Consider the following 64,873-nt stretch of genomic DNA (forward strand, 5'->3'; position numbering starts at 1 on the left):
CTACATGTGAAAATATGAGCAGGTTTCATTCTAATGGGGAAAAAGATTTTGCTAATTCATAAACTGGAATGACTGTCTTCCACTTTTAGACCATGTGTAAGCAAATGGCTGTTATTCTGACATCAGCTGGAACAGGGTTGTTTGCAACAGCAGCACACAGCTTCAAAAGACAGAAGAGACGTAAGGGCTGAAGAAGTGAAGCACCAAAGCCCCACCACTTACAGCAGAGCCTTGCTATCTGAGGTGTCCTGGGGTGAACAGTTTGCTAAAGAGACTACAAACAATTAATAACCTCAAGCTTTTGAAAGAAGAAATATATCCATGCAGATTAGCTGCCTTGCACTGTGGACTGGAAATCACAGGCTCACAGCAGTGGGAACTGCTGCAGTGTTGGACAGAACCCATCTGGTAGGTTTGCAGCTTGGCAAATTACTATTGTAATACGAGATTCTCTGTGCTTAGTGTATTTGGGAGCCTCAATCCAACATGGGATTTTCCCATATTATTGGCTACAGGCTCTGAAATGTTGAGTACTTATAGTTTAAGATTTAAGATTTAAGATTTACTTAAATACTTTACTGAAGTATCTCCTCATTTGAGGCCCACGTGGTACCACAGCTGAAACATACATCACTAATTAGTTCTCCTCCATTCCTCGAAGCCACAAGGAATATTCCAAGTTTTCTTATAAGTTTCAGTAGTGGATACACAAATTTCAGGAGGTGATGGAAACTGAGATTTAGTTTACTGCATTTCTTTTCTCGTTAAGTGATGAATACATCACAAACCACATATTTCACTTTTAAAGTAAGGAAAAGAAAAACAATTTGTTGCCATGGGTTAAGGAGTAGAATAGTAGCATTTAAAACCATGCTTCTAACAGAACAATTTTGTTTTGGGGTCCTGGATTCTCATCGCTGTTACTGTATTACACAATACCCTCTACTCGTAACCCTATCCCTTTCACCAGGGACCAGTCAATAAAATTGTAGGGATCAAAATCTAGCCCTGAAACCTAAAAATGGGGAAAGTACATTATGCTATGAACAAACAAAAAGACACCCCAAACCCCGTGTCAGTGAACATATGATCAAATGGTATTCACATTAAAAAGTGGTTCAATAATATCAATAGCCATTACAAGAGAGACAACAAGTATTGTGTCATCATAGCACTCAGGGAAAACATTTTGCCATTCAGTTATGAATATAGCAGAAACAGCACATAATGAAACGTAATGCATAAAGTCAGGGGAAATAACAAGATCATTTAATTGGAACGTTAGAGGGAAACGACTGAAAATGTAAACATGAAAGAAGGTCCTTCCTTAAAAGTAACGAGGGATCTGATTTCTCATTCTTTTCCCCATCCCTGCCTCAGTGGAATGGAATAATTGAGAACAGAGGGGAAAACCTCGTGGGAATTCTGTATTCCAAGTGTCAGTCCTGCAGTTCAGCCAGCTTCTTGAATCTGGTGCCACTTTGTATATTTAAAAAGCTTGGTTTGCTAAGATGGCTCTAATGGGAGGTTGGCTTCTTTGCTTTAAAGTCAGTAAGTGGGCTAATGACACGCAATTAATACACATTAATAATGGTGACTTAGAAAAGTCAACGTCAGAGAACTTCATTGCATCTCGTTCATGCCCCAAAGTTTATCTTCATCCCTACAGATCAGAATCAGCTCATAGGATGCTGAGAGCTGCGGGTGTGTGTCTGCGTGATGGGTTCAGGCTGCCTATAGAAAAGTGGGTCACCAGCATCTTGTTGGCAGCTCAATTTTGGTGTCATTTAGGCAGCTGCAGAGAAGCAAAGAGGCTATCGATCAGTCTAGCAACAGCCTGGGGCCTCTGTTTTAATTACATGTGTGCTTTGGACTCAATTCATCCCTGTTGAAGCATTATTAACTTAAATGAAACTCCACAATGGAGGAATTTGACTCAGGTTTTGGTTCTTTTTTTCCTCCTCTTTGATATTCCTACATCTGATTCTTTTGAAGTCTTTCCCCAAACTGGCATTTGGCTTCATGTGAGCAGTTGGTGTTTGGGGGTTGTTGAGAACCCCTAAGACCAGAATTCTATATGTCCCTCAGTATGGCCCAAAGCCATTCCGGCATAGAGAGGTCGGATGGGTGTTGCTGTCTGTCTGCATGTTCAGCTTTTCTAACCAACTTCACTCAATTTCCAGTGCTATGTTCAAGCAGCAAAGAGAAATAAAACTAACTTCTCCTGTTGCCTCTTGCTGTAGGAAGAAGCTTGAAGCAATTGGTTAAATTTATTCTTTTTCAGGTGTCCTCCATCCATTCAGTACAGCTCCACAGCTCCATATTCAGCACAAGAAAGATGACTGCTTTGAATTACTAACTGGAATTGGTGATTATCATCAGCATTGCTGCCAGCGTTGGGCTACAGATGAGGAGTGTGGTGAAATACAGCAAGGTGGGCCCACCTGTGGCTGCTGCTGTGCCATGTGGGAGCTGCAGATATCTGCAGCTGGTGCACGAAGCAGCTGAAGGATCGTCCCATTTGGGCACGTGGCCCTGAAGAGCACGGATCTCCAGCAGGTCCCCCATCCGGTTGCTGATGGACAGGGAGAAGAGCAGGCTGACGGCTGAGCTCTGCAGTGAGAACAGGAGCAGCCGCGACCAAATACACGCAGTGGACAGCCCTGGGCCAAATGGAGAGGCAGAGAGCATGGAGCAAGGGCATGGCCACTGTCCTGGCTGTGCTGCTCTCCTCCTTCCTGCAAGCCGCTGCGGTGGGAGCCCTGCATGATTCTGCGGTGGCAGAGAATGGCAGCTGGGCTGCTGAGGAAGCGCAGGGCAATGCGTCCATGGAGCACACGTTTTTCTCTCTGGATTATCAGCATGTGCAAGTCCCCTTCGAAATCACACTCTGGATCATGCTTGCATCCTTGGCCAAAATAGGTGAGGCACCAGGGAAGGGGTGGGCAAGGAGGGGCTGTTCCTTGCTAAGATAGACTTTATGAGTAGGATCAGGAGGAAACAGGACAGGTTGTGTTTTGTCTTTGGAGTTCAGAGCTGTTTGGGGTGACACAGGAAGTCCTGGGGCTGGAGGTAATGTAGCACGTTGTATATCAGGTGCTCATGTTGTATGGGAGATGTACTTTCTGCTGAGTCCTGAGCTCTGCAAATGTACCTGTGTGTAATACTAATCAGACCTGCAAGTGGTCGCTGTGCCCTTCATGGAGCATATTCAGCTGCTGTGAAATTCCTGTGAGCCAGATAAAAGCAAAGAAAATGCGTAAGCAGATGTGTATTCACCTGCAGGACTGGAAACGAGAGAGTGGAATTTATATACTCTTTGTTTGTTCCCCACCCAGGAATTGTGATCACTTCTGTGAAATTCCTGCCATATAAGTTGTTTTACCACCTTCTTCTTCAGAAAGGAAAAGTCTGTGAGATTCATTTCAATCAAAATTTAATTTCTTTCAGATAGAAATGGCTTTTTCTTTGTGCTGTTCTGCACCTTGTGGAATGAGATCTCTACTCAATCAATAAATATGAAGAAATAATAACCATCACTTTTTTTTTTTTTTTTTTTACTGCTGTTATCCCTGTTCCAGTTTAATTTGTTTCAATTTCCTTCTTACTTTTAATAACCCACCTCTAGTACTTATGGTGCTTGCCAGGATTTCTCTCTAGCAAACACCGGGTGTTGCACAAGGCTGGCCTGGTTGATTGTTTGATCTCTTTCCCCATCTTACCTTTAATTTTGTGTTGATAATTAGAAGTGGTGACAGTTTTCATACTATTCAATAATATATATTTTTTTCTTAATCTTTTTGTATGTATGGAATCTGTATTGTGTTTAAAATCAGCAGTTGCTGTTTATGCTGTTAGTGCTAAAGCTGGCGTGCTAACTAGATTGCTTTATCCCAGAAGCATTTTTATTTATATGGATGATTTAGTTTATTTTCTCTTTGTGTATTAGCATAACATTAAAGGTGTATTTCCAGGTATGAGGAACTGCAGACCAATGTTTGATATCTTTTAGATTCCTTAGCTAGTTTCTGCTTGAGCTTTACCTTAATAACATAATTTGTTATCATTGTTTATTTGCTTTGGTTTATTATCAGTATTCCAAAGTGCAGCCTGCTGAAGGTGGGATCTGGTGAAACCTCCTCACCGCAAGGGGTATAGAATCATAGAATTATGATTGGGTACCTGGTGTTCCTTGGCCAGTCTGGGTGATAACACAGATTTTTTTTCTGTTCATCCCCTTCCAGCATTTCACCTATACAACAAGCTGCCTTCTGTGGTCCCAGAAAGCTGTTTATTGATATTTGTGGGACTCATCATGGGGGGCATCATCTATGGCCTGAACGACAAGTCACCTCCTGTCATGGACAGCGATATCTTTTTCCTCTACCTGCTGCCCCCCATCGTCCTCGACGCAGGGTATTTCATGCCCAGCCGCCCATTTTTTGAGAACATTGGCACCATTCTCCTCTACGCGGTGGTGGGGACGATATGGAATGTGTTTGGGATCGGCTTTTCTCTCTACGGCATCTGCCAAGTGAGAGCTTTTGGGCTGCGGGACGTGTCGCTGCTCCACAACCTGCTCTTCGGTAGCCTGATTGCAGCTGTTGACCCCGTGGCCGTGCTGGCAGTGTTTGAGGAGATCCATGTCAACGAGAAGCTGCACATCCTGGTCTTTGGCGAGTCGCTCCTGAATGACGCGGTGACCGTGGTGAGGAGCAGGCTCTGTGAGAGCGCCTGGTGTTCAGAGAAAGGGTGGCAATGTCTGGTGATGATTTTGTTCATGGTTGTTTTCCCCTTTCCTTTTTCACCCAGGTGCTCTACAAGCTATTTCGATCGTTCTGTGAAATGCCAGCCATCAAAACGGTGGATGTGTTCGCCGGAGTTGGAAAATTCTTTGTGGTTGGGATTGGGGGAGTGTTGGTAGGTCTTACCTTTGGGATGACCTCTGCCTTTACCACGCGATTCACCAAGGACATCCGTGTCATCGAGCCGCTCTTTGTCTTCCTGTACAGTTACCTTTCCTACCTCACTGCAGAGATGTTTCACCTCTCCGGCATTGTGGCGTAAGTCTGCCCCAGCATCTCGTTTCTCCAGGAAGGATGTTTGGTTGTATTTACTAAAAGGTGTAAAAAAAACCAAGTGTTTTAAAGTTAGTTGCAAATCTGTCTGTGACAGCGAATAGAAAGTATGAAAATCTCTGAAAGAGCTGAGAGGTGTAACTCCATTCCACACATTACACTACTGCACGTAACAGTGCTATCCGCAGCTCACAAGCAATCCAGATCACTATTGCCAGGCAAATTTCAAATGTCCAGTTCATTTAAGTAGGCTATTGAGGACTGGTTACTTGAGCCCCATGGGGGTTAGACCCAGCCAAAACCAACATCTGAAAAACAGCAAGGATTCTTTAATCAAATCCTCATGACCTCTGAAAAATGTGGTTGTTAGGTTTACAGCACATCTGTTCTAGCTTCATCACTGATCGTGCCCTACCAGTTGGCATCTGGGGCTTGGTATCCAGAGGCATGCTGAAAGCAGACCTGGTGGTGGCACAGCGAAGTGATGGGGGGTAGCTATTCATCCCTTATAGAGCTGAAGCATGGAAATATGCCTTCTGTGTGAGAGTGGAGGGCTCTAATGGAAACCTCTGCCTGGAGATTTGACTTGGAAGTTCTGACTGACCTCCAAAAGATTTCAGGCAAAGCTCATGTGTTCATCTTGCATTTCTGTACTTGGTGTGGGTGGGCCTGTCCATCACCTCCCTGCCTCTAATGGCACTTGAAATCTTCTGACCACATTCAGCCAAGTTTGTCAGAGAGGAAGGTTTCAAAAGTACTAAACCCAAATTGCTTGCAATTTAATAGAGCACAATTAGTTTCCATACACTGATGACTGACTTTGTGCTTAACTCATTGTGAATTTTACCTGGAAAGGTGCTGAGAACAATAAATAAATCTAACAATTCTAGCAGTAGTCAAAGCCTTGTGTTGGAAAGCAGAGACAGATGAGAAACACAGTGTGGGTGATTCAGCCCTTCTGATTTCTGTGGGCTGATATTTGTTGCTTGGTTCTACAACTTGAACTAAGTCAGCAGCTGTTGAGGATCACAACTGACCATTTACTGTTTCCCTTAAGACTATAAAGTGCACTAAGACTCCATTGATAGCTACAGTGTAAACAACTGGAAATCTGATAATGAGATAAAAAGAAAATAAGAAATTTAAGTTGGATACCAGCTAGACACAGGAGTGCCTGGGAGATCGATTTTAAAACTAATGGTACTTCTTTGGCCATAAACTATTCCTATCTTGCAGATTTTGTTCTTTGAACAGTTAAAAAGAGCAATATTCTGGCATTACTGACAAAAATTCTAGCTCTGGGAATAGGTAAGAGAAAGCCTATTTATAGGAGCAAAAGACAGAACAGTGAAATAAATGTGCTGCATAATCATTATGGAGCAGAAAACATTCAATCCTAATGGTGTCTCTTTCTATCAATCAAAATCTACTGTACCCATTATGGAACCCATTTTCTATTCTTTTGAATAATGTATTGTTTCTAAAGCAAAACAATTTCAAAGGCAGCTGATTCCTGCAATACCAGTCCTACAATTGCCAAATTATAAATGCCTCTTCTATATATCTCGATTTCAAACTATTCATTGGCGATCAGGGAATACTGTATTATGAGAAACAGACCTTGGCAGTTGTTTCTTTGAAAAATAATCTGATTGCAAAAATAAATAAATACATTCTACACAATCCAAAAACCTTCTGAGTGCAACTCGATCTGCTAAACTTTTCTGCTAATGTTTTTTAGCTTAATGCACATATACATATATATGTGTATATATACATATATATACACACACATACCTTTTTCTCCTTGTCCCTGTGGCAGTGTCCATCTTGGAAGCTGCGAGGAAAAAATGGTCAAATTTATTCTTGGTGAATGATCTGAACCTGTATTCTTTTTTCCAAGAAGCATTTCCAAACAATGGCTCTGAAAGTGGATTGCCATAAATTCCTGCTGGGTTTCTTAGTTGGAACTGTTTTATTCCCTCTTTCTTGAGGCAGATACAGCAACTGAAAAACTATTCCATTCTGCGACACTTTAAGGCTCTCCTTCCCCAGTGAAAACATGGTGGCATTTCTGTGTCTGACCTTCCATGTCCTGCACCTTTACTGCTGGTCCTTCCCTTAAATCCCATTTTGTTTTCTGATTGGTAGTGAGGGAAAACAAATAATTATTTTAAGATGAAAGAAAAGGAAACAAGCATATTTGCTGTTGTCATTTGTTTGAATGCCAAGTCAAGTAATCAGCAACTCACGGTGGGTAGAAATGGATCTTCATCTGGAAAAGACTTTTTCAGTAATTCATGTGAAGGAGAACAGCGGAGATACCATGCAGTCTCCTGGGAAGGGAATCTGTCATGGATAATACTCCATGTGGATGACCTTACCAAATGCCAGGGAAAATCAGATCTCAGAAATGTAAAACCATTTTACTGCTCCTGGTACCACTTTTAGAACAAAATGTTTCTGTTTGGGTTAAAATATAAAAGATGGAGCTTTGACTCTTTCAGCGCTCAGTTGCTCTGACCTTCTAAGACTGCTGGCCTGAATATGTATTGATTTGTAAAGCTGATGAATTAGACTAACCACATGTACCCTGTAACTTAAAGAACCAATTAGCCATGAAAAATTGCAAGGCAGAGTTTTAATTGGTGCTGTGTGCCTCCGAAGTGACCTTGGGTACGTGATACAAGGAAGTCAAATGTTCTGACTCCAGCAACACTCTCTAATTTACTTAGAAGGAGCAGCGAAGCCATTTCTTGGCTCACTGTGCAGCCTGATGAGCGATCATTAAGATTCTTTTCACTGCTCGAGCATGTTGTTGTTTTTTGGTTGCATATTGGATGGCTTCCTAGCTACGTCCAAAGAATGGGCAACTCTGGACTTAGAAATATGCAGCGTGAGGTATGTTTTGTGTTTGTGTTTCCATTCAAGCTGCTCTTAAGCTACTATGACTTAGAGTCCTACAAGAGTCTCTTGTAGTGACCACATTGCAAACACTTCAAAATAGTCCTTTTTGCACATAGTACTCTCCCTTGCTCTCAAATGTCTTTCTCCCATGCAAGTAAATTGCTCTTAAGGATTAAACTCTGATGCCCAGGTGTTTTGAGATAGGTACAGTTAGCGTGCTGAGAGCAGGGTATGGTGATGGGAAATGTTGCTACATGCAGTGAATGAAGTTGTTTATCTGTGAAAATATTTAGGCAGCCTGGTCAACCTATATAGTTACTTACTGTCTTGGTTGTCCTGTTGATGTTAGCGGGCTGTAGGAAGTGAATCATTAGCATAGTAAGCATCTGACACTTGATAAAGCTGATATATATATATATATTTTCTTTAAATAATAATGTGTCAGTGTTGTGCCCTTATGAAGAAAAATGTTTCATTTTAATTTTCCCAGCATCATTGCTTGTGCCATGGGCATGAAACGTTATGTGGAGGCCAACATCTCCCTGAAGTCTCACACCACAGTCAAATACTTCATGAAGATGTGGAGCAGTGTTAGTGATACCCTCATCTTCATCTTTCTTGGAGTGTCTACCATTGGAGAAAATCACGAGTGGAACTGGCCATATATTTTCTTCACTGTCATTTTCTGCCTGATTTGGAGAGCACTGGGTATGGTGAAATGATGCTTTTTTTTGTTGTTGTGGATGTTGCTGGAATGGAACTTAATGATTCTATTACATGAGAGAATGTTTCTGTCCCTGCCGTCACCTCTCCAGTTTCCCCCATGTGTGGTTATTACAGATGTAAATAACAGAATAATTTGAGTTGGAAGGGACCATTAATGGTCACCTAATTCAACTCCCCTGCCATGAGCAGGGACGAGGGTTGAAATGGGCTGCAGGGCCTCCAGCACTGCTGTGGGGCACAAAAGCAAGTCAGGCACCCTACTGCATTTCTTTAGTCTGTGCAATCACCACAGGCAGCACTGGTGCTAAATAGAAATTCTCATGATACCTAGTTTACAGATCCATCTGTCTTAGGCCCTTTGATTATCATGATCTCCTCTTCCATTTCAGTGTATCATGGTCCTTTGCTATCTTCACAATAGGAGAAAGAGCGTTAGCACAGACCCTGGGATCAGGGCTGTGTAAAGCCCCAGGGCCTTTGGCTGCATATCCGGAATTGCAGAGATTTAGGGGATTGAATTTGTAACAACTTCTGTGTACAGCAGTATCCTTAAATGGAAAACTGGAGGAACTGTTGGACAGCTGTCCCTGGAGATGTTTTACACAGATTATTTGTGGGTAGATGAGAACTGGGTCCTAAAATGGAGGTGAAAGGCAAAAATATGAGGATACTTATGTAACTAAGATCCAAGGCACAGAAAACCAGCTGCTCAAGGCAAGCTGTAGCTTATCAGCTGCTGCTGTCCTGGTTTGGTCCACCCAGCCTGCTAAGCAGGGTCAGTGGGCTGCCCAGGAGCTCCGTGGAGGGGACTCTACATCCTCTGTGGGAATCCTATTGCAGTCTTCGACCACACTCACAGTCAAAAAGAGAGCAAAACATAGTGGTAGCTGAAGAAAGAGTGTTGTACTTTACCGGTCATCTTGGCTAAAGGTAATCTTGCTGAAATTGGCAACAAGGAAAATCTGAGTCCTGGTGCTAGGACTCTGGGATCCCATTTTCATGACTTCTAAGTGACCAGATAAATGTTCTGGTGTTGTCCTCACATGTATCTTACACTAATTCAGTGTTCTGAGCAGCTGTTTCTCTATTGTGTTCTGTATTATTGTCCTGATCTGAGTGAGTGCGGAGTTCATACCTTGTCTACTGAATATACTTAGTACTAATATCATACAGATACTGTTTTCAAAGGAAAAGATGATAGAGATGAACTCTGTGACATCAATATGTTGCCATCTTCTTCATGATCTATCTTCCTCATTGATGGATGTTTGTATATATTAACAATATCAGCAGATACAGCAGAGCACACATTTTGGCAAAGATTCGATAGCTACAAAACATTTGACGGGATTTATGTTTACAAACCACTGAGTCAAACAGAATGGTAATTTACTTGAACTCAAATTTGATAGGCACTTCAAGAAATTGCTTAAATAGGCTAAACCATGATTAGCAAGACGTAGCAGAATCTGTTTTATTTGCTGCTAATACATGCCAAGGTTTGTTTTAATAACTGTGCGCTCTAAATGCACTTAGAAACACGGTTATTGGTTGTGCATACTTTGAAATGTTTTATTATGATTAAACATTTTTTTTTTCCCTTTCAAGTTATTTGCTTAGATGAAGAGAAGTTCTGAGTTATTCTGACTTCTATTTAGTTTGAAAATTCTTCATTGCAAGAAGTAAGGAACACAGCAATGTTACAAAGAGCCTGGCAAAATCCTCCAGCTCTCTCAACACAGCCATTCTGACTGCACTCAAATTACACCATACGTTATTATAGAATGGCTCGTTGCTACAACCAGCAAAGAAAACACTCTTTATATTCAAGGTCCCCCTGAATTAAATAAGAACACTCAAACTAAGGCTGAAAATCATCCCGCATATGTCATCCTGAATGGGGCTTCCCATTGATCTTCATGGCTGTTAATCTTCAAGAAATAGAATGTTTGTCCTATCAGCTGGCATTAAGATCACAGCTTAGAGCTTCAAGGCCAGACTTTTTGTATCTTTCTGCATCTGTCTTGTATTTGCAAATGACTGAGAATTACATCAACTGCTGTCACCTTACATGGTCTTGAAGCTGAGCAGTATAAATCTCTTACTTAAAGGTTTGTGGTGTTTGTTGTATGCCCCCAAGCCAGGAATGCCCGAGGATGGAAGAAAAGCCCTTCTCTAAAGCTCTAGTGTTCCAATGGCATTGGGAAGGTACCCCGCTTGGCCTAGTGCTCAGTGTTCACTGGTGTTTTACTATTGAATATATCACTCGATTTTGAGAAAATTAATATATTGGAAATATTTATGAGGAATGTATCCAGTTTCTTTTTGTTTGAGGTGTCCCCATCTTCTTTTCTGCTTCCAGGGGTTCTGGTGCTGACCTTCTTTGTGAACAGATTTCATGTGAACACTGTCACCAGCAAGGACCAATTCATCATTGCCTACGGGGGGCTCCGTGGTGCCATTTGCTTCTCTTTGGTCTTCTTGCTTCCTGACTTCCGCAGAAAGAAGCTCTTCATTGCAGCAACCACTGTGGTCATCCTCTTCACCGTGTTCGCACAGGTAACAGCGCTCAGCCCGAAGGACTGTCATGAGCAGATGTAGAGAATGACCACGATTTCTGTCTTTCAGACGAGTAACCAGAACTAAGCATTCAGACCTGGTGCGCAAGCTAATGGATATGAGCATTTATTGGTCATGACAATTTCCTTTGCGTCAGGTGCCCAGGTGGATAAAGTTTAAAAAGTTGCTACTTGAAGAGGCAGAAGGTGTGATGCATTTGTGAGGTTGATTGTATTTTGTTCAATTAAACCGTGTGCTGTAGCCTCTTCTATGACAACACGTCCCATTTCTGACCTGATCCATCCTCATTGGGGCAGCACTGGTGGAAACTGGGATGAGTTTTCTAAGAATAAGTCCCAGTTTCCTGGGGCATCCAACAGCTGAAGCAACAGCAATCATGAGTTGCTGATCAAAATGCTTTGTATATATACCCAAGAAATCTTCATGCAGCAGAGCAGCTGTAATTAGCTTATGATGATGCAGCAGCCAGGGGCCTGCGCTAACTCTTCTGCTGCAAAAAAATGTGGGTGCGTTACTTGTTGTAAAAGCAAGGAAAATCAAAAGAAATAACTCATAGCACACTTGATTTATTTGCCCCTGATTTTTCTTTCTTTCTTTGTTTTAAATTCATCTTTGAGTCCAACGGAAGTCTGTAGGAGTTCCTATCAAAGTCCTTCCGTACTGGGCTTAGCCTGTGGACGTGCTCCTGCTAGGGCTGCTCTCGTTGCTGTCAGACCGCTCGCTTTCTCGCATTCTCGGCGCGCCCCTCCAGGTGCTCGGCTGCTTCCCTCGTCCAGGCACTGCTCTGACATCTAGCGGTGGAAGCCTCCCTGCACGCCTCCGGGAGGTGCGGGTTGCGGTGCTCCCTTCTGTTCTCCCCCCAGGAGCGAGCCTGTCACGCTGGGGTTGCTTCCAGGGTTTCTCAGCAGAAAGCCACTTTTTGGTTCACCTTGCAAATGCTGCCGCGTTCCAGCGAGGATGTGGTGGAAACACTGGGGTCGGTGGGTCCCGAAGGGAGCAGGGCTGATGGTGAGGAGGTGAGCAGGTCCCTGTCGAGCTGAAGTGTGTGGGACGGGGGCTGGAAATCTCCTTGGTTCATGATGTCCTTCCTCTCTGTCACACGATGGGGCTGCAGAGCAGCTGCGGGGCTTTCAGGACACGGGGTCACGCTGTCAGCTGCCGATGTATCAGTATCACCCAGCGAGAGCTGATTCCTTCCGCTTGGCCTCCCTCAACCCTGCAGTGTGGGCGCTGGGTGCTCGGGCAATGCAGGAGAGACTGCGTTCATTCCTGAACCTTCCTAATCCACACCAGGAGCTGAAGAAAATCTGCAATGAGTGTGACGTGGTGCTGGGCTTGCTGGTTTCAGGGCCTTGTTGCATGCTGAAAGGAGACAGTGGGGGCCTCGGGGGTGGGGGACGTGGTTAGGTGGAGGGTGACAAGTTTTAAGATGCAAATGTGGGTCAGAAATTGAAAAGATACGGTCACTAGGCATGTCTGCTCATGCAGAGACACTCTTGAGACTCAGACAAAGGTTGTTCTAAGGCAGCAGCTCCATTCTGCAGAGGCTTTGGGAAATCCTTCCCAGGACCAGGAAAGTGCTTTTGTGTAACCTCAAAGCTCGGCTGGTGATGTCACTCCCATGCTGATGGGTGGGAGGTGGACAGGATCCCCGTGGGGACACTCAGCACTCAGTGGGAGCAGGGCAGGTTTTGCTCAGGCAGCTTTGTGCAACTGGGGCAGTCATGAGAGCAGTGGGAAGGAAACAAACTTGCTGCAAAGCTGAATCTGAAAAGTACTGTTACAACACAGCATGGAAAACGTCAGTGAAAATAATCATGATAATAAGAAAGAAGCAGGTATTGCGGTGAGCCTTCAGCAACTTGGGTTTGTATGTGAGTTCTTCAGAAGCCTGAGAGCTGCTGCAGCAGATTGGTGGATGCGGGATTGAGGAGTGAATATCTTTGATATCCCCACATCCTTCACATTGCTTTGGATGGAAAGGGCAAGTGAAATACTGGATACAGACAATTTCTGTTGACTTTTTTTTTTTTTTTCTGCTGCTGTTGTTTTGTGTCACGTCTTTTTGTTATATATTGACAGTGATATCAGTAGTGACGCGGGTCTTAGTTTGTGTTTAGACTGGTCAGAAGGTAGGGGACAGAAAGCAGGGGAGAAGCTGGTGAAAGCCAGCAAAGCATCTTGTTGGAGCACAGATCCACTTTGTTTTCTTGGAGATCCTGTCCATGCTGTCTGGAAAGCAGACCGACAACTGATGTGTAAACAGCTGGGCTTGCCCATACATGGGTCTGTCGTTGCTTTATATAACCCAGGAAACGTGGCTATTTTGGGCTTTCTAACTCGGTTGCATAAGGCCCTTCCCCCAAGAGATTTGGTTAATAATTTTGGGAAGGTTGGCTGAGCAATTGTCAAGTCCTCAGTGCTTGCAGGCAGTCTGGCTTGGTGCCACCCAACCGGAGTCCTTCCAGGAGCTGTGGGCTCATCTGGAATGCCACAGAGGGCCCTCATTGTTCTGTCTGTGTGAGCTTTAAAAACTAAATACCATAGTCTCCATTTAAAGATCGCTCTCAGACCATTAACATCTGACCTCTTTGATGAAATTGTTAGCAAATGTAATCATCATGTAGAGACTTCTGTATTTTCTCTTTGTTTGCTGGATATACTTACCTGTTAGCTACCAGATTGCTGTTGGTAGAAAACCATTGTGTGAACCCTGCTATAGCCATCATGTCATAGAATCATACTGTGGTATTGGGTTGGAAGGGACCTTAAAGACCATCCAATTCCAGCCCGCTCCCACTTGTCTGCTGATGAAGCGCAGTGTACAGTTGGCCTCCCATCAGCATCATGCAGTGCTCTTTGGGCAAGCTGTTCTTGGTGGGTGGAGGTCACAGGGGACCTACAGGCATGACACGGTCTGGTGGCCTGAGAGACATGTGGGATTCTCATAGTTCTGCCATGGTGTGGAAGGGCCAAAAGAGTCCAGGTGTGTGGGTGCTTCTAATCTCGGAGTCCTGCTCACAGATCTTCAAAACACCACTTTAAAATGAATACAAATGTTGCTGATTATCCATGGAAGGCAAGAGACCAAACTACCTTGTCTATACTTAATTTTTGTAATATCTCTTGCTTGTGAATTTCATATATTTCCTTATTTACTCTGAATAACTATGTGTTTTAATTGCTATTAGCTATTAAAATGACACATTAATTGTTTTTACTACTAAAAATGTGTTCAGCTGTCCTCTGTGCCAACATTTGTGACATTCAGAAGTCATAAATATTAACTGCTCCATTATTGTTATTGTAAACATGTCCTAGAAAAGGAGTTTCTTATGGAAGCCTGACTGGGAAATGCATTGCAGAAGCATTTTCAAAGTTCGTTCCCAAGGCTCAAAGGACATTAAAACTCTTCCCTTGGCCTTCCCACTGGGTGGATACTTTGATTAGTAAACTTAGCCACTGGCTGATGATCAGAGATCATTGGAGTAATGATGTGAGGCACTTAAATAGTGTGCAGGTGTCACCCGCTCTTGTCTGGGCCACCACTGGTGGGGGCTGTGTGCTCAGATGTCTCCAGGACAGCCTTCAATTCAGGCATTTGAACTTTGGACATTTCAAGCCTCTTTCCATCTGGTAGACTACAGCAGTACCAAACTCTGGCCTTGACCTTGAAGTTATTGGTGGAGCTTTTGTGATCTTGGAGATGCCGGAGGGCAGGTGAGGGGAGCAGAGCATTGCTCCTCTCTTCCATCCCTATCTAAAGGCTGCATGTGAGCTGCTGTTGACAAGCTACCACCATGGCTTTCTGCAAGCAGACAAAGTGTTTGGCTTACAAATATTAGCAGATAGCAGGGTTTCCAGTGTTGTCAGAGCTTCCCCGATGTTTATCCTGCCTTAAAACAGATGCTAGCTCAAACAGCAGGCCTTGTTCCACCAAAAAAGTTACTCCTGCTGCAGTGGCTGGGGTAGCTGTGGTTTGTATACATTCATGTGAATTTGCTCCAAAAGAGACAGTGCAAGCACCACCAGAATGCTTGATGTGAAGAGAGCCTGACTTTTGGATTTGTGTTTTGCTGCAGGGAATGACCATCCGCCCTCTTGTAGATTTGCTGCATGTCAAGAGGAAAAGAGAGAGTGCTCCCACAGTGGGTGAGCAGATTCACATTCGGGTAAGTAAGGAATTCAACAACACATGGCTTCAGCTTCTCAAGGGCTTTGCTGGTGGGCAGAGTCCTTCTGCAATGCAGTGTGCCTCCGGGACTCTACAGCTTTGCAAACTCCTGTTGATTTTGCTTGAGTCTTCTGCAAGTCAGAACCTTTCCAGGTTTAGAGTCCTATGCGGCTTTCTGATCAGGGATTATTATTTGTATTGCAGTGCAACCTTTCACTCAACTGAGCTTTGCAGTAGGTGATGCACAAACATGGCAGACAAAGATGGTTGCTTGCTTGAAAGCTTATCAGAGAATCATAGAATGGGTTGGGTTGGAAGAATCTTAACAACCACTCGGTTCCAACCCTGCTATGGGCTGATGCCCCCACCAGGTCTGGCTGCCCAGTGCCCCATTCAGCCTGGCCTGATGCGTAGTGTCCAGTGTGAAGTACTGCTCTGAATCTAATTGCTTATGCCCAGTCACACTTCCATAAGCATGTCTCCTTTGGGAATATTTTTGTCTTCTTTTTGAGTAGCTAGAAATAGAGATGTTAGGTCTGGGGACATGTATAAAATGTTTGGCATCCTCACAATTAGGTTGTATTACAGGGCTTTGTCTGAGGTTAACAGAATAGTTCAATAGGCTGAAGAGGCTTTTCCTATAATGAACAGAGAATACTTTCTTCTTTTGTTAGTGTCTGAATAGTAAATCATCTCTGAAAATGTGTTTATTGGGAAATGTGAGCTGAAAATGGCCATGTACCAATTAAGCTAAGTAGACAAGGTAACAATGCAGATAGTTGGAAGGCAGGCATGCAGGGAACCAGAAGCAGCTTTTGTCCTCACATTTCTCAGTCCACATAGCTGGGACATTCAGTGTGAGGCCCAGTTTGTGCAGCTCTGGCTGGGCGGTGCCACCCAGTGCTCACAGGAGCACTCATCAACCAGTCCAGGGTTTTTAATGTCTTTTAAAAAAATAATAATGTTTTTGAATAAGGCACAGTATGGTCAGTGATTTTATTTAGCGGGAAGTGCCTGGGGGAAGGCAGTACTTATTATTCAAGTGGAGTATTCATTTGTACGTTATCTCCGTTTATATCCTGAAGTTACTGTTCTCCTGAGACAAGCTGTCCTCAAAGCACGTGGCATGAGCATTATTGAGGCCCGGTATGCAGGATGTGCCAGCCATTAGCCAACCTGCACGTATCATAAGGAACAGATCCCCGTCCCTCAGCGATTAGGCTTTGCTTGCACAGACCTGAAAGAAAGCAGCCAAATCTCTCATTGTGCTCCAGAACCAAGGGATACACGTGTAGGGCTGAATGGGGAATTAGGCTGACAGCCCCTCTTCTTGTTTACCAGAGCTGTGTACCTTGCTGAAAATGTCCCCCATTCTGTCTGCTGGCTTTTGATGTTTGCTGACTGAGTTCATCACGTATGCAATACATGCAACCAGTGTATAGCAAAATCCTCTCTTCTGTTTAGTTCCTGGATCACTTGCTGGCTGGCATAGAAGATATATCTGGACACTGGGGACAGTATTACTGGAAAGACAAGTAAGGATTTGCCAAAATACAACTGTGTACATGTGTAGAAAAAAATGAGTCTGGTTCCTATTCTGTAAGTTTCTGCTGTGGGCTGCTGAGCCTCATTCATCCTTTGTGGCACAGTGCAGGTGGGAAGGGGCAGCTCCTACATCTGCAGCGAGGTGAGACCGGGCTCTTAGGGCACTGCTGCTGTGCAGAGCAAAGCCTCTCTCCTTCTTTGTAGGAAGCATGTTGTACTTTGCCATAAAAAGACTCCTTTGTCACTTTCTGCAGCGTTTGCCCCTTGTCCAAAGAAATTTGCTGGAAACACAAGAGCTGTGGGTGCCGTGGTAGATTGTCCATGTAGAAGAAATTATTGCTATTTTAAAATAATAGCTTAACCTGTACTAATAACAATTGACCTGCTTTAATTCATTTACAGCCGACTCATGATAATAGCTCAGATTGAGGCAGCTGAAATGCCAGTGCTTGGAAGTGCCGCTAGAGGGTATGGGAAGCACTGCTGCTGCTCCTTGCAAGTGGGTTTGCATGTGGCTGAGCTGCAGCATCGCTGTCTAATGCCAGCAAGGTTTTCTCCAAACGTTATGCTGCATTTGAGCAGAAAGCGGGAGGAAACAACTCAAGAGGGCATCTGGAAGTGTTTAAATCGCTAAATCCTGTTGTATCCCTGGGGCTACTGCATGTACTTGTAGCACTTACTGGTCTTCGTAATAAGTTTGGCACTTTGGGGAGTTTATATTGTACTTGAAGATGTTTTAATATCTTAGCTTGTGTACAGGAATAAGTAGGGACTGGCCTCTTGGGCAGTGGGTTTCTGGAAAGCAGGAAATGAATTATGATAGAGTATGGGGCAACCATGGCCTGTGAAGCTGCTGGCTTGATGAGACCTGCAGTAGTTCTAGGGAGCAAGAGGGCAGGAGGGTAAGAACGCCTTGCTTTGTTCTCAAACAGGCTGGAGTATTTCAACAGCAAGTATCTGCAGAAGTTCTTGCTCCGAGAATACGACCAGCCCAAATCCAGCATTGTGCTTCTCTATGAAAAGCTGGAGCGGAAGCACGCCATCGAGCTGGCAGAAGCAGGGCAGTTGGGCCATGCGCCGTCCCACCCGTCCTTGCTGTAAGTGCTCCTCGGCCTGTCTCCACAAATAAGGTGCCACTAAATTATAATAAGGCTGTGTCCCTGTTTGGGAGGGCCAGCAGGGTAGGGTTTATCCTCCTGTCACATGCTGGAAAGAATAACGACTGAGAATTACCAAGTTTTCTCAAGGAAAGAAATCTGCCTTTAAGAAAGATATATATGTATATATATGTATATATATATTGATCTGGAAAGATTTAAGTACCTCCTAATCATTGGATACATAACTGGGGATATCATCTTTGTTTTAGAACCCTTTGAAATCACATTAGCTGGAAGTTTGGTTTGCGTTTGGATTCCAGATATCCAGATTACTGTCTCTGATATGTCACCTTCATGGAGTGCTATCTGCAAGGGAAATGCACTTGCTCAGCTCTGTAGAATAAATTCTGCTCTTCATGCAGAATAAATATGAGATAAATCTGATGAGATGCACACCATGAGGCTGCCGTTGTCCACATCCCTACCACCAGAAGGAGCAGTTATCATAGAATCAAAGGATCACTGAATGCTTGGATTGGAAGGGACCTTACAGCCACCATAGCCTCAACCCCTGCCATGGGCTGGCTGACCCCACCAGCTCAGGCTGCCCAGGGCCCCATCCCACCTGGCCTTGGGCACCTCCAGGGATGGGGCACCCACAGCATACTAGGCAGCTGTGCCAGTGCTTCACTGCCCTTGGAATAAAGAATTTTCGCCTGACATTTAATCTGAATCTCCCCTCTTTTATTTTAAAGACATCTTCCCATTATCTGTCACTATCAGACCATGTAAAAAGTTGCTTTCTCTTGTTTTTTTTTTTTTATATTCTCCTAAGTATTGGATGGTTATGAACATATTTAGCAAGCTTCTCAGTCTTCTCTGCTTCTCCCTGCCTAGCTGTTCATAGGAAAGAACAGCATACTTTGGACCAGTGCAAAGTAAACCCTATTTCAAGATTAGGAGGAGGATATTCACAACTGACTGGTGGATGGGTTGGCTCCATCTGCAGGGACTTGCTATTGGTTGTCTGCCTGTCCCACTTGTTGTGGTGTCCAACAGAGATACTGGGCATTGGTGACACACCAGCTGTGCACCTCCTGAATTAAGATGCTTTGGTTTTCTCTGCAGTAACAGCGACAGGACTGTCATCACAGAGAAGAAATTGGAGGATACTCTGTGTCCGGATGGTCTGGAAGACATACAGGAAATACTGGCAAGGAACTTGTACCGAATCAGGAGAACGGTATAAGCACTTTCCTTAATCCATTTTGTCCAATAACAACAGTTATTTCTGTTATCCCAGCAGCCTGAGCAGATGTTGTGAATATTTACATAATTAGTAATGATGTGGCTTTGTGAGCAGAGAATAGTTGGCTGTGTGAAGCCAGATCTAGTTTCCAAGTCAGTGGCACGTTTCTGTTTGCAGCATGACAGCTTTTGAAAGGTTCCCCCAGTCAGCCTGTAATTTCATGAGGTATTTTAGGCATCAGCACCCAGCACCAGAAGTGAGAAGAAAGAAACACATGGATCCTCAGGCACCAGGTTAGCTCATCCAGCTGCTGCAAAGCTCCTGGTTACCTGGTTACACCCCCTGCCCCATCATCGTGCCATTGCAGCTTGGTGTGCTGTGACCTCAATGCAAGACAACAAGCAAATGCCGTAAATTTTATTATGAATCTGGTATATCAGGGGGTGACATAAAACACCTACTGTTTACTGAATATCTCCGAAATAATCCCTCTGAGGTTTGACACAGAGCCTAGGGAGGTGCATTGTCATTGCTGCTCGCATGCTGATACATGGAGCCTTATCCTTAAAATCCACCTAAGCCTTTGTTTTGTGGATTATGCACGAAACACTGAGTCCTTGGGGATAGGGCTGGGTTGGGCATCTCAGCACAGCGATTCAAACACCCCCTGATGCCATTTTGCTGAGTTGAGAGAAACGATGAGATAAGGCTGGGCAAAACCCTATAGCAATGGTGGAATGCTCTCCACAGCTCTCTCAGAGGAGGTGGTAGCGAGGCACGGTCAGCCTCCTCTCCCAGGTAATTGTGATAGGATGGGATGTAATGGCCTTCAGTTGACCCAGCGGAAATTCAGGTTGGATGTGAGGAAAATTTCTTCTCTGAAAGAGTGACGAGGCACTGGCATGGGCTGCCCAGGGTTAAGAAACGTGGAGATGTGGCACTGAGGGACATGGTTGATGGGTGTGGTGAAGATGGGCTGATGGTTGGACTTAGTGATCTCAGTGGTCTTTTCCAATATTAATGATCTCTCTGGTCACCTCTGGGATGAGCGTGCCCGTGGCTGGGGAACAGCTCTGAGGTGTCCCATGCTCACAGTGCTCTGTGGTGCACGGCAGGGCCCAGCGTACAGCAGGCACACGCTGCCCGGTGAGACGGAGCCTGTGGAGCAGGCCCAGGAGATCCTGATCCTGCAGCGCCGGAGCCTGCGGGTGGATGCAAGTGGGAGCGATGGGATCAGCCCCAGGAAGGAGGTAAGAGAGTGGGGATGTGCCCGCTGCAGCCGTGCATGTACTGCTCTCCGTGGTGATAGAAGGACTGCAGGTATCACAAGAATAAGGAAGAGGGCTCTTTCCTGCTCTTTTATAGGCAAATGTCATCTTAAAAACAAACAACAAAAAAAAAAGTCCTCCTCAATCCAAAATAGCATCCCAATGTGGATGGGCTGTTCAGCTCTTTGTAAGCCCAAGCTTCCATCCATACCAGGAAAGTTGCTGGCTAAGCAAATATTATTAATTGAGCCTCAGTTTGTATAGTTAGAGACCTGCTTTTCCTGTGTTTTCTTTTCTGGGAGATTCTGTGGCAGGCTGGTATTGAGTGCATCCATTGTCAGCATTCCAGATGCTCTGCAAACATTTGAAATTGGTGGGGTTTTTTGACCCCAAAAAATCCTCGTTTAAAAAGACAGAAGTGCTATTGTGAGTGTGCTTATTTATTTTGGAGGTGTTTTTTTGTTGTTGTTGTTTATAAAAGAAACTACAGTTCTGAGCAGACTCAAAGAAAATAAAATGGAAGCGTTGCATGCTGGATTGCTGGAGAGCCATGCAAAGCCCAGGTTGGCTGTCATAGATCCCTGCCAGCTCATATTCTGAGCAAGGGGAGAAGCAAGGTGAATGCAATGTCTGTGTGCCGGTGGCTTCTGCTGGCTCCTCTGTCATCGATGAAAGGGAGCTGGGCAGGTGTTCCCTGTGGAAAGGTGGAGTGGTCCAGGAGCAGCATATAAGGAGCGAGCTCCAGCCTACTGGGCTACTCTAGTCCTCTGTAACTCTTCCTCTGCAGGAAATCCAGTGAAGCCCCCACAGTTTGTCCCCAGGTCCCCCATCTCAGCATCAGAAACAGTTGAGCCATCCTAAATTTCACCTCCTTCTTGGAGGCTCCATCACTGTGGAGAACAGGGTGACCTTTTAAAGAGATACTTTATCTTTCTTTATTTAGATAGTGATTTTCCACGGCAGCACAAGATCTCCAGGCTGCCGCGGGCTTTATTCCATTCTGATTTCTTTGTTCAAATGCCAGTCACCGAGGAGCCTGCCGAGAGCTGCAGTGATGCACCAAATGCTACTGCTTCCCAGCCTTCCTTGCACAGAAAGGTGTTCCGGCTCTTGCAAACAACTTAAAAGATTTAATTTGATCATTTGCATGCTGATTGGTACTTACAATTCAAAGTAGATAGGGAAGAACATGGCATGTTCCTGTAGAACATTTGGTATAATTAAACTTCAAAAGAACAACATCAAACTCGCGCTGATTTTGAGCACATTATGTACTTTAAGGACATCTGATTGTTAACCCTTGTGCTGCCACATTCCTGCCCTCTGCTGCTCCCAGAAGTAATGTTTAATAGGCAATCTGGCACCTCAGTAAGACCTTCTCCATTTTTCCGAGCACTTATAACTGGCCTTTCTGAGGATAGAATAGTTTGGTGAACATTTCCCTTCAGACAGATGCATGGGACTTGCCAGCTGCTGTCAGTGGTACACAAGGAACACTTGGGTGCAATGCAAAATGCCAAGCTGGTACTTAGTGCAGCTGTCAGAAATATATATATAAAAAAAACATCCAGCAGGACTAGGGAGGCAATTGTCCTTCTGTTCCTGGCACTGGTGAGGTCACACCTCGAGTGCTGTGTTCAGTTTTGGGTGTCTAGCTATAAGGACATTGAGGTCCTGCAGTGTGTCCAGAGAAGGAAAGTGGAACTGTGAAGGTCTGCAGCACAAGTCGTATGGGGAACAGCTAAGGAAATTGGGACTGTTTAGTCTGGAGATAAGGAGACTCAGTAGAGAACTTACTGCCCTCTACAACTACCTGAAAAAAGGTTGTGGGGAGGTGGGGGTCAGCCTCTTTTCCCACATAACTAGTGATAGAACTAGAGGGAGTGGCCTCAAGTTGGGTCAGGGAAAGTTCAGTTTGGATATTAGAAAAGAATTCTTCTCTGAAAGAGTGACCAGGCACTGGAATGGGCTGCCCAGGGAGGAGGTGGAGTCACTGTCCCTGGAGGTGTTGAAGGAAAGGATAGATGTTGCACTGAGGGCATGGTTAGCAGGCATGGTGGAGATGGGTTGATGATTGGCCTAGATGATCTTGGAGATCTTTTCCAACATTAATGATTCTGTGATTCTATAATTTGAGGATCCCCTATCCCTGGAGGTGCCTGAGGACAGCTTGGATGAAGCCCTGGGCAACCTGATCTGCTGGGTGGCAGCCAGCTGGCAGCAAGGGATTAGAAGCAGATAGTCTTTAAGGACCCTTCCAACCTAAGCCATTCTATATCTTGTAGGAGACATCTGGGAGTGCTAATCATATCTTTACAATAGCTACTTCTCCCTTGTCCCAGTCTAAATAAAGCAGGTATAAATGCTAAGAGACATCACTAGAGTGAGCCTCAGCCCAAAAAAACAGCACTGAGCCTAAAACAAAAAGTCAGGAAGGCATGGTGTTATCAGCACTTTTGTCTGTTATCTTGTAGAGTATCTGCCTCATTTTAATTTGGATAAAAGGCCATCCCTGAAAGTTATGAGATAATATTCTAAAAGAGCCTCGGAATATCAGTGTGAAGTGGGGAGGTGTGTGATGCCAGCGTTTCCCACAGTAAGAGAATGTAGCACTGGAATTTGCAAGCAGAAAGAAGAAACACTAATGAAAAGCAGTTCATTATTTAAGAAAAAAAGTATTGTAAATTTAAAATTGGATAAAAATAGGGCATTCAGATTAAGAATTTCATGCCAAGTTGACAAGCAAACAGTGTTTAAAATAGCTGTGAGTGGAAGACTGGGGCGGCTGGCATTGGAGACTTCATATCTACTTCATACTCCATTTTTTGTAGTCCCTGAGGGAAGGGTTTGGCCTCCCGGGCTTTGAGTCAGCAGCAAAATCCATTCACCCCCCTGCTACATGTTTTTCTATTCTGCATTTCTCCACAAGATGGAAGCATTACAACTGTGTTTGCAAACCAAGCTGGAAATCAAGGAACAGAACCAAACTTCCAGCCAAGGGCCCTCCAACCCTCCAGCGGTGGTGCAGTGTGTGGGCTGTCTTCCCTTTCCAGTCTATGTGAAAAGAAGCTTTTGCTATACATTCAACCAATTACATGTTATGAGCTGAGCAAATAATTAAAAAATCCCTTTGGCTCAATAGAAACACTGCTTTTCCTGCTCAGCAGCTGTCAACATGCAGGGCATTTTCTTTTTTAGTGAAATTGATTGGTCTTTTGCTATTAAATTATGAAGCTGTTGTAGCTCAATTAGATTAATCTCATAGTTTGTTAGGGGCTGGTTTCTTTCTTCCTGTATCAGGCAACACAAAAATAAGGGCTACGTGGAAACGTGTCCTGCTGTAGGCTACTGCCAGCCCAAGAAAGACCAGCAGTGGAGCTCCTCCTGCCTGGTGTCAGCACCAGACCCTGACTAGACTAGTCCTGGTCTAGTATTAAATGTGGAGGTTGGTGGCCCTGCCTGTGGCCGGGGGTTTGGAGCGTGATGGCCCTTCAGGTCCCTTCCAACCATCTGTGATTCAGTCCCCTCCTGCCTTTGTCCTCCCTGTCTTCAGGTGTTGATCTTTTGGCTTCACTGTGGTGAGAGGTGGCTCCTGGCTGTGCTAGGAACCATGCCAAGGTTTTGCCAAGTGAACAGGTGAGAAGCAAGGAACGAACAACCATTATCCCTCTGAGCCAGTGGTGCAGGTCAGGTGATTTACACCAGGCACAAAAATCTTGGCAAGGTTGAGGGATGACTTCAGATCTGAATCGCAGCCCAGAGGATTAACTCCAAGACACTAATCTATTTCCAACAGAAAGTTCGCCTTCCTCCGCCTAAGGACAAAATTCCTCCTGAAGGCCACTGCTTCCTGTGGCTGTGCATCACATTGGCTCTCAGTGCTTGTGTGTATTTTAGGCTTGCCTTGTTTTAGGCAAGGAGCCAACACAAAGTACCCTGGCACTGTGTTTTCTGAGACCCGGGATAGCTTTTATTTACCATAGAGCACCCAGAAAATCCTTGCACCTGTAGCCAGGCAACTTGGCTCTCTTTTCTTCTGCCAAAACACAAGTGTGCTCCCCTAGAAAAGAGCTTATTTGGAGCTGCCCATAAGCCGTGTGCGTAAATGACATACTGCCTTTGGTAATTATGTCGGAGCCCTTTCATGGAGCATGCTCTGAGCAGTATTAAATGCCTCTGGGAATGGCTTTCCAGGGAGCCGGGCTGCTGCTGTGGAGCCCGGGAGGTATTGTCTTGAAAATGGTCAATAAAACCACGTACAATGGGCAGAGGGCAGCAGGTCTCTTGTTAAGGGAGGGGGGAAAAGGAAGGGAAACAAAACAGAAAGCCAGGTTGGGAGATGTCCAGAGTTATTTGGCAGTCCAGATTCCTGGCCCTGGGTGCCAAATCACAGCTGCACAAGAGGCTTATTCCCATTTCACAGGAAGACTGAACAATGTGGGCTGGATGGTGCTACTGTTGGTTGCAGAAAGGTGGCGATGGGCTCACTGCCTTCTTCGTGCTGCCTCTGTGTCTTGGGCACGGGCTTGGTGTCCCCATCCCAGTCAGCTGCTCCTGCATTGTGCTGCTGGAAGGCTCCCACCAGCCCAACCCCATTGGTGTCTGTAAATATTTCCCCTTAGAAACGCCTGCCATGCGTTGGTTCTATTTTTAGAACCAGCTCTTTTTGTTTTTCTTGGCAAAAGTAAAACAAATGGAAGCGGAGTCCTTGGGGATTGCAAATGGCTTGTTTATGAAGCATGAGTGTCATTAACAGACTTGCTAGCAATCTTCATAAATGCATTAAAGCACTTTTCTTCCTTAATCACAGAAGGAGGGCTCTTCCCTGGCGTGGGGTGACTTCGATGTGCAGCCCCGGCTGTGCCGCTCCCTCACCGGTAAGTGGGGATGGGGGAGTCCCTTCTCACCCTGCCCTGCTGGGGGCATCTCAGCAGGGGATAAGGCGGGCAGTGCTCTGAGATGTGAGTGCTGTGCAGAAAGGATTCCGAAAATTAACATCTTTGGTGTTTTTGTTTGTTTGCTGAGTATTATTAAAATGCACCATTAGCAGCACTGCCTTGAATCTTTGTTACAGAAGGACCCGTGGTTCAGAACCTCGGGTGTTTTTGTATGCACAAGCTCATTCTTTGGAAACGTGAAAGTTTAGATTTCACGCTTTAAACAAATGGTTTAATATCAAGGAGTATAGCTGGTCAAAGCTGTAAAATGCATCTTCCCAAATATAGAGGATGGTCTTTCTTTAGTTTCGGAATCACAACATTATTCAGTTTCCATCTCTACCAGAGATGTAACACGTGGCAAGTGGGCAATGAGTCTTTGAGTACTCAGCAAACACCATCAGCACAATCACAGCTGTAAGGGGAAGGATTAGAGCCATGCCACGTTTGTTGATCCTGCAGGTGGCAGGAGGTACCCTGGAGGTTTTCAAGGAGAGGGAAGATATCACACTGAGGGTCAGGGTCTGAAGTGATCACAGGCATGGGTTGGTGCTTGGACTAGTTGGGTTAGTGGTCTTTTCAACATAAATGATTCTATGATTCCATGATTTTGTGATTTTCTGCCTCCAAATATGGACTGACCTGGGCTGAGGGTCTCAGTCAAGTGTTCCTATACAAAATATTTCTTTATTAGTTGTATACCTGAAAAATATTTCAGGAAAGAGCAGGTATTTGTTTCATTATTTTTTATGTCATTCTGATTTTAATGTTGTCTTTCTTTGCAGTTTTATTTAAAATTTTGAGCTACAAACAGATTAAGTAAAGAGTTTTATGGCTGGTGCTGTACATCTGCACAAAGGTGCCTTGCTGCAGCTTTGCACAAGCAGGTAGAGGGAACACAATTCTGTGGCATTCCTGTGTTCATGGTGTGGCCACCTGCTGTGGATGTATCTGTTTGAATCCATGGTTTATTACAAATGTTTAAACTCTTCTTGAAGAAGAACATAATGCGGCGAAAAACCAGAGCAGAGTAACAAAAATACAGCAATTCTGGGTGGGTTTTTTATTGTTTTTTATTACATTCTCTCTCATCAAAGCTATGCCCCAGGGAACATGTAGGCACAGAGCTGACGGGGCTGCAGTGCTTCCGTTGTGCCTGTGTGCACCCAGACAGAACGTGGCATGGTTTCATTGATCCAGACACATAGCATATTTCAAGGTACAAAGTAGGACTTACATTCTGCTTTTCCCCCCTGCCCTCATCTACTCAGACACTGATCTTTGTCTTCTGTTTCGTAATTGAAAAGTGATCTTTGCAGCAACATAGCTCATCCTCAATGAGCCGATGGTCATCCCAGTGGCTCTCTGTACTGCTTCATTACTGCTGACCCACAAAGGAGAACATCCCTCACCCGTGCCTCTGCTTTTCTCTTCTTGCAGTTGAAGATGCAGAGAAGGTTCAGGCTGTGAAGCAGAACCGGTCACAGTCTGTGTGTGTGATCCCTGCCCGCAGCAAGCAGGAAGGAGCAGGGAAAGAGGCTTCAAATATGTGATGCTGCTGTCTGCCCAGCATGGATCTCACTGCTTTGCGGGTGTCCATAATGCACTCTGCTTTTTCTTCTTTTTCTCTCTCTTTTTTTTTGTCTCTCTCTCTCTTTTTTTTTCTTATGTTGTTTTGTTACAATGACCAGCAACATGATTTTAATGTAAATAAGATGCATATTGAAAAGGACGGCATGGACTGGGCAAAAAAATTCCGACATCATGTCATGTTCTTGTTGTGCAGTGCTATGTTTTGAAAGGGAACCAAGGAAAAGGCAAATACTGGATATTAGGAGAAATTTATTCTCAGAAAAAATGGTGGGATATTGGCACGGGCTGCCCTGAGAGATGGTGGAGTCACCGTCCCTGGGGGTGTCCAAGAAAAGGGCAGACGTGGCACTGAGGGATGTGGTCAAGAGTGGTCACAGGCACGGAGGTGGTTGGATTAGATGATCTTGGTTGTCCTTCCAGGTGCAATGATTCTATGATTCTGTGAGATGATACACAGAAAAGCAAGTGCAAGCGTTTAATAAAATGAGATACTGGGTCTTCTCAGTAGTCAGCAGGGATAGAATAAACAGCAGGGAGCATTTAGATTATATGCTTGGAGAAACTTTGTAATCTCAAGGAGAGTTTTTTTAGGCGGTGGAGCACGCTGCAGGAATGACAGCAGAAAGAGCAAAAGACCTCTGCTGCTGCTCCTCAGGAACTGGTGAGTCCTCAGTGCCAGCATTAATCACATGCATTCCTGAGTCAAACTGTGGTGTTAATCAGGTGGAGTGTCTTAGCAGAGGGAACATCCCACAACAGCACGTGGGTCTTGCAAGGGAAACTTAACTCCAGGTGTGTTAAAAGGAGTACAAATATTCGTTTAAAGTTTATTTAAGAATTAACACAGGGAAATAAAATGTCCTATGGAGAAGCCTATCAACTTTGATCTCTGGTGCGTGTAAATGCAAACTCTTGCACAAAGAGCAGTGTTGGTAGGGAAGAGGGGACAGTCACTGACCTGGGGTTACTCCTCTCACGTGGTGCTGCAGCACTGCTGCTGGGTCTCCAGCATCTTCTACAGAGCAGGCACCAACCTTTGTGCTGGTTGGTGCCTCCACCATGAGCAGGACTGCAAAGGCACCAAGAGGGTTTCTGCTGCCATTACTGAGACTTACAGTGTTGGCAGAAGCTTGAATTTTAGTGTCCTAATAAACAGAGAAAGAGGTCCCTGTCCCTCTGCTGTCAGAAAAAGGCACAATTCCAGCTGCAGAGCAGGTGCAGAGATGCAAGGATAGCACCTGTGGATGAGAGACACTTCCACATTGGGGTCATTTTGTCCAAAGGTGAAGGTAAGTGTCCAAGCCTTTGCATTCTTATCCTTAGCCAAACCCAAAAGGCTCAGGTTTGGCACTGCAAACGTTGTTTTTCTTTCTCTTCCTCTGCAATGAATTCAAGAGCATTTTCAGGTTGCGCTAGGGGAAGTTCAGATTGGTTATTAAGAAAGATTTCTTCTCTAAGAGTGGTGTGGCACTGGCACAGACTGACTGGAGAGGTGGGGGAGTCACCGTCCCTGGGGGTGTTCAAGAACTGTGAGAATGTGGCACTGAGGGACGTGGTTGGTGGGCATGGTGGGAGTGGGCTGATGGTTGGACTAGATGATCTTAGAGGTCTTTTCTGACCTTAATGATTCTATGATTCTGTGATTTAATCTGAACAAGTGGCAAAGGGAGTCTTTCTGAACTAAGAATAGAAGTTATAAGAATTATCATACTTCCTTCCATGATACTTTGGACCTTGTGAGCCCATCTCCTATGTGCATGAAGACTCCATTAGGAGATCACTGCCTGCTACCCTGCAGCATTCATTCAAAGTTAAAGATGCAAAAATGTATGTGTTTGCTTTACAAAGATCTCAAAGGGAATCATTTTTATTTGGATAAGCTTCTATAACAATGTATTAAAATAAACTGATTAATTTTTACTTGAAGACTATTTCTCACTGCCCAACACTGTAAATTTATCTAATTGCAGATGAAAATCAGCCTTGCGTTAGTATTCTGTGTATGCATATGTGTATATGTGCATATTTACTGATTTTTGTATAATTCGATTGTCATCACTCATTGTTGTGAGTTCTCTGCAATACTGTCATGGGTTACCAAGGCCCTTATTGAGTGGTGGCTGCTTTGGCACATCTAGATTTCTCTGTATTACTGTAGTAAATGATAAAAAATGGTTGGAAAAAGCAGGATGCTTCCAGAAAATGGGGTCTTTGCACTACCCAAGTTATCTCTGATGATGAAAAAATGGACAACCAGGCATTGGCCTGATCCTGCATGGATCCCAGCCCGTTAACCCCTTCCAACCCATTAATCCCTCCCAATGCTGCTCTGCAGTGCTGGCACCCAAATACCTCTCTGCTGTATGAACAATTTGCTTGATCTGCAGAGAAGACAATATTCTGCGCAGTACATAGTTTCCCAATGAGTCACTCTGCCCCAAATTTAACCTCCTAGATTTTATGGATCTTTTTAAAAAAGTTTCTTTACAAAATATAATAGCACAGCTAAAGCTTTCATGAAGTATTTTCCAGCTGCTTAGTGGCCAAGCCTTCTGCCTAGTGTGTATTTCAGCCTAGCATACATTTGATAATCTGTGCCAGTATCCAGTGTTGGTGGTCTTAAAATTCAACAACTGAGTGGAAAACTGTTAAACGCTTGGGCCTCAGAGCATGCCTAATTAATTCTTTGCAGGGGTTTTAGTCCTTTAAAAAGTGTTTAAAACATGGATTCTCTGTATCATTGAATATTGCATGCTTCTGTGCAAATAAATTGCATCAGCTTGATTCCTTTGGTAGTTCAGAGAGTTACGGCTCTGCACTCACTCGAGAAGTTTGCAGGAGTCTTTTGAAAGTCCAGCTTAAAACAGGAAAAAGTTGCTAATGATGTGGAGTAGCTCAATGGCAAAGGGAGAGCCCAAACTGGCACCTGCCATGCTCATGATCGGCCATGCTCAGAAGTGAGCTGTAAATCTGCCTCACTCTCACCCCTCCACAAAGAATTTGCAGTCAGCCTATGGACTTTCCTTTCTTTTTTCTTCTTTTGCTTTGACCAGAAAATCACGCTTGTGTTTATTTTATTTCATGACTGCTTAAGGTGATTATAACAGCTTAATCCTGGAAAGTGCTGGTAACTCCTGAGAAGCAGGTGAGGCAAGCTGAGCTTTCTTCTCTCCTGCCATCAAGCACTGGGGTATCCCCAGAAACACCAAACGTCTTTCAACGTCTGGGCTTACGTACTTCTTTCAAGAGAAATGTAGACGTGGATGGAGACGAATCGATGATTATGTTCTTAATGCAGAATTAAAGGGGCAAATGTCAATGCAAATATTTATTCCTCACAGTCCATACCAGGACTTCTCCAGAAATCCCAAAGCAAGCTGGAAAGGCCAGCCACCATCTCAGCGGTATTTCCAGACCTACAGTGTGGTTGTTTGTATGTCTTGCCCATTAACAAGGTTGTCCGTTGCACTGTATAAAATATGAACAAAATTCTTCTACAAAAGGAAACCAAAATACAAGTTCAACATTTGAAACCAGAATAGATCTGAACCTTAAAACTAATAAAGATCTTTTTCCTGAAGAGTAAATGTACTACTTTTTCTATTAGTCCAGTTCACAATACTAAACAAACAAAAAATCCCATTCCTATTATAAGTGTTTTAATATCATCTACTTTGTTTCTGCAGAGGTGAGGAACACATGCATGGGGTTGAGCTGAGGAGAACGGAGCTCATGGGAGAGGTGCTCTGACCTTGCAGACTCCACAGCCGAAGAATTTGGGAGATGTTTGGCTGGGCACAGAGCAGCCCGTCAGGAGCCAGGGCTGGGCATGGTGATGCTCTGCTGCAGCCACACAGCGTTTTGCTGCCAATGGGACTGAGAATTGTGCAGGATGCCTTTCAAATGGCAAACTGTGCTAACGTGCAAATATGCATTAGCATAAACGCAGCACTGCCAAATGCAGCTAACTAAAAGCACACACCTAAACGTGGAAGTGTGCATCAATCCCCCTTTTTTTCTTTTTCTTTCTTTCTTTTTTTTTTTTTTTTTTTCTAACATGCAAGTGCCCACTTTGTCTTGTAATTTCATGTGATTGCACTGCGATCTGCGAGCAGTCCTTACTGCTGGTACATCATACTGTGGTTTCATGGGGCACCCCCAGGCAGAACATCCCCACTGCTGGGCTCAGCTCTGAGCTGTGCACTACAGAAATCGAGGGCAACCAATTTTCTTGTCCACTCCAGACACGTTTCACCAGTATTCCATGTTTATTAAATGGAAACTGATTGAAATTGCACTTACTGGAGATTATTTAAGTGATAGTTATATTGCACTTAGTATTTAATTAACCGTTTTGTGTTCAATAGAAGGAGACCGCTTTGCTGCTGTAGCTGTGTACCATTAACCCACTGTGACAGTGAGGAAGAGAGACCTGCTGTATTACTTAACAGCCACACCAGCCTGCAGTATTTAAGAAAGAGCAGTACTTGAGGTACAATCTCTTATTGTAATGTGAAGTCCATTATACTCAGGTTTATCAGTCCATGTGCACCAGCAGTTGCTTGAATTGGTCAGAAATTCACCCAGCTCTCTCCAGTTCCCTCGGCAGTGGGCAGCTTCTCTGCTATACCCATATGTGCACAGTTGCCTTCGTTACACTGATTTAGAAATTAATTTGGCAATTTGGTTGAGGAAGTCAACGTTTTCCTCTATCCTCCTTTCAGGCTGGGTCATGGCTTAGGTTGAGGTTTGAAAATTGGCACTTGAATTTTCACTGTAGTTTAAATTTCCTCCCCTAGACTGCTGGCATGCCACAGGAATACAGTTATTGCCCTACAGAAATTGCAGTTTTCCTGGTCTGGCATCCTGTTGCTGGCAGTGATCTACAGCAGATGCTCCAGCAGCAGACAATAGCGTTTGGAGCTGAATGGCAGCAGAATTCTGCACAGGATTGTCCTCGTGCCTCGCGAGACACTGGAAGGGGACCGGGAGCCATATATTGCCTGCCTTTGTGAGGCAGCAGGGAGATCCCCATGCTCCAGGTGTGTAGAAAAGATGTGCAGGTGCAGACAGCTGAGCTCTGTGCTCTGCGCCTTGCTGGATGTGGACACGTTGATGTAACTGTGTGTGTGTGGGATGATCGCATCGCTCTGTGAGCACCAGGGTTTTGAGAGGGCCACTGATACTTTAATGCCATCCCTTGGATCTCTGGGGTTTGTGTGGGCTTTATTCTGCATGGTGCTTTGGCAGACACAACTGAAGATACCACAGGACCACGGGCTCTGGAGTGGCAATATCTGCCGGTTCAGGTTTGCTTGTTCCATGCACAGCAGGCTTTAAGCACTCCGGTTCACTGGGCTTGGCACCACAACTTCCCATGACCCGTGCTCACTGCTCACCGCACTGAAGTGAGCAACCATGTGTTTTTTTGGAAGCCGTCCTGCTCTGTCTCAATAGCTGTTTGTCATGTTCCCTTAATGCCACAGCTGTTTGGCTACGCCAGGTCATCTGCTTTTATTAGTCCCGTTCCTGCCACCCCCTGAAACTCACACCGGCTGCCCGAAGATCCCGATCTGCGTCCCAGAATAGCACTTCTCTCCCTTCTCTTCCCTTCCCTTCCTGCCGTGACTGGGAAGCTCCGGTGTTTTTCCCTTTTTCCCCAAATTCTGCCTGGCCATGAAGGCTGGTGTCGCTGCACTGACCGCGGGCATCCTGGGCAGCACAGCCGTGCTGCTCTTCCTGCTTGCCTTTGGGACAGACTACTGGCTGCTGGCTGCAGACATGTGTGGGGTCATCGGGGACGGGAACAGCACGCACCAGCCTGGAGAGGTAAATCCCCAACCAGGTTGTTTTAGAGAGGAGGGAGCTGATGTTTAAGTAATTTCCTCTAGAACTGTTGAAAAGCAGCACAGCTACCTTCAATTCAGGTGCTGGCAGCTTCAGATCCATGGTGACATTTATGCTTATTTAAAGTGACCAGTTAATGCAAAAAGTCATCCTGAGCTCCCTTGGATGCCCTGTCCCTTGAGGTGCTCAGGGCTAGGTCGCATGGGCCTGACCCAATGGGGGGCAGCCAGCCCATGGCACGGGGTTGGGACTGCATGGGCTTTGAGGTCCCTTCCAATTCAAGCCATTCTATGATTCTGTGAATGTTTTGACAGTAAAAATGTCTAGAAAACATGAAAACAGTGCTTCTGTATTCTGGCAGATATGAATGTTAGGGAATGAAAGGCAAAAATGTAAGAGCTTTACTTGTTGACAGCCTTTGCCTCAAAAAACAAAAGATATCTGCTGATATTTTCTATTAAAAGATTTCTCCGCCTCATTTGTTCGTTTAAAAGTAGTTCATATTTTAAAGTGTAGAGCTTGGCAAGCACTTACATCTGAAGTGAGAGAGCTGCGGTAGAGACAGCAAACAGGAGCGAGCAGCAGGTGCGTGGCAGAGCCAGCAGTGCTTCCTGCCCACCTCACGTGAAGAGATCCATTGTCAAATTAGGATTTGTGTAGGGTTTCTGTTAGCACGCAAGACGATTTTGAATGTTTCCTGTTTTTTTATGACAGGTGTTTTAGTGCTTAGTGCTCCTATCACATGTTTATAGATCCTTTTGAAAGTGTGCTGTGTGCTGAACTTGCTGCTGTCTGCCTGCCCAAGCAATCGCAGCCAGCTGCATTCCCGGAGCCATCCTCTCTTCTGAAGTGTTTCTGAGCTGATCAATGTGTGGCTGCAATTAAAAAAATGACAGGAGGATTCTTGTTGCGTGCAGACTTTTTGTTACTCCAAAGTTCAATCCAATTAGGTTTGATGTTTTCTGGTGTGGTGAGTCACACTGGGTGAGCATCATGATGCCAGCAAGAAATGCTGTCATTTCAGAATCCCATTGTCAATTGTGGGGCACTGCTTGAGTCATGTTTCCAAACGACTTTTTCTACTACTCAAAATAAATTAAATAAATAAGTAAATAGATAGATAAAACTGCCTGGCAAAAGGCAGTGTCTTTTATGTCTAAAAAGCAGTGCAATAGAACCCCAAAGGAGACAGAGCCACAGCCAGAGGAGTGCAGCTCTGGTTCTGTGCTTAGGAAATGACAGTGTTGATTGTTTTGGATTTTGTCAGTGCTGCTGTCCTTTAGAGTGAAAGGCAGGGATGGCATGCAGCATGGCACAGACACCTCAGAGGTGTCAGGGACACTCTTGGCCACGTGCTGCTTTGCCAGTCGCTGAGGCAGAGTGATTCCAAGTAGCATCAGGAAGATGTGGACACTGCTCTTCTTTCCTCTGAGCTGTTTTATTTCTATTTCAGATGCTATTTCTATGATCTTAGTTCAGGTACTGGTTGCCTACAGAGGATTTTACCTTATCTTTCTTTTCCTAAACTGGCAAATGTTGTCCCTGATGAATAAGGAGGGTTGTTATTTGCCACGCAGCAGTTAATTGTGCACCAGGTCAGCAGCTGGTGGGGTCTGTATGGCACCATAGCCATAGCTGGCATTTTATCCTGAAAATAAAAGGAGAATGAGAGCTCTGAAGGTGGTCATACTTGATGTATAAGAACCTCAAGGTGTGGGAGCATCTACCAACACCTCCTTGCCGAGTCCCTTCTCCTTTCCCCAGTGCACTGCCATTCCTCTGCAGAGTTTCTCTGTTCTCCACAAAACAGAACTTTCTAACAGTCGTGTCTTCTTAACCAAACTGAGCGTGAGAAAGACCAAATGGATTTTGGATATGGTTTCAATAAGCTTTTCTGTAATTAGTCTATGACTCAGCACTGCAATATTCTCCCTTCTGGAAAGACCCAGACCTTGCACTCGCAGTCAGGTCCATGGGTTGCAGTTAGAACAAAAAAAGGAACATTTCTCAGCATCCTGAACTGGGCTGTGAGAAAACTTGTGAGGTCAAAGAGTAATCCCTGTCTCACATCACGTTATCATAACCTCTGCAGGTTCAGCAGCAGGAGGAAAGCAGAAAACTTTGGGGATGTTGAGCAGGGGCTGGGTGGGAGTGGCAGCATTGGGCTGCCTTCTGGGGTTGGCTGAGACCTTGCGTGGATCCTGCAGAGTACAAGGACATCTGACCTGTAGTGTTGGTCACCTCTGAAATTGCTTGCCTGGTAATCCACCTGCTTCCAACTGGTTACAGTGGCAATAGTGCTTCCTTAGGGAAATTATTTAAGAAGTGGTATCCCTGGCATACCTTTCCATCTCTGGCAATCAGAGCTTTAAAGCCTTTGGAGAGAGGAGAAGATGGTCTGTGAGGATCTGCAGGATCCTTTTTATCAGGATAGCTATGATGATAGTATTCATTTCAAGGGACTAAAATATTTGTTTTGTAGCTGTGGTAAGGCAGAAAATCAATGGCAGCAGCTGTCCCTTGACCCCTCCAAAACCAACTCAAACAGCAGCACAACCATCTGAGCTTAACATACGTGCTTCTCACCGTTGCTGTGACCATCCTCACATCAGCTTGTCTTTCACTCCCCACAGGCAGACATGCTGGCAGAGGCTGAGATGCAGATCCTCACTTTCCATCACGAGGGCTTCTTCTGGCGGTGCTGGTTCTTCAGCGAGGGCCAGTCTGAGACCATCTGGACCTTCTGGTACAGTGAGTACCCGGCCGTGCTGTGCCTCTTGGTGCTGCTGCCAGCCTGACGGCTCTGCACTCTGTTTTGTTCCGTTTTATTTTTTCTCCATTCCCATCATCTCTCCACTAACAGCTAACTGGGGGCACTCTTCCTGGGTTCCTTTTTGGGCTTGGATTTTGCTCTCATTGGTCATCATCACATAGGAACTCCTTGGTGCCAATTAAAATATCACCCATGAAGATGGGACGGTGACATCCACCAGCAGGGTTGACTTTGCTCCCATGCACCATGATATTTGTATCCAGCTAAGGTGTGATGAATTTGAACCCGTGCCCATCTTGTCCTTAGCACTGCTCTTCAATGCCTGTTTTTCATAGAAAATTGGTTTTAATCACACCAGATTAGGCTGCTCAGGGCCCCATCCAACCATGAGCTCCTCCAGGTGCTCACCCTTTTGGCTGAGCATTCCACCTCCCACAGAACCAAGTGGGTTTGTGCTCCTGGGCACAAGAGACCTTTGCTTTCAGATCTTGCTTGTTTTGCTTTTTAAGGTCATAGAAGTCACAAGCATGAGGGTTTCATTGCAAAGAAGAAGAGTGATGCAAAATCATTATTTTCTGAAAGCACGTTCATGTTTAAAAAAAATCGAAGAAGGTGAAATATGTTCAGAGGCAAAAAAAAATATTAAGGTCTGCCAAGGTTTTCAACATTGCAAAGGCCCTGACCCTCTGCTCGCTCTGCTCAGAGATGCTTACAGGCTGATGGAGCAGCAGGATAACCCTGCTGAGGGATCTGGCTGAAAATAACGCAGGTTCCCACAATCTGTTTATTCCCCGGTGGTTAAAATCTCAGCTGGTTTTGCTGTCCCTCAGTCCCTGACCTCTGTTTGCTGTAGAACTGTTACTGCCACTGTTCAGTAGAACAGAGCAGAGCTTTTCACACAGAATATTTTGATGAAAAAGGCGAGAGAGGGAGCTTGCTATCTAATTACATTATACAGGAATACATTATACAATACAATGTTACCTGAAGTAAAATGACTCTTTCTGATAGCTGGCAAATTTTTATTACTTCTTTAGGTATTTATTATAATAGGATTGATCATGGCAAATTAATTTGCTGCTCTCATGGATGTAATAATTAATTCAATAGGTATTCCATAGTCAATTTAGCATGAACTAATGTCCACCTATTATTAAGTGTTCCTTTGAGCTGGGGAACATATTTAAATAAGTGTCCAATCATTAATTAATTCATTTAACATTCATTCTATTACTGTTAATCACGATAAGTCTCGGTGGTATTAATATTGATGGGGCACGTCCATTCTAATTGTGCTTTCCTCTCTCACCAACCAGAGGGCTCTGCTACCCAAACCCCTTCTTCCCTCGCAGGTGGTTTCTGGAGCAAAATAGCAATGGGAATATTGATGTCAGTTTGCAATCTGAACAGCATCGCTGTGGTTTTGCACAAAATCAAAGCAAACCTTTTGTCATTCTTTTGCAGCCAGTCAAGCGCACCCCAAGCACTGCATGCATGGCTACCTGTTCCCCATGCCCATCGTCCTGGGGCCCTTCCCACATCCCTCTTATGACACGACTGCAGGTGGGTCACTTCCCAGCTCCTTTCCAAAGCCGTGGGGCTGTGGTGTGTGTTGTGTGCTATGTGTGCCCTACTGCAAACCCTCATGGCCAAGCGTGACCAGGGAAGCTCCTTGCAAAGTGGCCTCGCGTGGCTTCCTGGGAGAGTGCCAGCATTGATTTGTTGCAAGACAAAACAAACTAACACTGGAAAATCAGTTAAAGACCAAATTGTCAGAAGATCCATCGCACTTATTTTTAATACCTCGAATACAACACAGTTGGAGAGCTCTCCTTTCAACTGGTTCCCTTTTTATTTATGTTTCTCTGTATTTTCAGAGTTCTTTAATGAATCAGCTGTTGCTAGGAATTTTAATTTGCTAAATTGGTGGCAGCAGCTAGAATTAATTCCATGATCTTTTTGGAAATGAATTGATTTCTTTAAATAGTGTGCATCACTCTGCGTTGCCTCTGGGGATCCGGGGCAGGCATACTGCACAAACAAACATCTTGACCTTTTCCTTAGCCTTTAGCACTACCTTTTTTTTATTATTATTTTTTTATACTTTTTTATTTATTTTTTACAAGAAATTAATTAAAATAAAAATATTTGTCAGTAGGAGCGTGTGAGGGAGAGCATCTCACTCCTTTTGCTGTGTCGGATCCCTGCCTCAGGGAGCAAACTGCAACATGGAATGGATGGTGGCAAGAGAAGCCCGTTGCAGGCTGTGCATGGCAGGCACATGGGCAAACGTTGGCTTATTTTTCTGCTTAGGAGGGAGTGGTACAACTCCAGTTTCTGAATGATCTCTATGGTAAACACATGGATTTTTCCATGCTAAATAAAGGGCCCTTGAACCATCTGTCGCTGCCCATCAGCCTATGCTATGCAGCCTCTGCAGCTGCCTCTAAAATGCCTTTTGGGTACAGCCCCAGTGCTGGGGCTGCTGCAAACCTGCTGCTGAACCGGTCTTGATGAGGTCATCCCTGGGGAGATGGGGACACGTTGGCACAAGATAGGGACATGATGGCATGGACATGGGGACGTGTCGGTATGGAGATGGGGATATCTCAGCACCCTCATTCAGGGAACTGGGATCTGCACCAACCCCGCTGCAAAGCATTGGGAAATCTACACGGAGCGGGCTTTTCTGCCGTACACTTTTATTTTATTCCCAGCCAGTCCACACTCAGATGCAAATTATGACAAAGCAGGAGGCTGTCCAAGAAGTGGGTCCTCCAGCTATTACCTGCGCCAGAGATAATTCTGCCTTATCTGCATCCTCTTAGGCTCCCCAAGAGAAATGGGTGATGGGAGGTTAAACATTAAAATGAATTCTGTGGTTTTGGAGAGTTCAAGATACTTATCTCTCCCTAAGTGGCTCTCCTGACAAAATGGCTTAAAATGAGCAAAACGCATCTTCTCTGTATCATTTTTCTTTCAAGTGTGAGTCATTTCAGCATGGCTGTTTGCTCATGCTCAGCTCAAATCTCTCTAACTCGTGCTTCTGAGCAACAAAAGGCAATGGAAGCAGTGGGAGGTGGTAGTCTGAGCAGACCAGATAAACTGGGGGAAATGGGAGGAAGTTTCCACCTGAAGAGCCCTCATTGCCCACACCTGGGGCTGTTCTCCCTTCTTATATGCTCTCTGGTGTGGTTTCCTTGCAAACAGTTTCAGCCCCATGTTCTCATTCCAATCTCAGTGTTAGGTTGTGACACACAGCCTGAACTTGCACCCCTCAGTGCATTCTGCACCCACACAACAACATGCTGGCAACAGCTCTGCTCAACACCAGCAGCAGCTCCCTGCTGGAGAAACCACTTATGACCCCAGTGCTCACCATCATTTTGTTGCCCAAGCTGGCATCAATGCAGGAGTTCCCTACAGCCTTCTAAAAGCCCAGCTGAGCTTCTCCTCCTTTTCCTCTAACTCTCTTCTTTTTGGCTTTCACGCAGTGTACAGAGGCTTCTGGACGGCGTTCATCATACTGGCTGTGGCTGCTGGCCTGGTGGGAGGACTGCTGCTGGTGTGTGGTGTGCCCTTTGTCAGCGCCAGGTCCTACAAAGTGGGCGGCGGGTTCCTGATAGCTTCAGGTGAGCCAACAGTGGTAACCATACACACGGGACAGAAAGGAGTGTGCACAGCCTTACTGCACGTGAGGGAATGGGGTGGTACCCAGTGATGGGGAGGCACACAGTGATGGGTAACCAACAGTGATGTGGTGGTCTGCAGGGATGCTGGGGAGGGATTGGTTTTCTTATGGGAGCAGTGGTGAACTGGAATAAATGTTCCCCTTCGCCAGGGGGCAATAAACTTCTATGCTGAGCCAAGCTTTAGAAAGATAGTTCTTAGGCCTAAGGAGCCTGCAAATTGGGAAGTGTACTGTTTTTCTTCTACAGCCTTGTATGATATCTAGAGCCTTTTTATTTTAGCAATGTCCGTAGTTGCATTTATTCCAGGCAGTGATCAGCCACGCTCTGTTCTGTCAGTGTGGCTCTGTATTTGAGCCTCTTCTGTCTTTGCTCGGCTAGAACCTGGAGAACCACCACACAATGAAAGGCATACCCAGCAATTCAAAACTGGAGGGCTGGTTTTTAATAAAATCTGAAAAGATAAAGCAGTGTCACAGCAGGGAAATGAATTAAAAATAGGCATTGATTCATTATCCCCACTACCATTGCAAATTAGTCCACTGAATTATCACTTGGGCCTATTCTGTATTTGAGAGGGAATAACTGGAGAAGTACTTGATTTATAACTGTGACTCAAACTTGGGGGGAAAAAAAAAAAGCTTTTTTTTTTTTTTTTCCCTTTTTTTTTTTTTTCTTTTTTCCCCTGCAATGCAAGCAGTTAAAGGTTGGAGCTCTGATGAGCCCTGCCAAGTGGAGAACTTCCTAATGAACTCAAGCCTTCCTCTGAAATTAATTTTGCTTAGTTATGAGCCCCGTACCAGGTTCTGATTCCCTCAGCACTGAATGAATCAAGCACAAGCCAGCATCTTTTCTCCCACTTTGGGCTTTTTGTCAGCTTAAGCTTTTTGGACTCAAAAATATTTATGAAATTGTCTTAACAAGAGAGGTCCCTAAACGAAGCCTGGAGGAACTCCACCCAAATTCCTTACAGTTTCATTGTGTCTTCCCCTTATTATCTTTTACTTTTTTTCCCCTCCTGTTATTTAGCTTCCTTTCCATTTCACAGGCTCTTTCCTAGTCTGCATCTTCTCCAGATGTACTAATAATTAACCACGTGATTCCCGCTGAGATGCCTGTTTACGTGAAGCTAGATGGCATCTATCTATTTGACTAAAAAATCTGGGAGGCACTAAATCAATGTGGACCTACCTGCCTCTGCTAATTTGCTTTGCATTTTGTTCAATTTTCCATTTGCCTTCAGGTCTTCAGTTATTGAAGTAAGCCCAGCAAGCCTGTGGGTATCTGCTTATCTCTCTCTTATACAGTTTAATAAATGCTCGGTTGCGTTGAATTTTTTTCTAAAGGTAAATCTAATGTGGTTATACACATAGAAATTTCATTTGGGGATGCAAGATATCTTGCTCTCAGACCTTTGTTAGGTACCAGTGCCTTCTGGTGATCAGAACTGGCAATCTGATGTGTGCGTGAGCTGACGTGGCTGAGATGGAGCCCAAGCACCCAAACCCTCCCCAGGTTATGTTTTCAATGCAAGTGAGAGCTAGAAGAATGCAATATCTTTTCAGGTGAGTTTGCTTAGGGTTTCAGCTGATATTCCTGGGTTGTATTTCCTTGTGCTCCTATGGGTGTTTTAGCAGCCATACTTTCAAAGTGAGAATAGTCTTCACCCAGCCCTGGGGCAGCTCAGCTGCTGGAGGGAAGAATTGTCCTGTTGTGTCCTGGGTGATGTTAAGGAAAATAAACAGAAACTCATAACAAGCTCCCCTGGAAAAGCAGAAATACCAGCAAATATGCAACCCATGCGTCTTCCAGCTGCTGTGGTTCCCATGCTGGTTCTCCAGCACTCCTGCCCCCAGATCATTTCAGCAAGTCTCCGGCTCTCCGTGAGCAACAGAAGCTGACAGATGGGGAAAGGCAGGTGAAGGTCACCCCTCCATTCCCTTATTATGAACGTCCCGAGGAGGTGAACAAGTTGCTGATCATCAAAGTTCATTTTTCTCACAATTAGGAGACTACATGCAAGTCCAGGAGCTTCCACAGAATAAGAGTTAAAGACTGAGTTCACACACCTGTCCCTGCACAAGAACACAGAAGGCAGACTCCCATTCACCCACCAGTAGGGTGCAGCTCTTCAAGGGTCAGGGGGCTTGTAGTTAGCCCTGGATGCAGAAAGACTCAATACCCCACTCCAATCTGCCTGCAATTTTCCCCTCCCTGTGAGGTGCTACAGAGCTCATCAGCCTGGAGACTGAGTTTTGCAGTTAATTTTTTCAGTACCTGTCTAATGAACAGAACCAAAGAGGCTCGCTGGGTTTGCTGCTTGACAGAGTGGTACCAAAAAAAAGAAAAAAAAAAAGAAAAAAAAAAAAAAAGGTTTATTTCAGTTTGCTGACCAAGACTCCAAGAAATCACTTGCTGCAGTTAGGAAGCCATTTGAGGCCAGTGTGCAACAAAGATGTCTTTCTACTACAGCAGCTGCAAAAAGCATCCAAAGGTGAAGGCTTCTGGTTTCCTTTTCTCACTGTGGAGTCTGCATGAATCCCAGGGACTCCTTGCAACTCCAGTGTGATTGTTCTAGGAAATAAATCACTCTCCCTGCATTTTCTTGTCTTGATGTTCTGAATTTTGTTGCCAAGTTTGTGACCGTGCCATCACCTCCACCACCTGTTTAATGACAAAGTAATGACATTCTTTGAAGGTTCCCCAGGAGCTGCACAAGAGCAGGTAGGCTTTGGTCTGCTTTCTCCAGTAAATGAGCCTCAGACAATCTGGTTTGTTTGGGGATAAAACAGCAACCAAAAAATAAATGTTACTTAAAGAGAAAATTCTGGGAGAAAAACCCACTACCTACCCATGTCCTCTGTCCCTCTGGGACTACTTTTTTATTTGTGTCTCTTATGGTAGGTATTATAAGTTAATGAAATATAAATTGATCTTTAAAAGAGCACTTTTCAAGGTTCAGTTGCTATCTAATTAATTTAATTTTAAATTACATCAGTAATAAAGGCTTAATTGCCTTCTTATCAATATATTGTATTTTGTAAAGAACATGTGACTATTTAAGCATGCAATCATTTTCTTAAAGTAGAATAATTGGTATTTTAAACATACAACTATCATATTAAGTGTAAAATATTTATTTGTGCACGTAATTTCAAGTGGTATCACAATCTCAATGAACATGCAAATGTTACACCAGCTGCTGTTTAACTCCTAGCCTGCCTTTGCAGTGCCCATGAGGACTTGTCTATGGGAGGGAGAACGGTCTGAGATAGCAGAGTGTGGCGATGTGAAGTGTGTTGGTATGATTATACAAATGTTTGACTTTTAAGATTCAGTTCCCAGTCCTAGGGCATAGGAGGCAGTTTAATAAATACAACAGCTTAGGATGAGTAGCTTCAACTTCTATACGACCCCTAGTGAGGATTGAGGAATGTTTTGGACCCTCCTTCTAGGCTACAAGATGTGAAGCAGGGTATTATAGCAACAATATGTGCTTATATCACTATGAGCAGAAACACAGTCCAGCACTGCTGTGTGTCCTCCAAGCAAAGTTTCACTAAACACCATTGCTAAGCAGATAGATCGGTGTCAAGCCATACCTGCAGCCTTTGCCTAGCATGAAAGCTGGATTTTGTAGTGCATAAGCTGCTGGGGGGAATAATTAAATATAGTACAAGCTATACTCTTGGTTTAAAAATTGCAAGGGGAGGAATGAAATCCTGCAGAAGCCAGAACACATTCACAGAACTGTACAATGACTTTTCAGCTGTATTAATTTCAAACTGCTCACTTCTATTATGAAAATACCATAATCTGTGATGTATTTCTTCCATATATGTATGCATGTGTGTGTGTGTTTGTCTATATGTTATATGGCACCGTTTAAAAATGGCAAGCTTCTAGCTGTGATGTGGCAAGGCAAGATATTACTGATGGAGTTTCAGATCTGTCATCACGCCATTACCATTTAGTGTTAATATATGTTGACTTTTAAATGCATTATATACATTCTTTAATGCAATGAAGTAAGTAACATTGGGACTGTGCTGTTTTTTTGGTGTCTGCTTCACGAAGATCCACATCACTGTGAGTTATGGGGTGTTGCAATTGGGATAGCAAAATGAGGTGCCTGCCCTCCACATACTTTTCAGACATAAGAGGGCTGACCTCCAAGGTCTTCTGTGGGGATATGTACAGAAATACATGGCTCTGGGTCTGATGGGAGAGCTGCCAAGGGTGATGTTGACTTTGAGGCCTGGAGTGCCCTCAGCCTTTCACCACCTGCCTTGTGGAGGGTTTCATGTGCTAACACGGGGACATAAAAAGACTCCACAGTCTCATGGAACTCTCTGACATTGCTTTTGAGTTACTCAACTGAGGCAGATGTATCTTGGCCATATGGACATGAAGGGACACTTCTGTGAGCTGGGGCAACCAGCCAAAGTCTGTGGGGCTCTGCCTTCAGTAGGTCCACCAGTAGGACCAGTCTACAGGTCTTGGTATTTCTGCTGGAAGTAGGATCTCATATTTGGAAGAGCATCTCTTTCCTCTCTTTTCTTCTTTTCCAGAGAAAACCTGACAAGATGTTGCCATTCTGCAACACTAGCCTGCAAAAATAAATGTTGCAATTTTTTTCTCACTTTTAACCTTTCTGTATTTCATACTCTGGCTGTAACTGGAGAATAACCACCTTTGTCTCTCTTTCAGGAAGTTTATTTCTCCTGCTCATTCTCCTCTTTGTGCTGTGGAAGGAGTTTGTGGCTGATTTCCAAAAGTACATCCTCCTGGAGAGGAGTGAGCTGTGCCTGCAGGAGGCTCCTGTACACGTCTTCTATGGCTGGTCCTTCTTCCTTGCTGCTGCCGGCGTGCCCCTGTCACTGCTCTCTGGGCTCCTTTTCTTCCTGATTGGCAGAGAGATGACAGAGTCCCTTGAGTAAGAAAAGGTGCTGAGAAACTCTTGGAAAAAATTGTTGATGCTCCTTGTAATGAAGCGTACACAAGTTTTGAAGATTATGTCCTTTTTGTAGCTATAACCATTGGTGTAGGTGCGTGATTGAAGTCAGTGTTATGTGGAGGCAGGGGTGGAGCACTGAGCATGCAAACACTCTCAGTCCTGTAGGCATCTCTCTGGACTGTGCAGCAGTTTGAGGTGGGAGGACCAGCCTTCACTGCAGCTGGTATCCACCATGGCTCACTGCTGCCAGCACGGCCCATCCGTGTTCAGCAGCACTGGAGGTTCCTAGCGTTCCCAGCATCCTTGTTTCCTCTAAGAGGTAATGGAATGCGGCTGTGGGGGTGTATGCTCTGATATCTTTTTCTGAGAAGCAATTAAGGATGATTTTTTTTTTTTAGCTAGCTCTAATTGACGTCAAAGGACAACCGTTTTAATGGAATGTCGGGAAACATAAGAGTTTTTTTCATTAAAAGCTCTGATTCTAAAGATACAAATGTACCTGTGTCTAACCTAACTCGTAATAATGACTAAACCGATTTCTATGGTATGCAACATGAGATGTATCAATTAGTATTTCTTTAAAGCACTGTGCTAAAATGCATTTAAGATTTTCCCCGAACAGAGAGTTGTTTTTTTTTGCAATCCAAAATTGAAAATTGGAGCTGGGGGGGAAAGAAAATGGGAACAATGATGCTATGATTATTTTGTTTGTTTGTTTTTATGGTAAAGCCTGTCAGCCAGCACAGCATGGGACCCTGTTGTATTCCACACAACAGAAGAGCCAGCTCTGAAAAGACTCATTATATACAATTTATATATTTTTTAATTCTTGCAATTGCTCAAGTGTACATTGTCTGACAGGTTAAAGTGGTCCCACTAAGAGTAATGCATGCTAATGCTATACAAAACGATCTACATTCAGGAGGTGATGTCATTTATCCCATGTACGTGAAGGTTTGTAGACACTTGAGAAATGACAAAGAGTTGATCTTGTGTTTTTCAGTCAAGATCTTGCTACTTTGAAGTAGTTTGTTGGGCCCTTGCTTGCTGAATTCATCTGCATAAATTCTAAATTAAACTTACTAAAAATACACGCTTTTCTCATGGATGTCAAAGTTTATGGTAAACATATATTTCCAGTGCTTTATGTCGTACTCAGTATATTTAATTAATAATGTAATGTAAGCCTCTTCTAGAAAGCAGCGACGACTGTTGGCAGTATAAAAATGTTTGTTAATGCTCTTCCTAAAATATTATTCAAGTCTGGCATTTCTTTACTTTTGGAGCAGGTTCTAATTACTCTTTTACAAGATTCACAGCATACACAGAGTGAGAAATTGTAATTCCCACATGTAAAGATTAGTTCTTTCGTATGAATAACGCGCTTGTTCTATGGTTCTTAAGTAACATTCACACTGATTTCCATTAATGGGAATTTTGTTTGACTAGAATTGTTATATACAGGTGAAAATCATGCATTTTTTCCCCAGTGAGTAAATGTTTCATGGCATTTCAAACACGCTGATATTTCAGTGTTTTAGCTGGTATTTTTAAACTGTTTTTTGTTTGTTTGTTTGTTTGTTTTAATTTCCCTCTCTTTGGGCTGTGCCTGTGCCCCATCAGTTCCTCAAGTGATAATTTCTCACTATAAATTCTCTTTGAATAATTTTTGTCATGTAATTACCTATTCAGTGTAGAGATGAACGCTTACGGTCACAACGAATAAAAGTATATAATCCAGGAGCAGAAGAGGTCAAGATTTACAGTCACTTGCCTTTCACTGATCCCATAAAACAATCCAAGCATGCAGAAATGATGATCCCATAAGAGACACCAGGGCAGAAGTATGAGAATGCAGCAAGAAATCCATCAGACTTATTGATATCTGTGAAGCTGAGGATCCCTGAAGTTGTGAATACAGAAGTGAGTTTTATATTACAGAATGAAATATTTATTAACTTTCTCCATCTGTTCTTTAAAAAATTTAGTTTAATGTCATCAAGGCATTTATGGAATACATTTAGCTTAATCATGCATTCATGCCTTAGGGAGTAAACCATCCCTGGAGACTCGCTCCTTCTGGATCAGCTCTAGAACAAGCAATAGTTTAAAACTCAATCATTCTTTACAAAATCGTGACTTTGAATCATTCTTGAATGGAGGGTGTGGTTTTCTTGTTTAAACTCTACTACTGAGCAGATTCTAACAATCACAACAATAAGGATATAGAAAATGAGTTTGTAGAATGGCACAATTAAATCGACTATCACCTATAATAAAATGCAACATTTGTAGTCAGCACAAGCGCGAACCAGACACATCATGCTGGTGGGCTAAAAAGTCAAACTAACTCCTTGGCCTCATGTTTTTCTTGTGGCAACTATACCGTATACAGACGAAATTTTGTGTGAGAATCGTTATTTCTGGAGGAGAAGCTTAAAAAAAAAAAAAAAAAAGGTTGATGGACTCAGCAGCAGGGTTTGAAATTGTGGAAACCACAGCCTCTTTCATCTGTTGCATGTAAAGAAGTCTGATGAAAGGATATTATAGAGTACTGACAAGGACCTAATTCTGATCCAAGTTTTGTCATTATAAATCATGAGTAATTCCAGAGACTGCAGTAGACTCTTATCACTGTTAAACATCTGTAAGTCAGATCAGTACTGAGACTAATAAATACATTCAAAAATGCATAATTAAAACAGTGATTTCACATCACTGATGAATTTTAGTCAAGGATTTCTTCAAGGATGCTTTTCTCACATTAGCATTTGACGTTAGTAAGCAATGAATTATTCCATTTTTTCTTCCCAACATCTGGGACACTTCCTGCTTTATTTGCTACTTGCTGAGCACTCTGCAGGAAATATTAATGAATCTTGGGTGTTAAAGTATAGGCCTTGTGGATCACACACACAGGCAGTGTTGCTCAGTAGACTCTATATGCCTTGACATTAAGAGACTTGATTTTGGTGAAGTAAGATAATGGGAGATTTGTCAAATAGGTGGGAGACATGGGGAGCTGGGATGCTACCCAACGATGAATTCTCTGCAGCTCCCTCATCCAAGTTGTTCCTCTGCATTACTCTCTCCCAAGGGAGGCAAAAGTGATGATAAATGATGATAATAAGCTTTTCCTTTGTCAGATCCACACGTTTAGTGGTGACTGTGAAAAACAGCATCCAGGAATTCCTATGGTAAGGTGCTAGGTGAGGGGCAACAACCTCAAGAAGGGATGGACCAGGAGATCTCCCCAGTATGATAACAGCACTGCTGTGCTTTTCAGCTTTCTGACACCACTGGCAGACTGGGATTGTTTCCTCTTTCTTGACAAATCCTGTGGTAAAACTCTACGCTCAGAGAGGTCTGCAGCTCTTTGGAGCAAACTGAAAAGGTTTGCTCTAGTTCGAACAGCAGAGGCAGGAGAACTTTCTTTGATGTTCCACATTTGGCCAGGAAGGTGAGAGTAGTGTTTCCACTTCAGAAAACAGCTGTTGTCTTCTTTGTGCAAACAGGTATGGACAGGGAGTCTCCATTTTAAGGGTGTGAGCCCATCTGTGAGCTGGGGTCCATCACACAAAATGCCTTGCTGCATCCTTGCCCAACTGCTAGGGTTGGGGCTTGTGGACTCAGCAGGGGATATGATGCAGGATGAGACCAATGCAACACACTGATACCCAAGCAGAAGATACGCCTTCATCGTGCTTGTGACATGTCTGTAAGCACTAGCTCATGTCAGGAGACAGTTTTTCTCATCAGTAATGATGAGGACATTAACTGTAAGATAACCAAAATGCCACTTAGATATATAACTCCACTCTGGAATGGCTTACTTTCACCCAGCAGGATTTACAAAACATTCTACTTGTTCTGTGCATCCAGAAGAATCCAACCAGGTAGTGCTTTCGCCTTGGTTATGCACACTTTCAACACCTCAAAGAATGCATGTAAGAAAACATCTGCAGAGAGAATGTCTCCATACGCTCTGCTCCTTGTGTCAACTGGGCATCACCAGTGCTCCGGGTCCCAACCTTCCAGCCGTCCCATGGCACACATGGGAAGAACAAGGTGCTCAGGCTTTACCTCCCCCTGGACAGGGGTGTAAGAGGAGGAAGTTCCCACAGACTCTGCCCTGCCAGCTCCTGCTTGGCAGCACAGCTCTTATCATGCTGAGTCAGCGTGTTTGGAGGCACCTCAGCACTCGCACCGAGTGCTGCCTGGGAACGCGCCGATGTGACGCAGGTGGAAGAGGGCACAGATGTGGTGCAGCAAATGAAGGCAGGAACAAAATTAAAATAAACAAGAAAATATAAGCTAGTTCCATGCTTGGTGCACAGGGCTGTACATTACCACAGGATTAAGCTGTATCAACCAGAGTACATTTTACAAGAGTGCACAGCACCTCAATCCTATAATCAATAAGCTGTACATGCTGCAGCACAAAGAGCTCTTATCTGGAATACCACTTTGAATTTAGTGAATTTATTTAATCCCTGATGCCTGCAGAGCATCAGTCCTCTCTTCTGGGTTAATTTATTTATTCCGGTGATCTATTTTTAGTCTTTCAAGTACTTGACATTTGAGAAGTACATTTTTTCCCCCTTCCTTAAAAAAAAAACACCTGAATTGAAAAAAAATACTTTACGTACAGAAATGTATTTGTATCCTCATTCACTCACCACTCTTTCTTTCGGGACACAGAGCCCTGTCACCATGCACTGAAAGGATCAGGGAGGGCTCCTTGTCTCCCTGCTTGGCTGAGCCTTTCTCCACACCAGTGCTGAGTGTTCAGAGGGTCTCCTCTCTTTCTTCTCATCTCTTTCCCATGAATACTCTCTCCACCTCTACAAAACAATTATCTATTTTTAAGGTGTATCCAAGGTGCTGCATTTAGCTCTGGAGTTGTAATGAGTGCATGTGATTCTCTCATCTTCTAGAACTTGGTATTTCATAGTCTCACAAACTCTTTCCTGAATCCAAAAGATGCTATGATGGTACAATAGTGATTATTATCAGAGCTATAAAGGATGCACTCTAATCAACCCAAATGGCAGATAGTGAACATTTGGTTATGGAAGAATAGACTGAAGTTTGATAAGTGTTAGGTCTGCAAAGAAGAAAAAATATTATTGCCCAACCTTCGCTGAGTAGATTAATGATGGCTTCATAAAAGCAAGGGAAAAATAAATAAAAATAAAAGAGCATCTGTGTGAAAAACACAGGATTAATTATATTTTCCGTATCTGTTTTCCAATATTTCACTGGCAAGCAACGAATGCTGAGAAGAAAGAGCCACTCCCAGAAAAGGGACATTACCCAGGCAAAATATATTGCCTGCTCTCAGAAATATTTTTACAGTCACAAAATGTAATTGTTTCCCCATTTCAGATGCTTTTAGTAATCTTCTGTACTTTTCTCTGGGTTAAAAAACAGTCTGTGGGAGGAGTCATTCACCAGAGCACACGGCACTGCTGCTTGGATGACATGCAATGATCTGCTTGAGGAGCTGGAGCTGAAATTTTGTCCTTTATGGGCTAGAATGATCATGGTGTGTGGTGAATAAATGGCGTTCATTCGGAAATGGAGGCATCAATTTTGAATCTCTCCCTACCAAAAAAAAAAAACACAAACAAAAAAATAACAAAACAAACAAAACAACAACAACAAAAACAACTCAAAAAACATAGGGAAATCTATCAATCTAGGCAAATTAACCACTGAATTAGCCCCAGTGATTGCTGAGGTGGATCCTTCGCTCACATGCAACGATATGTCAGATCAGCTCTCACACAGAGTCTGCCTCCCAAGCCACACACTGCACTCCTAGGATCAAGGTCATTACCAAGTGAGCCCAGTAATTAGCTCCAAAACCCAACCGTTAATCACATTTATTGCATTATTCTTGCATCACATCCCAACAGCGTTCTTTCCACTAAGTAAATCCCAACGCTGGGAGAAATATTTCAGTCTTATAAACAATAAATTCTCTTGTAAACAATAAATTAATCTATCAAATCAGCACCAAAGAGGCACTTTTCATGCTTTCATCTGCAGCTGTCTGACTTCACTCACCCAATTTACACAATTTGGGGTGGGAAGAACCCATCCTACCATGACCCCTGGGGGTTTTTCCTGCAATCTGGTTCTGCAGGTCAAAAACTCTTCCACAACATTCCCTGTGCATTGTGAGAATCGGTTACGCTAACACAAACACCCTCACTTTACACATTAAATATATATAAAATGACTGCCTTTCTCTGCAGAGAGCCTTGCCTGTGCCACAGCCACTTCAAAGGCTTCAAAGCAGAGGTGCCTGCAGCGAGGGCTGCGGCTGGGAGCAGGAATGCTGCTTTCAGCTGACACCAGAGCTTTCAGGATCTTAGGGCATGACGCATTTTTTCATTCATTTCAAATTAATTTAATTGGAAAAAAAAGATTTGAAGGAGAAATAGGGGACTGGGCGCCAGGCAGCAGCTCCAGTGATTCTTGTTGGTGCCACTCCTCCATGTTAATGCATTGGTTCTGCAGGCAAAAATAGACAGCTTTGCTCTGAGATGAGCCACAAAGCTGTCTGCTGGATGGACGGATCCTCTGCACATCACAGGCAGGAGATGAGGGCTGTGCTGTAGATGTGAATGCAGTTTTATAGTGGGATGCAGTATCCCATGCTGCCTACGTAACAGTAACACATACGGAGGAAATCCTGCTTTTTTTACACCACAACAGAACTTCCCTATCCCATCCCATAAAACAAGGAGAGAAGATATGCAAGCTTGACACCATGATTTACATGAAAATATAACCACTGATACACACTGATGTGGGTGCCCCATACCTGGAGGTGCTCAAGGCCAGCTTGGATGGGGCCCTTTGCAGCCTAATCTGGTGGGGGCATCCTGTGAGGCCAGCTGCAGAGAATCTTGCATTTCTCTAGGCCTGGCTGGCAGCCCTGTCACCTGCTGGCTGCATGCCCTCTGCAACGCTGCTTACTCTGTCGTTTAGCCAAACCACTGGTTAGTCTGAATCAGTGGAGCATCACGACTGCATTGATTTCATTGATTGCGAGTCCTGGGCTCTGCCCAGCCTCAAGTCTGAACCACTGGGCAATGCTAATCACTACGAAAGATAATTGTGTTGGCTTTTGCTGGAGGGAGAATGAAAAGGTTTCTTCCACAGAACTCCTAGAGGTGCTTTCAGAAGAGAAAAAAAAACATTTTAGGTGCTTTCTCCTCCTTTCCCTGGGTTTGGCAGCAGGAATACAGCCTGTGAAGGTACCACTGGAAAAGCCGTGCCTGTAGTGCTGTGTTTCACATTCTCCCAATGGCAGCAGATTTTGGCAAAAGCATTCTATGGAAATATAAAAAATTCATACAAAAATTAAACAGAAAGTTGTGGACAAGTCTCCAGCCAAGGCCATCGCTGGAAAAATAGATGTAAAGACAAAAGCTGAGCTTGGGATGGAGTGTTGGGAGCATCCTCAGCAAGAAGAGGGCTCGTGTCTTGCTTCACTGGAACGTGGTTCTGACCTAAATTATAATAAAACTCAGGGCAAAAGCTGAATCAGTCATTTAATTTAGCAGTGAAATCATAAGCGAAGCACTACACTACCTGGTGAAGGGTGCAGTGATTTCTAATTATGGATTATACAGCTAATCAGCACCAATCAACATTTTATGATCTTGACTTAATATTTAATATAATGTTAATTATAATTGCTTTTGCCATAAACTGTGTCAAACACTGGTCGTGCTCCGCTCCCGGCGTGCCGCGCGGCTGGGGCTGCTGGGGAGGGAGCAGCTCCCCCAGACCTGGCAGCCCCCGCCCGCTGCCTCTGCCATCAGTCCTGGTGCTAATTAAGTGGCAGTGAGGCTCAGCCTTATTAGAATGGAGTTTTTATCTCACATAAGTACCTTCCAGCTACAAACAGGGGAAGTTCATTTAATTAAAAATAATTTTAGTGTAAGTTAATGTGAGCACAGTTCAATGACTCTGAAATATGTTTAATTTTTTTTTCTTTTTTCTTTTTTTTTTTTTTTTTCCTTGCAAAGCACAGCAAGAGGCTGCAGGAAAAAAAAAAAAAAAAAGAAAAAAGAAAAAGAAACAACAAACATAATCTGGACAATACAGTCAGACTGGCTCTGTGCATTTAGAACCCCCCAATTTCCTCTTCTAATTCCTAACCCAAAAATGATGGGTATCACATTTGGAAGCTTTGTCTTCACTTAACCTGGAAGGCTTTGCTCAATGAGAAATTGCTTTAAAGATTTCCTTCTACATCGCTCTTTTCAGAAAATCCTTTTACGATCTGGAGAGAAAGAGCCATACCATTATTAAGGTTGGAAAAGACTTCTAAGATCATCTGATCCAACCATCCACCTACACCAATATCACCCACTAAACCATGTCCCTGAGCACCATATCTCCAGAGTTCTTGAACACCTGCAGGGATGGTGACTCCCTCACCTCCCGGGGCAGTCTGTTCCAGTGCCCAACCACTCTTTCGGAGAAGAAACGTTTTCCTAATATTCAAGCTACCATCCCTGGTGACCATTTACAAATGACTTCTGGCATCCCTAAGAGAGCTGTATCAGGAGGAGCATGGCTCGCTTAGAACACATCCAAATTTTACAGCAAAGGGCTTGTAGGCAAAACGCAACACAAGAAATCCCTTCCTACTTTGAACCTTTCACCATCTCAGTGGATAAATCAGAAACATTTATGAAATTCAGAGCTTCTGGTTACAACAGAAGCAAGGGATACTGAGTGGGTATTTTATAGGTGACTAAACTTTGGCAAAGAGACATTGTCTCTAATGACAGATAACTTTTCTTGCACATTACTTTATCAAAGTTTTTCATACTCTTTAAACTCATCTTCTTTTAACATGAAGCTCATCAGATATACAAAACTGTTGGTCTGAGAAGTAAAATCCCGTAAGAGCCAAGCCAATAACACGTGCATCTTTGGGGCGCTTGGGTCACTACAAATAAAACTGATGTAGTTGAGTCAAACTGCCTTACATGCTTCTAACATGACGTCGCTTCAAGGAGATGACTTGGAAATGTTCCCTCTGTCTCATTATCAAGCACCAGTAAGTATATAAAGGGCATATAAGTCCATATATGTCCACAGAACACATGCCTACCTACACCCAGAAGTTTAGACTGGCTCTCACACGCATCACAAGTGGGCAAGTTCCTTTCCAGCCCTGGGGCCACTTTACATTCTCCTGCCATTTCACACAGTCCCCGTGTCTGCTCAGGCCTTCTGAAGTCCATATTTCAACTCTTTACTAGTTCGGCTGAACAAATAAATTGAAGTGAATAATTCATCCACTGGATTTCACTCCTTTTTCAGTATACAATTTCCTTTGATGGAATCATTATTCACAATTATTTACTGAATAGCTTTAGTAAATAATTCTCTGGCTGTAGATGGGTGTTGAGCATTTTGCTGCAATTATTTAATGGTTGAAATGTAAGCTCTGTGGTAAGTATGACTGCTCGCAAGTTGCATCCCTAACCTCATGTCTATGCTTGAGAAGAGCATGAGGTCAGTAGTCCTCCATGTACAGAGCAACCAAAACAGCCCTGACAGACACAAGGTTCTGCTCTAATTTAAATGTGTGGAAAAGCACCATTTGCAGCATTGCTGGGGCTGACACATGAGCAGACTCAAGAGATATCTCAGTGATATCTGAGTTGGCCAAATTATGGCTGATCCCGTCAACAGAACGAGACCCGGCCATCAGTTCCAAGCTTTCAGTTATGAATTCATGCAGGGCATTTTCCAGTCTGCATTTTTTGCTGGCAGGTGTGTTGCCTCCTCCCTGAGGCAACAGAACACTAAATGGAGTTAAAAATATATCAGCTTCTCCTTAAAAAATGTGTATGTTTGGTTTACGTTGGTGTGACTGTTTAGCCAAACCTGCAGAGACAATGCAAAGACCCTTACAATGGGGACGCTGCTTTTCACCTTGCTCAAAACTTGAGCAAGGAGACAAGATCCTCACAACTAATAGCTAAACCCACTGACTTTCAAATGCAGTGTATCAGACCTCTGAACATATACAAATCTCTTGTGCTGCTTTACTGTTTACCTTCTCACAGCTCCCATTAACTTAATGTTACCTTCAAGGAAATTATTCCCACCCCACAGTTACACCCCCATCAGTGTAACTTGCCGTCACTCATACAGTTACGTAAAGTAGTTATACCACCAATAATACCTCTGGTACTGCTACATCAGGGCCCAAGAGGTAAAGTCCTTTCATCCATTAAAGAAATTATAACATATGAAGTCCAGTTACATATGAAATTACATATGAAGTCCAGTTCCCAGAAAAGGTTCATTAAAGCCCATAACTCTGGTGTGAGTTGAACATGGCTGGGGTCAGGCAGGGATTTCTCCTGTGAGTAGCACCACATATCCTCTTAAGTTTTGCTTAAATCAAGGACTGACCTCACTGGAGGGCTCAGATTCTCACGTTCTCATTTTGAAAGGGGATATTTATCAACCAGCCACTCTCTGTCCTTGTGCTTGCATGGCACAGCCTCAGTTCACCCTGCGAAGCCCTACGCAGCCCTGGTGACCGCTGGAACAGTGCTATGCCACTCATGCTGGCACTGTGTATGACAGCCCTACCACCAACGAGGCTGTTTTGCTGGGAAGGGTGTCACCTGTTTATTTGCCAGAAATGAAGGCGGGAATTCTAAAGAAGAGGAGAGTTCTCAGCAATATCTGCATGCAGGCGGGCACGGTGTGGAACGCCGGAGCCAGAGGAGCCCAACATGCTGGGAGCGCAGTGCGTGCGGCTGCTGGTGGCGGAGGGAATGTGCAGCGCGTGCGATAAGCGTGGCCGTGCAGTATGCCATCAGTGCTACCTAAAAGCAAATGAAACTGGCATAAATAATTGTGCTGTAGAAAGCCTTTCTGTTGCACCTTGCCTATCACTGACAATTTACATATCTTAGGAAAACCTTTGTCAGCTTCTGTCATTTCTGCACTATTATGTGCCTTTCTGGATAATTACCAGTTAATGTGAAAAAGCAGATGGAAAAAACCTTGAAATTTCTGATAGAGAATCCTCAAACCTCTCCCCTTATCTGTGCACAGCAGCTTCCTGATTTCAAAAGAAGTTTGAAAACCTTTGTTAAAAATGTCCCTGATTCCCAGTTTGAATGAACCAAATGACATTCAGCTAAAATTATTCAGCTTTTTCCACAATTAAATTCCATTATCGTGAACTGCCAAACTAAAATGGAAGGTCTCTTAACTAATGTGGCAGTTGTTTGCTTGTATTTTTCCTGGTGCGTATTGTATAAAACTGTGTGAAGTAGACATAGGAGGATAAACAATAACTGCAATTTTGCATCAATGAGTGGGGCATTTTTAGACCCATCATTATGGGAATGCATTGGGGTTGGTACATTGCCTCTCTTCCTTTTCCTTTTTTTTCTTTTTTCTTTTTTTTTTTCTCCTTAGCCCCTTTTCCTGAAAAACCCCACTGAGACTGATTGGATACTGCACCAAACTTAGGGAGCTGTGAGTGGTGATGGTTTGTGTTTCAGTCTCGTATGTGATTTCTTTATGCCATTTCTAGTGCTGAGCAGACGCTCACTTCCCCTCTCCCTGTTAATAAAGCCAGTACCTACTTAAGAGAAATAATTTTGTTTAAAAAATAGTGTTCTCATGGGCAGAGGAATGGTTCTCATGGTTTCTCCATTGGATTTTCCTTCATTCTTCTCTGTGCTATAAGGTTCTTATAAGGTTCTTATAGCCTTTATTTTTTTTAAGATGAGAAATATATATTGGGTGATCTGAGCAAAAATCCTTCTCAGAACTATGTCCTTAAGCTAGGGCAGAGAATGGAAGTAAAGAAGTGCCAATGAGGCAACGGGTGATGATAAAATAACCTGGTGCCACAATGTTGTCTCAAAGAGCCTCGTAGACAAAAGCCTATGGCTGCCTGACAGTCCTGCTTTGTGCTGGTGGTGCTTCTCCTCCTGCCTGGCATTTAGCACCTCCATCCCCATAGAATGACATTTCATATACTGATTAAAATCATTGTCTTTCATGGTGGGAAAAGTTTGTTCTTCAAAGTAAAAAAGATTAAAAAAAAATGCTGTTGCAAAAAGTGATGCAAAGCAGATGAATAAAAACAACAACAAAAAAAAGGTTTTAATTCCATTATTTTCAATTAGCTCTTTAATTTGATTTAAGTCATTTGCACTTGTTGCCCGTTTTGCATCTCTTATTGTCCAGCATTTTATTTCACACATCTAACAGTATTAAATCAAACTGTTTTCAAGTCTCTGCCTTCTTTTGAAGCCGCTTGAAAGTCTAAAGCAGACTCAAAAAAAAAAAAAAGAAAGAAAGAAAGAAAAAACAAGCCATATTAAAAGCAAACTTTCATCATCTCCGTGCAGGTTATTTGTAATCAGACCTTTCTCATCAAGGGCCCATTTCATATATGTTTGTGACTGGGGAATTATTAAGACCACCAGAACATCTTGTTCAAAATATCACCCAGCTTTGGTGTTTTTCCACTTTTCCCATATTTTGCCCTCCTGGCACGACAGCCCACCAGCCTGGCTCAGTCTCTGGGCTAGGCTTGGTGCAGCTCCTCCTCTGCTCAGCACTTCAGCATGGCCCCAAGTGACACAGTCAATTCATAGTGCACTGCAGTGGGCTGTGCTCTGCAGCTGCATGGTTTAATGGGATCAGTGGTGATGAGTAAGTGGACTAGATGATCTTGGTGGTCTTTTCCAACCTTAATGATTCAGCTTTTTTGTGTCCTGAATTGATGCCTAGACAATTTGCATTGTTAGAGCTTCATGATAAGGAACTCAAGAGCTTTCCTGAGCAGGAGGGAAAAGAGAATGTGTTTCTCAGTGGCTGTACTTGAAGTTTGCCCTGGATCCCACAGTACTGATTTCCCAGCACTCTACCCAGACCCCTTACACCGAGGGGTCTGCCTTGCACCAATGGCATTTTTGCCCAGTAGCAACCACCCCCCAGGACTGAGTGATGATGGCTGGGACTGATTTGTGCACATGCAGTTCATGCCTGAAACTCTACTTTTCCTTTCTTATCCTAGAGAGGCACGCGAAATAAAGGGGAAAGAAGAAATGCATTTAGGCTGTTTAGAAATGAAGATGTTTCTTTTTATGCTCAGTTCCTTGAAAGCTATCCATGGATTTTCACTCCTGCATCTGATAAGCTCAGAGGTACAGTACCTCCATATTCAATAATTGTTTTGCACGTGTCATTCTGTAGGTAGTAGAAAGGTATTTTTCCTTTTTCTTTTTTAAAGTGGATGTGGGAGTGCTAAGAAAGGCTCAGAATACTCTGCCTGTGGGAGAGATGGAAACTTTCCTTTTATAACCAAGAACTTGCTGAAAGTTTGCCATTGAAAGTGGCTGTATGTTCCCATCTGAGTAACATGAATGGAGATTCATCTCAATAACTACTGATAAAAAGGCTTTTCTCTTAGTCCTAACAGCAGCCTGACCTTTGGGAAGAAGCAGCAGCAAGCCACCAAGCTTCAATAACGCTCTCAAGAGTCTCATGGAGTGTTGGGTGCTCCTCAGCACTAGCTATTTGAAATATAGTCCTCCTTGTCATGCAAGATGGAATTAAAATATCTTTGGTAAGGCTGATTAGTGTCATCAGTGCAATTTTATGTTTGAAACTTCTGATCCCAAATGAGATCTGTACAGTGACAATAACATAAAGATGGCAGTAAATACCCAAAAGGTTATTTACAGGAAAGACTCACCTGTATGGAAGCCTTCAGTCTGCTGGGAAACACCGAGGAGCAATCTCCACCGAGGAGCAATCTCCACCGAGGAGCAATCTCCACCGAGGAGCAATCTCCACCGAGGAGCAATCTCCACCGAGGAGCAATCTCCACCGAGGAGCAATCTCCACCGAGGAGCAATCTCCACCGAGGAGCAATCTCCACCGAGGAGCAATCTCCACCGAGGAGCAATCTCCACCGAGGAGCAATCTCCACCGAGGAGCAATCTCCACCGAGGAGCAATCTCCACCGAGGAGCAATCTCCACCGAGGAGCAATCTCCACCGAGGAGCAATCTCCACCGAGGAGCAATCTCCACCGAGGAGCAATCTCCACCGAGGAGCAATCTCCACCGAGGAGCAATCTCCACCGAGGAGCAATCTCCACCGAGGAGCAATCTCCACCGAGGAGCAATCTCCACCGAGGAGCAATCTCCACCGAGGAGCAATCTCCACCGAGGAGCAATCTCCACCGAGGAGCAATCTCCAAGAGATGCTGCCTTAGTGGTGGTCAGCCCTTAAATGAGGTCTAGAGGAGGTGGAGTCAAGCTCCACGCCTTCTGGGAGCACAGGTAAATTACTCTCACCTGTGCTCCCACAGCTGACCCGACACTTACCTCAGCTGATTAATCAGAGGTTCAGGCTATGATTACCAATTTCCCATACAGGATCCCTTTTGCCAGCCCTGGTTTACAGACCCCACCAACACAGCTTGCCTCACATACATGCCTCTTCCCCTTGGGATGCAGTTGCATTCGTTTGTATACTTAAGACACCAGCACGTATATTCTGTCTCAAACTGCTAATAAGACTCTCAAAAAGGCTATATTAAAAAGCAAAACAAAAAAACAACCCACCAAAACAAAAAAACAAACTGAACCAAACACAATATTCCTCATCACAGTCTCACAGTCTTCCTTTTGCCTTAGGGATGCTGTAAGTGTAAGGTTTGCTCTGAGTGTTTTGAAGTTCCAGCACAAACTGATTTTGTTGTCCTTCTCTGGAAACCCTCAGCAGCCTAAAGACATTTGTGTAGGTTTTCCTTCCCTGCATGCCAGGACATCACCCCTGTTATTAGGATTGATTTTGATTATACTAACTGATGCAGATGGGGAGAGTTTGCCTCCTATCTAATCACATTTTACCAAAGTGCCCATAATTATGTTTAAGTTTTCCCCACCTTCTCGCATCAATACTGGAAAGCAGAGTGAGACAAACCTGTTTATGGGATCCAGCCACGACAGATCTGGCACAAAGTATCACATTGACACAAGCATCCACAAATTCAGCCTTTTTCCCACAAAACTCTCTGGGAGCTGACAGTGGGGGCTCTTCCTTCTGGTATCCCCCTCGGGAGGTGGCCCACCAGGGAGATGTCCCCCAGCAGGTGGATATCCCACCACAGGACCCTTGCACAAAGGAGAAGCCCTTCAAAGCTGAGCCTGCTTATCTCAAAGGCAGCATTCCCTCTCTGATCTCCCATCAGTAGTGCTGTATCAGGCCAGCCTTGTTCTTCTGAATGCCTCTCACCATGATGGGTGCATCTGAATAGATGCAAGAGTTTCTCTGGCCAGAGCAGCATTAGTATTTTACACAAGAGAAGGAAAGACTCAGGTGCCCAACTCAGACACTGCAATTCTCCCAGACTGTGCCGATGAATTTTTTCTATATATATTTTTTTTCCATGATGTGAGGAAAAGCTCAGCAACTACAGAATCCACCACACCACTGCAAAGAAAACTGTGGTATCTCAGTGGGCTCACCAACTCCACCAAAAGCAAAGCGTAAATGTTACTTTCTCCCAAGACATCCCCACTCTTCCTGTTCCATTACCGCTCCATCTATAAAATGACCCTGATTAGAACTGTGGCCTGTTGTTTGATGAACCAGGAATCCACACTTCCTGTGATATTCCTTTCTTCATCCTCTTTCCCTGTGTTTATATGTCATATTCAGTAAAGTCTCTCTCTTATTGAACATCTGTTTTGTACATAGCAAGCTTATTCAAACTCGGCAGGAAAGCACCTTTACTCCAAAATAAATTAAAACAATGTATGTGCCTCTGGCCAATAGATCACTGGATGGGAATCATGAATGCACGTTTGTGGATATTTGATGGGAAGTTTATCATTTAAATGATGAAAATACAGTACTTCAACATATGGATCATTCAGAGCTGCTCTGTTTCCTTTCCAGTTGAAGAATCATTGTGCATTTAGAGGAATTAGATAAAATTAAGAATTTAAACTGGGCTGCTAGTAAAAGCCATTATCGAAAAGTGAGAATGTAAAAGCAAGAATCAGGGATGCGATCTGACTTTGAGATGTTTGTGGAGGTCCACACTGGATTAGACTGGTTTAGATTCAGATGGTGCAAACAGTGGGCAAAGAAGCACAATAACTGAGAATTAAAGAATTAAAATAAAAATTAAAATACAGAGAGGCCCTATGCAAAGTACACCAGCGACCACATACACTTGGGATTCTTATGATTCCATGTTTTCCCTGCTGCTATTTTCTGATTGCCAAAAATAATCCAGCTGGCCTCTTTGGTGATCCAGAGTGAACCATTGCCATGGCTCTGTAATGTTTTTCCTCCCTTTTCACACACCAGCTACAACAATTTCCATCACAAGAGATGTTCTCAGCTTTGGGGATGTGCGAGGTGTTCTAGCAGGGGAGTCCTTCTCTAAAGCAGGCCCTAATTCGTGAAGCAGCTTAGCAGCAGTGAACTAAGTACTTTAACCAGGGAATAAACACAAGTATGTTGAAGTCCAAAAAGTCATTCAGAGTAATGAAGGGATTACAGATCACACTTCTGCTTGATTTTCAGTTATTAACACCTCTTTCAGTACTTGGCAGCATGGAAGAAACCTGCCACTCCACACCCAACCAGTTCATGCCAGTGTCAGCATCACAACGTCGAAACACAAAACATGACCGTTTAATTGGCACCATGAGTTTTAAAGCAGACACATTTAGCAGATATTCTTTAGCCTGAATTTTCTCCTGAACACATCTTACAGACATCAGACGCTTGCAAGAATTCAGTAAAACACACTCCTTTCTCAGAATTAGTTCCCAGCAATTTTTCACAAATATTCTGTAATGTGAGATTTATGAACTACATTTCGCAGCTACATTTAAAGTATAAATTATTACCCTGTGTTCTTTCAGTGAACTTAGTCCATTAAGGAAGCAAGTTCACTGCAGAGTATGTCTACTATGGATAAATATATACTTATATATGTAAGTGTAAATTAAATTGCCACCCTGGAAAGAGAAGTAATAGTACAATGGGCTCATAAAATCACACATCTGTGTCATGAACAGTGCTGCTAATGACAGAAAACACTATTGGAGACAGAAGCAGAAAATACACGTTGTGTTGCATTTTTCTCCTTAATGTGCTATAATTTCCAAAAGACAATATGTCAAAATTATGTTTTGCTCTGCAAGAACATGGGGCCAGAGGCCCTCCATGTTTTGCCATCCCTGTGTGCAGTGGGGCAGGACCCCAGCCCAGCAGGCTGGGGACACAAAGGGGTGTCTGGTGCCGCAGCCCTGCTGGGAAAATGCCCATTGTGTTTTTGTAGTGAAACAAGAGTTTTTCCTGGCAAAGTACAGCAATTTCAGGCCATGTGTCATTAACGCTCTGCTGTAAATTTGTGTTTGTCTCCCACATACAGCTCTGCCACAGCTGGCACCATGGAAAGCTGCCTCACTGGCATGGCTTTCCAATTGGATTTATTGTCAGAGGCAAAAGCTACCAGCAGCCTTGTAAAGAGGACCTTGTCTGGTAGACATCTCTGCCGTAATCACTTGCATGAGAGCAATCACACCTCTGTGGGGCAGACACTTAACAATCTATTATATCGTAATTAAGTTTGGCCGTGTTTACACTGCTTGATGATGATGCATAAAGATTAATTTACCTCTCCGCCCCCATTGCAAGAATGTACTGCTGCAGCACCCCATTAAAAATGGAAAGAGCAATAAAGTCTCCAATTATTTTATATTGCCTTAAGTCTATCAGAATTCATCACTTTATGCACCATTACTTTAATTTATTGGTTTATCATCTATTGATGTAGTAGCAATTATCACAAGTCATTCTATATATGTTTTTAAATATGATGATGACGTCTTCCATGGAGAAACAAGCCATGATAACACCTTATTTAGAGTCTGTAAATTCAAGGAGGATAAAGAAAGCTAAGGAATTGCTTTTGGCTGCAAAAGGTGCAGAGAGGCAACTAAAATTGGATTCCTTTATACTTATTAAAGCTCAAAATTAAAGAAGCCTGAACTTATCAGCACCTGAACACTGCAATTAGAACAAAAGCACAAATGCACAGGTTGAACTTCATAGCTTGATTTTCTTTAAATATTGAATAGAGATCTGAATATTAATTAAAGATCTTGGCTCTGATTCAGCAAGAGACTGAAATTCATAACCAGCTTTTGAGCACATTCACTTTTTCATCGATTTCTGAGGGTTTGTTGATTGCAAGCTGTGCATGGGTCACTTGTTCAACCAAGTGCCATGGCAAGAAAAGTCACATCTGCTGTAGGGAGCTCCTGAAGGAAGTGCTGTTCCAGATGAGTCCTTCAGCATGCAATTGCTGAGGAAAAAGTAATAAGTTCACCCTGACACAATTACAATGTTGAGATGATCTTATTTATGTCTGAGTTTTCTGAGAAATTAAAGAAACTGCTCCTGGCAGATGCGGTCTCTTCTTTCTCACTCGTGGCATTTTGAGGGTTTTTGAGCTCTTACTGTTTCTGGTCTGGGAACTCTCAGCAGAGTCCAGTAGGACTCAGCTTGGGAGACCAAAGCCACAGAAGGACGAAGTCTGTAGAGCATTTTTCCTGCCCCAGCTGAGGCTGGCTTAACTCCTTAAGTACAGATGTCTAAAGTCATCCCAGGAACTTTGCTGTCCCGAAATAAAAGGGATAATGCCATGTCCAATGGTGTGGTCCCAAGTAATTAAGCAACGGCAATGAAAATGCCAGTGGGTAGCACAGCTGTGGTGAATTGTCAGTGGGTTTAAACCTTCTGTGTTTAGCAGAAAGGAACACCATCAGTTCATGTATTTTAATTCTCACTGGTCTGTCCCTTCCTGCCTTCATCTCCCATCTAACAGCACTCATGGTTCCTTCTCCTGTGATTCTGCAAACTTGGGTAGCTCAGAGTAATGGTTCAAAAACTGTCACTTCTGAGCCTTCTCATTGCTCTCCCACGAAACCCACATTTGCTCCACACGGTTCTGTGTTCTTTGTGATGGAGATTGCCAGCTTTGCCCCACATCTAAAAAAATCTGATAACAACTGTGCTGAGTGTCATAATGGTGATGGCAAAGTGCTGAAGAAAGGAGAAAAATACACCCTGAGCAATGCAGGCTGATTATGAAGAAACAATTACACCACACAGCCAAGTTTTGTCATCCAGCCACCACCTCGCCTCATGTGCCAGTCTAAGTTCAGGAATTTCTGTAGCTACAGTATGTAAGACAGTGATGTATTGTATTGAAATATGATTAAACTTAAGAAAGAAGTTGTTTCAGAGCACGTGTTCTCCTCCTTGACTGGAAACCTGGAGAAGTCCATCTCCTTGGTGTTAGCAGAATGAAGCTAATGCTCCTTATGCTGGAATCAGCATTCCTATAGGGACAGGTTTCTTCTTCCATTCATCACCTTATGCTTGCATGCATAATTCTTCTGCTGGAAAATGTATGAGAAAGCTGAAGATTTAAGGCCCTTCTAAGGCTGAAGCAACAAGAGTTGCCCAGCACAGATAAAGCTGAAAGAGCCTTATTGATGAAAAGGAAGAAAGGAAGATGTCCATGGCTAATGGAAGATAGCACTAGCAAGATATCCTACAGACATCAGACAGTCATCCTGACAATCGCTATTGCTTATCTGCATGAAAAATGGGGCTTGGTAAGGTAAGGGTTTCCATGGCCTTTAGAATACATCATTTACATATCCTAGTATAAAACAAAGAAAAGTATGCACACTGGCTTCTTATATTTAGGGTCCTGCTCCCTACAACCTCCACTTTTTGGCCACAGGATGCCAACTATGAGATTTCAGAGTGGGTCAGGTTATTCAACAAGACAACATCCTAACCAACAGGCTGTGCTTTCACACATGCTACCTTCAGTGCTTTATGGGGTGGACATAAAGTCCATACATGATCAATAAACTTTTTGACTGTTTCTCACAGATTTTATGGACTGGTACCATTAAGTGCTATGTCAGCTCAAGCAATCCAGCAGAGATAGCACCCGGCACCTCACTGTTACACTAGAAACACTAAAACATCCCTCTGTTTATCCAGCCTATGCTTTTTTCTGAATTGTTAGAAGCCTTGCTGCCCATCATGTGTGCAAGAGGGCACTTCAGGAATGTGGACTGGGAACATTTCCAGTCCCACTGCTCCTATAGCATCACTGGATAAATAATGACAGCCTCATCCAGGAGCTTCTGTGCCCACACCCGCTGGCAATGGTAGGCGAGGGTTCAGCAGCGCGTTCCTCACCATGATTACAGCTGGGACCTGCCATCATATAATGAACAGGGTGGTGAAGGAAAAATAAAATGCCATCCACAGCATGCACAGCGGGGTAATAAATCCAAGGTGAAATAG

At 43.8% G+C, this 64,873-nt stretch overlaps 2 protein-coding genes across 2 annotated transcripts; both read left to right on the top strand.

Moving 5' to 3' along the window:
* The first annotated feature begins 2,522 nt into the window (after nt 1–2,522).
* Nucleotides 2,523–27,117, top strand: LOC140251759 (sodium/hydrogen exchanger 2-like). Its single transcript, XM_072335829.1, has 12 exons — nt 2,523–2,922; nt 4,245–4,708; nt 4,813–5,063; nt 8,476–8,693; nt 11,074–11,270; nt 15,374–15,463; nt 16,930–17,000; nt 17,943–18,107; nt 19,239–19,353; nt 20,475–20,609; nt 25,438–25,504; nt 27,005–27,117. Exons 1-12 carry the CDS (start codon nt 2,673–2,675, stop codon nt 27,115–27,117), a joined length of 2,136 nt encoding a protein of 711 aa, XP_072191930.1. The 5' UTR covers nt 2,523–2,672.
* A 5,716-nt stretch (nt 27,118–32,833) lies between these two features.
* LOC140251873 (transmembrane protein 182-like) lies at nt 32,834–45,882 on the top strand. Its single transcript, XM_072336030.1, has 5 exons — nt 32,834–32,986; nt 35,638–35,755; nt 37,242–37,340; nt 39,272–39,409; nt 44,177–45,882. The coding sequence occupies exons 1-5, from the start codon at nt 32,834–32,836 to the stop codon at nt 44,404–44,406; spliced, it is 738 nt and encodes a 245-aa protein (XP_072192131.1). The 3' UTR covers nt 44,407–45,882.
* Nucleotides 45,883–64,873: the final 18,991 nt, after the last annotated feature.

This window comes from Excalfactoria chinensis, chromosome 4, assembly GCF_039878825.1.
Source record: "Excalfactoria chinensis isolate bCotChi1 chromosome 4, bCotChi1.hap2, whole genome shotgun sequence".
NCBI lineage: Eukaryota > Metazoa > Chordata > Aves > Galliformes > Phasianidae > Excalfactoria > Excalfactoria chinensis.

Coding starts and splice junctions, on each gene's coding strand:
- LOC140251759 (XM_072335829.1), top strand. CDS start 2,673: ATGGAGAGGCAGAGAGCATGGAGCAAGGGCATGGCCACTGTCCTGGCT. Junction 5,064..8,475: donor CACCTCTCCGGCATTGTGGC/GTAAGTCTGCCC, acceptor TAATTTTCCCAG/CATCATTGCTTGTGCCATGG. Junction 11,271..15,373: donor TCTTCACCGTGTTCGCACAG/GTAACAGCGCTC, acceptor GTTTTGCTGCAG/GGAATGACCATCCGCCCTCT.
- LOC140251873 (XM_072336030.1), top strand. CDS start 32,834: ATGAAGGCTGGTGTCGCTGCACTGACCGCGGGCATCCTGGGCAGCACA. Junction 32,987..35,637: donor GCACGCACCAGCCTGGAGAG/GTAAATCCCCAA, acceptor CACTCCCCACAG/GCAGACATGCTGGCAGAGGC. Junction 39,410..44,176: donor CGGGTTCCTGATAGCTTCAG/GTGAGCCAACAG, acceptor TCTCTCTTTCAG/GAAGTTTATTTCTCCTGCTC.